General features: G+C 43.2%; 1 protein-coding gene across 1 annotated transcript; it reads right to left on the minus strand.

Annotated features, from left to right (window-relative positions):
- Positions 1-1,095: 1,095 nt before the first annotated feature.
- On the minus strand, positions 1,096-27,641 carry LMNTD1 (lamin tail domain containing 1). The gene is made up of 8 exons (XM_075164404.1): positions 27,584-27,641; positions 23,343-23,550; positions 15,664-15,850; positions 13,090-13,209; positions 11,573-11,790; positions 10,849-11,021; positions 4,122-4,216; positions 1,096-1,116 (listed from the first exon to the last, which is right to left on the minus strand). The coding sequence occupies exons 1-8, from the start codon at positions 27,639-27,641 to the stop codon at positions 1,096-1,098; spliced, it is 1,080 nt and encodes a 359-aa protein (XP_075020505.1).
- Between the last annotated feature and the right edge of the window lie 44,448 nt (positions 27,642-72,089).

Raw genomic sequence — 72,089 nt, forward strand, 5'->3', positions numbered from 1 at the left:
ACTTGGAGTGCAGTGGAAGAAAATAAGGAAACAAAAGGGTACCAGGAGAGACTGCCTGCTCCATCTTCTCTCTAACAGTAATCTAGAGTGTCACTTGTTCCTGAGCTATTCCAGATGACCTGAAATGCAGTGAGAAGAATATCAACATTAATTCTGCACTAGTATTCTGTCAATTGACTGTGTGCCTGCACCCAGCTTGTTTGGACTGTTTCTATGTCATTGTTTAAAAAAATACCTTGGAACATAACAATAGCTACTGCAGAAGAACCAAACCGAAAGGCAAAAGGACTGCTTATCAGCCATAGGACCTTGCTGATTTGAAAACTGGATTTTAAATGTATATGCACCTGTTTGCTCATGAGAAAGAATTGTGGGGACTGCTACAGTGGAGAAAAGGCCAGGTCAGGTGGCATCTCCTTCTGCCCTGACTCCTGCAGTTCACACGCAGGCTCGCAGATAAGCCAGCCCCTTTTCCCATCCTCTGGTTCCCACTGAGCCCCCCAGAAGAGTTTGGAAGGCAGCCAGCCTTGTCCTCTTTATCCTGCTTTCTCTCACCCACGAAGCAGACACCTGCACTGGGATGGACAGCTACACTTCTGATCTGGCCCTGTCAAATAGTCGAATGTCAAATATCCTAAGCTTTCCCAATGCTTATTTTGCACGGAAACGGTCCATTTTCCATCTAGAAAAAAGGCGCTTTTTGGTCAATTAGCTTCAAGGGTAAACCCTCTTGATTATTGCAATCAGATTTTCCTTACATTAAATGCTATGAAAAACCCAATTCCAGAACAGTAGAAATCACTCAGGGAGTGCTTAGTAGCAAAGGTAAAGGAGAAAGGAATGAATGTTTTTTAGGAATGTAACGAGTACCAAGCAGCAGACTGATTTATCTTGGTATGGTTTGTTTTGGGTTATTTTCTGCTTAGGAAACACCTGAACCGGATTGATGCCTCTTCTCCTGTCTTGAGAAGCTGAAAGTCTGAGGTCCAACAAGTTATTCCTTTTTAAGCCAACCAGATGCCTTACAAGTTGCCGTGTCTCCTTCCTCCTAACAGCTGGTGACTGGATACCACACCCCAGGAAATCCTATGTTCACTAGATATGCATTTCCTCCTCCTAGAGAAAAGTAAAATTGTAGCACATATTAAGATGTGAATATCCGTCTGAGATGGGCTGAACTGGGGAGGCAGATGGCATCCTCAGATGTGCGTTTTTTCTAAGTGAATTTTTAAAGCCTATGGTCATTGCAAGCTTCCTCACCCCATCCCAACACGGTACTTCCATCTTGCTTCAGAAATGCCTCCTCCTGGAGCCAGAGGGGCCAGATGTTAGTCCTTTCCCACTCCATTTTTGCTTGTCTATTAAGATAGTAAACCAAGGGAACCCATTTATTGTGTTGGCAAATACTGTCCATTGGGAATTGGAAGGAAGCTCACAGTTCCTCTCAATATCAGATAGCCACTCAGTACCAATATGAGATGCATTTCATTGGGAAACCAGGAGCTTAATGTCATTATTAAGTTATCTGAGCTCAGTTCATACTCGCAGATATTCCTCTACAATTAATATATCGTAGAGGACATGTTTATACTTTGTGAAAGTGTTTATTAAAGTGGTCTGTATGGGAAAACTTACTAGTATAGTTATACCACTGAGGTCACAGGGATTTAACTGCCTCTATAGATATTCCATTCAAAATAAGGGGGATTTTTTTTTCTTGTTTAGCTTATGTCATTTTGAAAGTGAAACAGATTAAGCCAGAAAAAGAGCGTTCTAGTTTGGAATAAGACTATCCGTATAGTATGCATTCAGTGATTTAATTTTACCTATTCCAGTTTCTCACGTTGAAACTACCTTTATATGGAACCAAAACTTTTGAGTCATCTGTCTCTGTTGTCTCTCAGAATCTCATGTCTACTATGTGGTTTCATGACTGAGAAGTTAGGACTACATTATGATTGTTTCGATAAGAACATAAGACCATAGTGAGTCAAAAGTCCTTACACCCAAATGTTGTCTTAATAATCATCATTTTTACAGCACTACAAATGCATATAGCATTTGGGAAAATCATTAACAATTGTCTATAAAAATCACTAGCAGTAAAATATATAAAACTATCTTTATTCTATAAGGCAATTAGCATGTGGATTTGCTTGTATATGAGAGGCCACACTGCAAAACTACACTTGAGTTACCGTGTCTTCACGGGTGCTGTAGGCACCTCACTTTCAGAAGCACGTCCCACAGTCCTTTAAGCTGCAGTAAACTGAGCTGCTCTGTTATTTCTTACCCTGTGCAAGAACTTATAGATCTGCACCTCTCTATCTCAGCTGGTTTGGACACCTCTTCATGGCAAAATGGCGAAGTGGCCAGCCCAAATGAGAGCTTCTCTTGGGATTTAAGCTAGTGCTCTTGACAATCTGGCTTGACTGAAAGCATAACTCTATCAGGTAAAAGGATTTTGTAAGGAATATCTGAATGAAAGCTTGACTTGGCTGTGAAGCAGACATATTTTTAGGACTCCGCAGCACAGCTGTGACACCAGGGTTTAATGACTTGCTACAAGTCAGCTACGTTAGTGTTAAGCCAATCTTTTAACATACTGTAATCTGAAGTATTCTTTTAAATCTCTTTTGCTGAAAATAAAGCAAACAGCCTTGTTTTCATTGGCTCCAAGAGAACTGTGTGCCCAGAGTTAGTTACTGCTGATAACACTGCAGGTCACAGGATGAGCTGTTTTCTGAGCCGTGAAATTTTCAGTGCGAATCGGCATCAAGCCCATAGTGCTAAGGGCTTCCTCCCCATGAAGCTGTAAAATGTCACATAGTTGTCTTTGGCTATTGCAGTAGTTCCACTAAACCCTGACTATCATGTAGCAAACCTAGAGATTAGAAAGCAAGTTACTTGGTCAGGGTTTTCTCGAGTGTTCAGGTCATTTTAATTCAGCAAGTTTCTCAGGAACTGTGGGATTCTTAATCAAAAAGCATTTAATCTAGTGTCACTAAGAAAAATGCTAATTCATTGCACTTCTAAAGGGCCTCTCATCTAACGATAGAAAAGCCTTTTTACAAACGCTGCTTGACTCACACTGTCCCTAGGAGATACGTGTTATTACTATAATTCTACGTAAGACAAAACACTGTAGCACTGATGTATTTATTTGTTTAAGTCTGTACCTGGGCAAAGAGCTCCACTTCACGTATACAGTGAGCAGACAGGCACAAGCAATAATCCTCCAGTTTCTTTTCTTCTTTATTTCTACCTGGTGTAGATAGGCTAACTATTCTTTTTCTTCTCATTACTTAGACATATATATAAATGCATATAGCAGTTTGGACAACATTAACCGTTGTAAGTAACATCAATACATATTGCACATTTTAATAATTATGGCAATAATAATAAGCTGTATATATAAGTTGTTTGATGGACAAAATCCATCAATTCTTATAGCTTTTGTAACAGAACCTATGAAGTAGAGATAGGAAATTGGAATGATATTTAACGTGTCGCCAGACATTTCCAACATCTGCATATCTAATTATATAATTATAATTATATAGAGAGAATTATATAGAGAAAATATTCTGCATTACAATGAATCATGCAACTGATCTTAAGTAAAATCAAACAAGCAACCCCTGGGGACGAGTCTAGAAATCAAGAAAGAGGAACTTGCAACAACTCAAGTTTGAGGGTCTACATATTTACGTAGGAGGGCTTCATTACAGACCTCAGATTCTAGGTCTTTAGGTAGGGTAGTGCAAGCAAAAGACTCTTCAAATAGATTAAAAAATATGTCTGGGTGTGCACTTAAACCTTCTTTTCCTAGAAGGAATAGTGTAAATAGATTCCAACTTAAAGCAAACCCAAGATGCAAACATAAAGTTCTCTAGACGTAGAAGCATGTAGCTATGCTCTAGTTGCAGTGCCTGAATCCAGATGCTTTGTATTTGTGGTCTGGCATAGGTTCTTCTCACAGAAAGATGACTAAAAGAATCCAATAAAATAAAGAAATTCTTGTATTCCGAATTGTGGGTTTTTTTAAACTCTACTGTTCTTTTCTTTGTTTTTTCATTTGTTTATTTTGAAAACAGAATTGTAGCAACTCTACTCACCCCTGCTGACCGAGTAGGCCTTCTTCTGCCTTCCCCACTCGCACAGCTGGGAACTGAAGGATTTTTCTTCCGGCTAGTTCCTGCATACAGAGTGCCTGTTGATGACAACAGTTGTTATTTCCACATACCTACTTTAAAAAGAAAGTGAGTTTAGGAAGCAAGCACACTAACAAGAAAAACTCTCTGTTTCCTCTGACCTTGTGGAAGAACATTTTAAATAAAAGCCACATTGGGATAAATATACGATCACATGCAAGGTCACAAAGCTGTGCTTTACTTTAAAGGATCAAACCCTCTTTTGCAGACTTTCGGTTGAATTACATTTCAGGAAGCATTGGTTGGCCAAAATCACAGTTGCGCTGGCTGCCCATGAACAGCATGTACTTCTCCAAACCCTTAGCAGCCTCTGAATGGAGATCACATTATTTTCTTCCTCACTGTCACTTTCCCTCTACCTGATGCTCTCAGATTATTGCCTTATACCACCTCCACAAGTCTCACTGCAAAAATCATCATGTCTTTGGCTCCCTGTTTTCACTGCCTGCAGTTCTCCATAAATTCCTGGCAGGGAGGGAACAAGCTTTTTCACTCCTTGACCCTGGATTTCTGTCAGTTCCTTGAGCTGCGTTCAAACCTAATCTCAGCCCTGGACATACTTTTACCATAGAATCAGCTTTTAAATGACTCCACATTTCTACTGACATGAACACCACCTTTAAGCAAGTTCACTTGGAGATTTCGTAAGTGCTGGGTATTGTTATTACATGAGAGCAATTTTCAGAAGTGAATCTGTGCACTTCATTTTATCACTCCATTATATGACTCGGTCACAGACCATATGCTGTAATAGGCGACAAGAAGATAAAGGGCCATCCTTAGTCATGGTTTCTTGAAGGTCAGGTTGTTCTGCCAAAATTAACCAGGAGATAATTGCTTTTTCACAGGCCAACCTGACACTTGCAACCACAGTTTCCCCATCGCGATCAGCTTGCAAGAGAAGCAAAGGGCAATAAATGTACTTTTCATTCAGACAGCTCTGCTGATATTTCCGGGGGATGTGTATGCTTAGAAGTGTTCACATCTCAAAGGCACTGCAGCTCTCCAGATCTTCCTCTCAGTGGCAACCGGAGTTTGCAAGTGCCAAATGTGTTAGCGCATCTCAGCATGGTGACGATGTTTTGTCTGGAAAGTGAACACCAAGCAGGTCGGCGCTACTGACTTTCTGAGGCAGTTCACAGGACAGCCTGCTACACACACCCTACTGTCACCTCTGGTCACCCACATCAAAAGGGGCAGAGGTATCTGGGTTTCTTACAGTCTAAAGAAAGCCTCTTATTGAACGCCACCTCCCCTCTCTCTCAACAGAACCATGGATAAATCTTCAATTTGTTTTCAGTGGCACTTAAGTATTCATAATGTAATTTATTTGACTATGATGAAAGGAGGTGAGTTGAAAGAGCTGTGCTTGTTTATATTATTTGAAGACGTGGGCAATAATCTTTAATTCCTTTCACAATTTCCATATTTGGCCACAGAGAATTATTATTTATCCCCTTGATTTTCCCAAGTCTTTCCCTCCTCCAAAATTCTAGGTCAGAATAACCTGTTGTTTTTTTTCCTGGAGCACCGAAAATATACAAATGCACTTTACATCAGCAGTTTTAAGCAGTAAACAACAAACAGATATGGAAATAATTTTGACAGACTGGCATCCTGCCTGGCAGGTAGGGAAACGCAGTGTCAGGTCATAAGATATCATGGCTGAGAAAGCAGTAATAAAGAAACCAGAATTACTGTGTTTCTCAAAAAGTGGATGGTACAGCATTTGGTACCTAATAAACAAAGTCAAGATATTTTGATAGCATTCTGCCACCAGAGTGGTCTCCTTTTCTGGACCATCCTTTTCCTCACCACCGCAGAACCTTGGAATTCCAGATAAATAATCTGCATCAGCGAGAAACTGAAAAGTTATTTTAAGATTTTGAAGGCTACAGAAGAACTTAAGCTGGCAGAGGGCACATAAATGCACACAGAGGTGCAGACTACTGGAGCACCTGGCCGTCAGCCAGAGTGAATGACGCTGTGTTGAGCAAGCTGGGATGCTTCGCTTTGTGTCTTAGTAATGATAGGAACCGTTCATTGATCCACACTGGCCAATTGATCTACTGGAGAAAGCAGCTGACAGTCTCTTACCATGGGACATCATTGTAATATCGTTTGACCTCTTTCTACTCAAAAAGTGCATCTGTGTGTTTGTATAACATAATTTATAACAACCGATGTAATTGCTTGGTCTTGTCCATAATATGTCAGCGCCCTACAAGAAAGGAGATGAATCTGCAAACATTTCTCCCTGCTAACTGGAAATTACCTGGGCAGTCCTGTAGACTACGGAAGTCCTTGGGACAAGTCAAGAGAGCAAATGCATCATGATATGATATGAATGTATCTCTTCTCATTCAAGTTTCAATTTCTGGGACAAAACCCATGAGAACCAGTGGGAAGACCATAAAGCTAACAGGCTTGATGCGCTTGCTAGAGAAGAGAGTGGTAGGAATTGGCTCCTTTTCACTGACAATGTGTGCTAAATATGTTCCTTGTCTGCAGGTTCAATTTGCCACTGCAAGCTTAATTAGCGTTCCTCAGCAACGGGGAAACATTCTGATTGACAAAACGCATTGGTTTTGGCTGAGGCTTCAAAGTGTTCTCTTCAAATATGCTCCACGGTTATTTTTAAACTCCTTGCAAAATTCACAGCTGAGCATTTTGATTCAGAGTGAAATTCATCAACAACAAGAACAAAAAAATGCCATCATCAGAGTGATGCATTTCTGAAGAAAATAGGAGGCAGGAGCTCAGCTCGAACTTTGTGACCTATGGCAGTAGCAGCATTTCCCCTCCTATCTCTCAGTCTGAGAAGAAAATGGGGATACTTGGGTGAAGAGGAAACCAAACAGACAGTTCAACAATTAATAAAAAAGACTATAAAGATAGCGAGAAATGACGTGAAACCATTTTTAGATAACTTGCGAGGTCTTTCGTTGTCAGCAGCAAAGAAAACCATTCAGAAGAGCTTCAGGAGGGACTCAGAAGGCAAAGTGGACAAACAGCAAGGCGCCAGTTAAAATGTCATATGGACGGGTATGTGCTGAAAGGAGCAGCCACCACATACCCTACCACCGTCTTCTCAACTGCAACAACTCAAAAGTGAAGCCAAAGGAGTCACTGGAACCGGGTAGTGAAAATCCTGTTCTGTAGCAGCTAGAAAGGTAAAACGCTGAGCTGCATGAGGAGAGGAGAGGCAAAGAGTTCTCAAAACACAATCATGCTACTAAACACACTTCGTGGACTGCTGCTATTAACACCCCCCCCCGAAAGACACTGAAAAGATAATGTTTGATTATTATAGAGGAGAGCTAGGAGCTAGACAGGATACAACAGATGTATGAGAAACTAAATACTTCAAGCTAATAAGTAAATACCATCAATCAGTATAATCTGTGAGGCCCATCTCTTTGCAGTTTTGAGTGGGCCTTTGCACTTCTGAAATATGAGCATATACTAAACTGATTTTTAAAAGCAAAACTAAGTATCTAAGAGGAAAACGCAAAAATACTTTGAATCACTGATTTGATTCAAAGGCGTTAACCTAACTTTGCTGTTATAGCGTTAGGAAAATAACTATCCGTATTTAAAGATAATAGTGATTAAATGTGTGTTTGCAGAGGAAAACAAATAAGTTAACAATACTGACTTCTGTAAGTCTCTGATATTATGGAGTATTTATGAACAAGTTGAAGAGTCCTTACTGAATAGGGAAGCTTTCTTGGACCAGAACCTAAGCAAGACTGCATTTATGCATATTGCTGGGGACCCCAGTTGTTCATGTCAGTTATAAGCCTGCTAGTTAAAAAATTTTAAGCAAGGAAAGAAAAATAAAAAAGAAAAAAAGAAAGTAGTCATACATTTCAAAATCATCATTCCATCATATATTTGAAAATCATCATTCCACCACCATCAGTAATAATGTCTAGCGGCATACTTGTATAAATGTGCCTAAAGCACTTGTAATTTTTGCGTTGTAATAAAATAAGAATGATGCTTACATCTCTCTATATATTCGTTTCTGGAAAAATCTGGCAGTAATATCTTCTACACATGAATATTTATCAGAGGAAAATAACGGTTATACCCATATTTAATTTTTAATCTGAGATCTTGGATATTATTAACTTTCCTGGCAGTATTAAGAGGAATAATTTCATAATTCAGTAGTGAAAAGAACTGCAAATGAACCATAAGTAAATAGAGCTGAATTATCTTTTGCAAAGATCTGAGAAAGAGAGACTGAGGGTATCCAGGCTGCATGTGAAAACCTACAGAAAATCAGATACATTTAATGCATGACAGACCACCTTGCTTTGAGTTCTGCCTTCAGAGTTCCCACGCTCAGGAAATAAATTTGCAGGCAGGCCCTGTCCCTGTGCCTTCGGCCCTGGGTCCTGGAACAACGTGATTGCATTACAGTCTCAGAGGTGTTTTGTTTTGGTTTCATATTGCTTGCTTTATTGAAAAAGTTTTTAGTCTTAGTTGCAAGGAAAAAATCTTGAAAACTGAAACCAAACGTAGCTCGTGGCACTGACCTCCATCTGCGGAGATGTGGCAAAGATGGGAATGTAGGAAAGAGGACTGCGTGCAGCAAACTCCCTTTGGCTTGGGAGAAGTACTGGGGGATGTCCTGCATGTGTCCATAGCTCTTTGGGTCTGAGGAGGAGGGCACCCGTGGAGCGGAGTTGCCACTCCCCCGCCTCGCTGTGCTCAGGTTCACATCATGGAGCACTATCAAGTGCACAAGCTGGCTTCCTCTTGAATGAAACCGAGCCAGAAGATGTCCTGCGGAGTCAAACCTCAAGCACCCTGGCTGGTAGGTACCAAGCAGGTATTCAGACGGAAATCACTTTGTGCAGTCCAATGGTGGGCTTGAGTGGGCTACACAGAGCCCGGGGAAGTTTCATACCCAAAAAGGACCTACACCGTGCAGAGGCAGGTGGCCCCTCATCGCCCATTGTACCAGCCTAGAGCTGGGACAAAGTGAATCACCTTTGAAGTGTGTACAGGGTGGACGCCAGGTCTGCAGCACCAAGGGGTTTGCTCTACAGACCTGCGCCTATTTGTCCACAGCATCTGCTCATGTGAACACAACCTCTGATGCCACCAGCAGCCCCTCTTGGCTGGTGCCGATTCCCTTTCTGTCCCCAGCTTTTCCCTGCCCAGGAAACCAGCAGAACAGATATGGGGGACCCAGCTCTGCAGAAGACCAGAGTGACACAGAACAAGACAAACTAAGTTTTAGCAAATTAGACAAACCAGGATTACACAAAATAGCCACCCAGTAGCTGATGCTACCAGTGATTAAGACAGAGCAGGAAACCATGAAATTAGGTCTATTACAACTGACTCCATCAGGATTTAATCTGCTTTGCCTGGATTTAACAGTTGAGAAGGATCTTCCTGACAGTCCTCCCTGGCTGCAGGATTACTATTTGTGTGTGTAAAGATAAGCAGGTGCATAAACGCTTTCCAGGCTCAAGCTGAAAAGTTTTTCCTAGGCTGGCACACCTAGAAATGGGGGAAAACTCCTGACAACTGCGCAGTCACCTATCCACGCCAGTCACAGAGTGACCTCCTTAGTATATTCAAATAATTTGTCCAGTCTGTTTTAAATGTTCACTAAAGAAAGAATGAGTGTTACAAAGCGCTCTTCAGGAGCTGGATACCTACTTTAAAATTAATGGCAGCTGAACACTTAAAACTTGCCAGTGGTTTAAAATACTAAGTGGAGCAACGAGCACAACTGGAAGACTATATTATACATCATTAAAACTCCTTTTTATTTACATATTCAGCCTAAGCCTTCCTGTGTTTCACTTGGTCCTATTCCTTCTAGTTCTGCTTCCTGGATCTAAGACTGTTTCCTCTCTTGCTGTGATGCTTGAAACCCCTCGCACAATGATCACCTTGCTTGTCCAACACAGATTTATGTCTCTTTAATCTTCATGAATCAATCTCTTCAGACGCTTTTTCACTCTGTCATCCCCCGCTGAACTCTTTCCAGTGTGTCAATAGCTTTCTGGGTTTGACGTACCCAAATTACACACTGACTTTCTCACAACTGCCTATTTAACAATTCACGGCCAATATAAGAGTCTCTTTCTCTTACTGATTCCTAATATTTTGTTTCATTTCCTAAATGCATCGGTATTAGTAACAATAGCCTCCTCACATCTTACCAACATACGCAGTTCTATAGAGCAGTGGTCTTCCAGGGGGAATGCAAGACAACGCATTGGGGTGTGGGAAGAAAATATTTTTGTAATATTAATAAATAAAATTAAATTTTAAAATACTTTAAAAATAGTATTTTTTCACCTTTATCTCATCCTTTTAAATTTCTATTTGTGTGTATGTTTTATAATGTACATAATATATTATTGCAGTAGTAAAAGTATATAATTTACAAATAAATAAGTGCACATATATTGGGAGTGCGTGTTCAAAAATTTTTTACTGATGGGGTGCACAATTAAAAAAGTTTGCACATCACTGCTATAGAAGTAAGAGGTGGTAACATATATGTATTTTAAGTCCTAAGCTATTTATGTCAGAAAATCCACCCTGTTGCCACTGTGCATGCTACAGCATATACTGCATCTGCTGTTGAACTCACCTGGCACAGGGTCAGGCCGTGATGACTGACACCGGGACTGCCTGCACAAACTGCTGCCGTCATTCCCCATGGTTAATGGTCTAACCAAAGAAAAGTGAGGGTGTGTGGGAGAGTCTGGACTTTGGCACCAGGCACTCTGATTAGGGAAAAGGGATGCAGAGGTCTTTTTTTCCCTGTAAGTAGAAATTCAATTAAGTTTACTGTGTGTATTTCACACGTTTTGCACATGCATATATGTGCACAGGATATAAAAATATGTATATTGTATTTATTACTGCATTATTTATTGTATTGCATTATCATATTTATCGTATTTTGCATAGATTTACTGTGTTTACTGCACACATACATTAAATTTATGCGACATACCTAACAAAGAGCACACATATTTGACACATTCTGCATTTAGCTGTAGGTGGAAGAACTGCAAGTTCTATATTGTTTGATATATCATATTACAATTTACCATTTGCCATTGGTTATAATTCTGCCACACTTGAACTCTTTGCGCTGAATTTTTACATAATTTCTCCCTGCTTGAGCAAAAGTGATTTAGCCATTTTTAAGAACAAAGCTGTCTGAAGGTTAAGGTTAATTCTTATTTTCAAAATTCCAAAGCTTTGCAAAAATTGCTTACCAAGATGCTCATTTAAAAGTGTTCAGTTACAGAGCCAGTCTGGCACAATGCTGTAATTACAGAGTACACTCAATGAACATCAGATACCTTTTAATGAAGCTTTGTCTTTTTTTTCCTGTTTGCCTTGGGTCAGCCGTCTTCCACTCTGTATCAGTTATTGTGAATTCCTGTTCCTTTTCCCATCCCTCTTTTTGCTTTGTTGTTGAGAAAGTTGGTATAACCATGTTCTCAATGTTTTCACTTTGCTCCTTCGCCACCCATCCTTGCCTTCTGTTCCAATAGAGAGGAGTGCACCAAGCTACAACCTGAAAAAACCCAACATATCACTGCTTATTTATATTCTGCATTTTTTCATCAAAATAATTGTTTGTTGTAGACAAACCAGGAAGGGCTAAAAGGGTAGGCGCTCCAATGTATTTCTGAGTCATCTATCATTTGAAAGATAAATACTTACGGCAACCACCAAGTTCCAGATTTTTTTCTTTGGTCTTTAAAATCCATTTCCAGTCTTTAAATATATTTAAGGTAGATTCATCATCTAAGAGTCTTGAAATTCCACTGCTCCAATTAAGTAAATCAGAAAAGAAGGTAAGAAAAGAGGACATGACAACTCTGCAAGTATGTCAAAGGCTGCTGAAGGAAGAAAAAGCAAACTGTTCTCCATGTCCACAGTGGATAGGACGAGAAGGAAAGGACTAAAACTGAGGCAGAAAAAGTTCAGTTTAGGCACTAGGAAAGCTTTTCTAAGCATATAGAGGGTGAGGCACTAAAGCAGATTGCCTGGGGACATGGTGGAGTCTCTGTTACTGAAGGTCTTCCAGAACTACCTAGGCAAGCCACAGCCAGGAGCAATCCTGGCAGAGGTAATTATGGCTCAAGTTCCCTTTCAGCCTCTGATTCCCTGGCACTGATGTAATAGCAAATATGGCCAAATGGAGCTAGAAGAGGAGTAAATGTGAAAAGGTGAGACCAAAAGTCAACATTCACTTAACAATTTGTAAGGTGTAAATTATGCTACCTTGGGGAAGCTGTGTAACTTACACTGTTTATGAAAATCACAGGTCTTTTCCATATTGTCACTGGGTCAAGTTTGTCTAGCTAAAAATGACCAAAACCATAGTTGCCACTGGACAACTGTAGGGTAAAAAATGATCTCGGGCTCTTTCTTATCCCCAAGTCAACAGAAGTTTGCCCAATAGAATTCAACACAGTTTCCAATCTGACGGCAGTTACTAATGGGCAGCCATGGGCTGAATAGTCCTGAGCATAGCTGGATCTTTCATGGCTGAAGCACAGTGGAAGAGGACAGTGGGCTGGCAGTTCACACTTGTGGAGCCCCTACTTCCATCACTGTGAGGATGTTAGCCTTTCGTTCAACAAGTGGTGTCATCAATTTACTGTTTTTCTTCAGTCCTTCAGAGCCTAATAATTAACACCCACACTGAAGCAAGGTTAACAGAGAGAGATCACAGCTTTGCTATGTTTGGATTGCTCGTGCTTGATTCTACAGGGAGTTTAACAATATGATCCTAAACCTCTGAAGGAAGTCCAGTGATAGAGCTGTCTGGGTAAGGAAATGCGGTGATTTTGCTCAGGGCACTTACTTGACCGCTAGGCTCACAGAGAATGGTAGCACAGTCAAGGCTTGTCCTAAATCTCTCCAGGTCCTTCCAAAGAAAATCTGAGGGAGGTTTGTGAAGCACTTTAGCATCTGCTGCCCAAACCTGCAAAGGTCAAGCAGTCATTAGATTAAAGAAAAAATGGCTCCTGGGTATTTATACAATATAAGAACTCAGTAAAACCATCAGGTTTTCCTTTTCCTTTTTGACTTTTGTAACACTGGTTGCCATTTGATCTGTGAAATCAAAGCTGAAAGAACTATATTTCAAGACTCACAGCTTAGTTATAGTGATTATTTTCAAGTACCTCTCCTGTGGATTAACAGAGATTAGCAAAGGCACATTTTTCGAGGTGTGATAGTAAATCCTGGGCTTTTTGGTCTGGCTTGCTGAGAGCAAGATTAAAAATAGGCAGTTTCCTTTATTTTCTGAATTACCAGGGGAAATCTGGAAGAGATCTGTGATACCAGCTTTAAAATGCCAGTCTCTGCTTGATTCTGAATTCCCTCTGTTCAGGGAGAAGATGTCCCTGCTGGGGACTAGAAATTTTTTGTACTTTTATCCTCATACAAAGGATTTAACAACGTTGTGCTTTATATATAAAGTGAACACAATTATCTGTGACCTTTATCACTAACACGGTAGCAAACGGACCGGTTATGAAAACATTTCTCTTACATAAGACAACCACAACACGCTTTTGCAAACAGTCTTCCTAAAGGATTTGGCATTTGCCATCTGTGAGAAAATGGCTTCAGCCACTTCCTGGGAGCCAAAACAATTCTCATTTAATTTTAAAAAAGTGTCTTGAAAAAAATAAAATGCTCTTTTCCAAAAGTGCTCACCATATGGCACTCTGCCAAGGTGTATTTGTGGTTTTTCCACACATACACCAGAAGACAGCATCAACTGTGGCTCTTCTGGGCCCCCGCCAACTTGCATTTCCCGTTTTCTTTAAGAGGGCTCACGCAGGGCTGCTTGGTGATGAACATGGATTTTGTCTCCTTTTATTCTGGGAGACCTCAATTTTCATCTCAAAAAAAGAAACAAGCACTGGTGGTAAAAGAGGCTTCACTCAAAAAAAGAAACAAGCACTGGTGGTAAAAGAGGCTTCAGGCCATATTCCAACCATCTACACTGGCATCTAACTTGAGCATTTTGCTTTGCTTCACCTGTTGCTCTCACAGGGAGCTGGGGCCTGGAAGTCCTGCCTAGCTGTCTGTCTGACACAGACCCTATTGTGCATGGATTTTAGATGCAAGAGTTGGCAGCCTGAATACGACCCTTTTGAAATTAATAAACCAGCAGAAATTTTCTGCTTGCGTATGCTGGAGGTGGTGGACCTTCTACCTCAGCCAGTTGTTCACCCAAGAGCCCTTTAATGATAATAGGAACAGCAACCTTGGCGATGACTTCAGCACTGATCAGAGCCCTTCAGAAAGGTCTGCTTTTGGGGTGGGTGGGAATGGTTGGCGTGTCAAAGCCAACTAAGAGGAAACTGCAAAGTGTCTTTCAGCCAGCTAAGCAGCCAGCATCTTTACCCAGTATAGCAGAAGCTGTGCCCGCTCTGAGTGTGGTTACATCCCAGAGGTTGCTGGAGGCCACGTGCAGACACCAGCAGACGTTCCTCAGCTACACCTACAACTGAGCCTTGGCAACATTTAGTTCACACGTTCAAGCCTTTTTCATTACCACGGATATCAGATGCATATATTTGTTAATTTCTATTTAAAGCTTTTCTGGGGTATGATGAAGCCATCTGACTCTTTGCATCTTAGATCCTACCTACCTCTCTAACTCTTATTCAAACTGGCAAAAAGATACATCTGAACCAGGTGGAGGGGAGGTCATTTTTGAAGAGCAGCAGCCCATGCACTGAATTTTTAACGTATAGTTCTGGCACGACATCAAAGAAGAGCACATCATTATCTTCCTTTTACAGAATAGGAAACTAAGGGACAGTGTCATCATTTTGCCTGAAGTCATCCAAGGCAAAGCCAGGAACAGAGCCCCATTGCCAGAACAGGGGTTCATGGCTTTTCTGCTGGATAACAGCTGTCCTCAGATAGCGGGCACAGTCTGGAAAGCAACATCATTTTCCTTCTTATTTTCAGTTGAGACCCTACTATAGTGATACCTCAGACTATACACAAAACCATATTAATTGCTTCAGTAGCAACACATAAAACTCATTTCCTTTCCAGTTCTATTATTTGTGGGTTTCTGATCCAAGGTTCACACCCTCTGTTGGCAAACACTGGCACAACTCAATATTCTGACAGCATGCTTTTTATGGGAGCAATGGTTGGAAAAAGGAATGTGTCAAACAAGGACTTTCCAGGATAGCTTCCCATTGCTGGGCAACATGAAAGGCTGGATGTGTCATGCAAATGCCAGGCTTGTACTGATAATGGACATTAGCAGCTTCTTCTGAATTCATCATTATTTGTGTGTTAGTCTTTCTGAAAATACAGACCTAAGTTTGACTCTGTACCGTAAGGCTAAGAGTGTACCCTAGTCTGCCAGCTGAGAAAACGCACTCAAACCCCCCACACTCACTGTCACGGTGGAGTTGGGCCCCATCCTGGTCTCGGGGGGAAACCGAAATACAGCCACTGGTTGACCTTGGATGTCCTGCTTCAAGAGATAATCCCCAATGCTTTCCTCTTTTTCAGGGGCACAGTTCAGGATCTTTACAAAACGACCGCCTGGATCAACTTCAGCAATTTTCAAATTTCCAATAGCACTGAAAGAACAGAAGTTGATTTGAAAGTGTAAAAGCATTGCTTAATTGAAAAAATACATGTCAGTAATTGATGGTAAGTAAACGTACCACAGCCAGAATATTTACAGCACTGCCATTCTACTTTTTATGCAGTGCCTTTTAATGCAAATTTCATTTGCATTGAAATTAGTATATTGTATTTCTCTTCCACACTTAGGTAGCATCCATTACCATCGGAAAATAAAGGATTCTTTGTGGGGCAAAAAGTCATCAGTACAGCATTTGAATTTGTTTTTGTCTAAATCTATATACAACCTCTAAGTCTGCCGTGGGTATTTAGCCTAGTGTGATTAGTTGGAGTTGTGTTGCTGACTCCCTTCGTAAGTTTAGCAAATTCTTCCCGTCCATGAGTATACCTTTCTCCTCCTGCCTCTCATTGTTTTTTCCTTCCTGGAGAAAGACAAATCTTCATTATTAACACTGTATTATTAACTCAGAGAGACTCCATGCTACAAGACTGAGATTTCATCCCTCCCTTGTTTCAGAACGACAGCAAAGCGGGGTCTGTTTTGCATCTGCAGTAAGATCAGGGACTTCTTGCGTGAGCAGGAGAACACTCAATCTCCCTTAAGCACTGGAAAACAAATTTATCACTTGAGTGTTCCTTTAAGTAGCGCACATGCCAAGGGAGCACTTTTAAACACTCAGTCCCAGACTGTAATACTCATCATAGGTCTTATTAGACAGGTTGTGAATGAAGTTTAAGAATCATTCAGCTTTTGATGCGGCATCTACTGCAATAAATTTCATTAGTTAGCACGGGTGCAGTGTCTTTTCTGTCTTCTGTGCGTGTAATGCTTTTGCCCTTGCCACATTCATCTTGTTCCAGTAAGTTTAAGTCATAGACCTCTGTGTGTATAGCAAAGGTTGACCCAACAGCCCAAACAGCCTATGTGCTTGCTTAACATAGCCAAATCCTCATCGACAATGTGACAAATACTGCCCACCCACCCCAAATAATTCAGCAGTGTGTGCAGCAATGAGTCACACTTGCTCACGACAGCCGGGCTGCCTCCAGGCTGCCGCTGGCATTGATAGATTTGGAAGCAGAGCTGAGGGGAACTGCCCCCTCCCTGGCCGGAGAAGACATGCACAGCGAATATAACACTTGGCTGCCTCTCCTCTGCCTTCCTGCAAACTTTGGGAACTCCAGAGCATCCCTCCTCCCACTCAGTTCTGGTCTATTTGTGCTTCACATCAGCAAGGAGAGACCTGGAGACAGCTTACCAGAGATGCAGAGCCTCAGAGGGCTTTGGCAGCACAGCCAGGCTGAGGGGCTCCTCACCTTCAGACTCTCCCCCTCTTTTGGCTGCTTGCTTTCATCTGGCTGCCACAGTTTGGCACGTTTCTCCTTCCTCATAAGACCACCCTCTAAGCTGGATCGCTGAAATAACCCAGCATAAAAGGTTTTGGGGGGACATTATTTTAACCTGAGCCTTTTTGTCAGTGTCTGCAAGCTGCTGTATCAGCGCAGCTGAAGGGGTGGACAGCTGTGCTTAAAAACTTTGCATACTGCTGATGCAGAGAATGATCCTTCGCGATCCCTCGGTTTGTAAGTCATCATTTACGCATGCAGTATACATCCAGATGTAAAATGCTGTGACTCAAAACCACAGTTGCCTCCTACATCGCCACAGTCCCGGAGCTCCAACAGTGGCCTAGGACTCCACTGGGCTCTAAAAAGAGAATGACACCAGCAACAAAGAGAAATCCCTGACATTTTTACCCTCTGGAAGGGTGTAGAGCCAGTTAAGTCAATGGCAGAAGACTTTTGGACCATACTGAAGGCAAAGATCTTTCTGATCTCCCATTTCTCTCTATCTGTGCAAGGAAAATGAAGGAAAAGTTTTGGGTGCCAAAATGTATCTAGGAGGAGGACAGGAAAAAGCAGATGGGGAAAGAGACCTCCTAAAATGGTCTTAAAAGGTTATTTTTATGATGTAACATTGTAAACAGCAGAATCCTGGTTGATAATGGAGTGAATAATGAGGGTCTAGGGTAGTGTGACTTTCCCTAAACAAGACCTCAGGTTTAACCCAGTGAAGCCAGGGAGACTTGGGAACATAAAATGCGGCTGACGGGGGTTTTTGATACAACACACAGGACTGGTAAAGGAGCAAATGATAGGACACAGGAATTTGGTGTTGGAAGCTGCTGAAGCATGCAGCGCGGAGCTGCCAGCTTGCATCCAGGCAATCCACTGCCTCACAGCTGTGCTAGCTGAAGGAAGAAGTCAAGTCCAAAGCTGCAAGGGTTAAACAGCAAGGTTAGCTCAACCATGCCTAAGAGTGAATCCGGCAAGAGCTGTTTGTGATAAAGATCATCCTTCAATCTCAAATGGTACTGAATCAATTGGGCAGTGTCCTGTGCCAGCTCAAAGAGCACAGTACTTTCGATGGGCATGGGATGGGAATGCATCATCATGCAATTCTCCTTCCAGGCATGAAAATACAGCCTCCTTCTGTGGACAACTCCCAGTACCTAGAAGAGCCTAGGAGGAGCTGTTAGTTCTTCATGATCCTGCTCTGGGTGGGATTCCCAAGGTAATAGCTCTCTGGCATCTCCCTTTTGTTCGCAGGAGAAGACATCCACAGCTCCCCTGACTCAGCCTAGGATTAACAGCGATCTTTATTCTCTGCCTGTACTGCCCAAACAGAGCTTCTAAGTCAAGAGCCCCTTCTTTGTTAACACATGTAAATCTAAAACAACTCCTTAAGAATCAATTTTTCAGTTTTTCATATAGGTATGGGGTATGCACATAGAAAAAGAGAGGAGAGGAAGAAACGAAGAAATGAAGGAGAGCAGGCAGGTCCAAACCTGACACCAGGGACCTTGACTCCTGTCACCACAAAACTTAAGCGCTGGTATAATTCCCCTCACTTTACTTATAAGAGAAAGTGAAGCGCTCGCTCTCACACACACACTCCCTCACACTCTTTCCTGCTCTTTTCCTCAGAGACTTCTATCTTTAGTTGGTCATCCTTGCTGTACATTTCTTTAAATTGTAATTGGATAATCTTCCAGATTTTGGGAGATCCCTTTGTCAGAGGAGTTTCTGGGGATATATTCTCAACTTGATGAAATTGAGAGTGACTAAATTAACAAAGGACTGACTAAAGATAAGATTGTTTGTTTGTACTGGAAATCTTGTTTTACCAGCAACTGTTTTTAAGGAATCTTATAACAAAATACTTATGCTTTATACATTCATGTTCTGGTATATTATTTTCTGCCAAACAAGGTTCTGAATTTATGAATATCATGACCTATGTGTATGTCTCATTGGAAATTTGGACCTTGGCCTGCGCACTTCTTACCCTCGACCCTACATATCCCAAATGTATAGGCACCATTTGAACTAATTCCCCCAAGTCCATTTGATTTTTGCACTCTAAGCGTATATGCGGTTCTTAGTTCCATGCAAAAGCCCTACACGTAACGTAAGGGAGGGAGACAGCGGGGAAAGTGAGACCTGCAGGACTTCTCTAAGAACTTGTACAGCCAGCTAGCTGGTGGATGGCAACAGACTTTTGTGAGTTTAAATGAGGGAATAACATCTCTAAGGAGATGTTCACTGAAGGCTTCAAAGCTTTTTTTAGCAAGTTAGTTTACCTTTCAAAATACTGGATCGGCTCCTGTGAGACAGGAGCTAAAGTGCTAAAGTGCATGGAGGAGAGGTTGGTGTGCATTGACACTGTAGTTTCTTCTGCTATGTGCTAATATTCACTGGTGGAACAGAATCCAAAATTTTCTATAATGTACGTAACGCTGAGGGGAGAAAAAATAGCGCTCTTGGGAGCACAGGGTGCATCAGCCACGGACCTGTCACCTGCCAGTAGGACACCATTTGAACTGCTCCTCTCTGAGCTGGTAGAGATAGAAACAGCGCATTTTGAGTAGAAAATATGCCAAGAATTCAAGTTTTTCTAAGCTCTTAAGTCTTAAAGAAAGGCACAGATTGATACTATTATTATGTTGGGAAAGGCATATTTCCAGAAGTACAAATCTATTTATTTTTATACCAACTATACTTGAGGGATAGGACAGGAAAAGTCCTGGCAGAAGGCTCAGATCTTTCTTCGTGAAAGCTGAGAAATGTTGCATGCATAGTAGCTGTATGCAAGTATAGACCAGAAATGGCAAGGTTCAGCTGAGATCCCAAGTGCTTTTACACATCAGGGATTAAACTTTACTCATCCTCAGTATGTAGTGCACTTGCACTTAGTACAAAATAGGTATTGATGATTTTCAATAGCCATGCACAAAATTTCAAGTATCAGTGTCTATTTTTCTTGTTTTCTGCAAAACAGCCACCCCAAAATACAGCAGATTTAACACTGCTCAGGTGCAAAAATCAGGGCAAGGTTCAGGGTGACATTCACATTGAACACACAAAATGGCTATCTCTAAGCATCAGTGCCAGGACACGTATGACAATACTATCACCCTCCTTGCACACAGCTGATAGCTGAAAATCCTGATGCAGTGAAGTCTGATGCAGCTGAAAATCCTGATGCCTCAACTCCCATCCATTTCTCGGTACGACATTCTTTAACAATGTAATTAAATCTAATTAAACATATAACCTTCAAGGTGCTTTAAGTATGTTCACATATTCTGTGAACATGGATGTAAATTAAAGCAAATGGATGTAAATTAAACTCAATTATAAACAAAACCCCCCAAATATCCTAGCTGGCCAAAACCACGTATTTCTACTATGTTTGTGTATACTTGTACTGTGGCTTCACAATAAATCAGATCAAGTCATAATACTCATCAACTTTCTATAGAAGCATTACTAAACTATGTTTTCATACTGTGTACACTCAAAGGATGTTGTATAATGCAATACCAAATTAAAACATTAGGTATTGTGTACTCAATGTTATTTTATTTACTTAATGAGTATAACAAGAAAAGGTATACTTTAAATTCAAACTGAGTGGAGTAAAAAAAACGGCTAGTGTGCGGGCATGGTGGAATACCGTAATAGTAATGAATCAAATGAGAATTAAAAGAATTGCTTAATTTATGCATTTAACAAGTTTAACCACACACAAAGCAAACTGTCATCGCCTTTCACTCTTTATCTTCAACAATTAGCAGAGCTAATGACTTCTTTTGCCTTCTATATGAGACAAGATGTCATTCAATCCCCACTGGAAAACAGTTCACACAACACAAAGAAATGCATAAAGGGGAAGGTGATCTCTTTTATCTCCTAATGTTTATCTGGAGTTATTCTCCCCAAGCCCAGTCAAACAGTATGGCATATCTCATTATTTGGAAACAGCTTTAGAGCTCTGAACACAACTGGAGCTTTCGTGCTGGCTTTCAAAGGTATCTTTTCTTGGCTCTCCCTATAATGTCCCGAGAATTACACAGATCTCTTTATGGAAACATATGCAAGGAGCACCATGGGTTTACAAAGACTAAGTCCATGAGAAAAATGCATATAAAGTCGACAGAACTACAAAATGAATGAGAGCAGGCAGAGCAGCAGGCATCAAAGAGCTGGGAGTCAGGAAAGCATTTGATAAAGTGCCTCTCAAAATATTATCTCCCATTGGCTTAGACATAAATACTGTCACAGGAACTGTCTGAAGGACTGCAAACAAGGAATAATAATAGGCAAGGGGCTGTGTCTCATATGTTCCCTATAGCGACAACGGGTAGCTCTCATTGCACGGAGCATCTCCGCTTGTGATGTGCGAGGGGGGATAAAACAGCTGGTTAATAAAATATGTAGATAACATTAAGTTGAGAGGAGAGGGTTGGGGAACACAAATGAGAGCAAGAGAAAGAATACAAAGAGCCCTAGAGAGCTTAGAAATATGGGCAGGAAATAAGTGAGATGGAGCTCTTGGAAAATGGTACACTAATTTATCAGGGGGGAAATAGCATTCACTGGAGGGAAAAGTATGGAGAGCAATAACACTGAAAGAAGGCTAGGAGAAAGCCAATGATGCATTCACAATTTGACAGAACAAAAAAGGCTGTTACAATTTTATGGCACTGTCCTTGTGGAGTAGGGAGCACAGAGCGGAAGGTTCCCTTTGTGCAGCTGTGGAGAGGGGAAGCTGGAAATACTGATCCTGATGTTCACATGCACCAGTGCCTGATGTGACCAGCCTTCACTGACTATAAGAAAATTCTTCCTAGTTCCTCCTAGGAGTAAATGCAGGTAAATAGAGTTCTTCCTCTTCTAATACAGGCAACATGGAGTTCATCCACTCCTCACATCTTGGCCTGAGGCACCAAACATGCAACCTCATCCATGATGCTTTGTTTTGTTTTAAGTACTACTCTGCTAGAAACTCTGGATTTAGGCTGGCATGAGACCAGAATAAAATGTATTGGGTTCATTTTAAGATGTCTCATCACCAGAAAAATATTTGCAATTAACAAGGCATTATAGAAGGGTATAAAAATTATCAGGGATCCAGGGGCTAATTTGTGGGGAAAAAAATGTAAAAGAGCTAAAATGCTTGTCTTCAACAGATAGTCACAGGGACATGCGTTACAAGAATGGTTAGGGCAGGTGGGTGGAAAATCCCAAAAAGGCAAAGGCTTTATGCAGCTGAACTATCACCAATGAAGTATCATTATAAAAGGAAAAATCTAGGTTGAGTATTGTGACAGCAATCTTAGCAATAAGCATGTGCAGGCCTATCCACTGAACAACGCGGTAGGAAATAGTCTGTAGGAGACAGTGTCCACACAGGGGCTAGCCTGAAAACTGGAGATGTCAATTGTCGTCATTTCTCTGAAGGAGACAGATCCAAGATAACGGAAACCAGCTGAGGATCTGTTTTGATAGGTCATTCCCTACCTTTAGCATACCTTTAGTATATGTGAAGCTAAATTAAAGATGGCAAATGCCTTTTTGGGACCAGGAGACCTGGAGCTTCTCCAGGAGACAACACTTTATTTTTTTAATGGGATTTCTAGGTGGGTGTAAACCAGTTCACTCCTTTGGCTGCCTGTCACTGCCTCAAATAGCTTCATGCAGCCCACATGGTGGGACCCTCCGAAGTCCCCTGCAATATCAGTTCTGCTCTTGGATTCAAAACTGGGTGCGATCAGTTGAAGACGAGGCCAAACCAGCCATGAGATACAGTGTTTCTGCTCCTTTTTTGGAGTGCCTTCACAAGGGAGGTATCTTCGAAGGCCTGGGCAGAATGTATTAACAAACATTGAAAGGGACATGGTGAATGAAGGATGATTTACCCTTTCTGAGGGTGAAGTCCAATTTGGGGGCAGTTGTCCATAAAGCAATAAGTGAGATCGTTACATTTCAAAGCCTTTGATGTTCTCCAGTATCCTCCTGGATAATGACTCAGCCTCTTATCAAGAGTCTTGTGTTTCGAAGCTCCTCTAAAGGAGATACTACAGCAAACACCATTCCCTACAAAAATAACATGAAGGAAATCTCCAACTGTGCCTGTACCTGGATGCAGACTCTTGGTAGTCCTCATAAGCAGAATGTGTCCTTCCATGATTATCCATGTATCCAAGGCTCCAGGCAATCTTCCCTGAGTCAGTGAACAAAGGGCTGAAACAGTCCTGGAGCTGTCCTGACACCATCATTGAAAGGCTAAGGTTTCTTGACAGAGCAGAGTTCCAGTTTGGTATTTCAATATCATCTTTGGGCTGAGCTGATGAGCAAGCAAAACACAAAGACACTGAGTTATGCAATATTAACAGAAAGACAACTTATGAGAAACAAATTTTTTTTTTGGTAACAAAAATGGAACATAATTTCCTCTTTGCCTCTAATTGCAAAGCGATGCTTAGCAAATGCTCCTCTCAAAGTGTTAAACCCATGGCTATAAAATACAGCACAGCTGGTAAATTGAGTGTTTTCTTACTGACATGTAGATTTATTACCTCATTGGAATTACCTTGGGTAACGAAAAAACAATAAATTATGCCATCAGTGGTATAATTGTCATCCTGCAATTTCAGTGCTGTTAGACGGCATAGCATCAGCTGTGAGCAGATAACGAATATATTAAGGCTCCCTTCCAATAACAAAATGAAAGTGATAACATCTCCTAATCCCCTTTTTGTTCCCCTTTTCAAATATAAGTGTCCAAGAGGGACTATGCGGGACTCCCCGACCCGGCAAAGGCAGAGAGAAACCAGAGAGAGGGAACAAGCCCCGCGACCTCGTCTTTCACCAGGAAAATTTCTCTCGTCTCCCACATCAAAGTCTCCCCAACAAACTAAATCCTTTTCAGTGCCTGTTTCTCAGACTATACATTTCAGATTTCCTTCAATATTTCGAGTATTGTACGAGACTCACTCCACCAGGCTGTCTATCTCTAATCAGATCTGGTGGGGCAGCCTAAATTTTGGGGGGGAAGATGTATCCCTCAGCTCATCTTAGCTCTGAAATGACTGGAGCACAAATCAGCTTCGCTTGGGTGAGTGTCTGGGTCAGACAGCACCACTGCAATGCAGATTAGCTTCACCAGCTCCCTAAGAGCGTTGTCTACAGTGTTACTTTTTTCCATATGAGTTTTTTTAAATTACAAAAAACCAGGGTGTTAAAAATTCTGTAGACCCTTCTCCCTGTGCATTTCATCGTGTCATGGTGGTGGCACAGCAGCAGGCATTCTTCCAGCGTCATTCGTAATCCCCTCCCTTGGGATACCCAGGGAAGCACCGCTGCAGCCCTGGGACAGCGGTGCTGGCTCACCTGCCTGTGTTAAACAGGCAGTTAGTGGCAGCCAAGCGTAATAGCGCAGGGGTAAGAAGGAGGTGAAACGCTACGGTGCAAGCGGTCTAAAGAGAAAGCTACAGCTGGCGTACAGCTTAACGGAATGTGACTTTGGTTGAGGATGAACCGAAGTGGGAAACATTAAAGAATGGCATTAGGGGTTTTGGCAGCAGAGAAACAGCACAAGGAGCAATGAGCTCCCTAAGCTGGGAACTAGAAACGCTGGGCTTTGTTTTTCTGAGCTGGAGCCTTTGCTAGATCAAACACTCAGAGCGGCAGCCGAACTGGCAGCCGCAGGGTGAACAGACTGTGTTGAAGCTGCTTTTCACTGATGTGTCAACAAGCCAGTCTGTTCCTGAGATCAGACTGATGGTTGCTGTTGGCATCCTTAAAAGGGGCTTTTGGGGAGCCTCTAGGAGGGGCCCTGGCACTGTTGAAATTCAGCGGGATCAAATGACCAATTCCCTTGTGCTCCTTTGGAAACTACACTCAGCAGGGAAAATGCTATAGGGGAAGCCTCCAGAAGAGCATCTCTTGGGCAGACAAACCCTCCTCTCCTGTGGCACCCTGAACTCCGGGAAACCCCATCTCCATCAGTCATTAAGCTGCCTTAACTAGTTCACCCTGTAGGCTCTCCCTTCCTTTTTTTGTGCCATTTTACTGTGTCATGCCACAGCAAGGGTTATCTATACCCCAAAATTCGTAGTGGAGTGCTTAGAAAGCTCTCCTAAGAGAGAAGAGGCTCTGAGTCCAAACTCACCCTATCCAAATCAGGGCAATGATTTTAATCACAGTTTTCCACTTAGGGGGCTGGATTAACTTCCAGGCAATGGTGTGGAGGGAGAAGGGGTCTGTCAACAAATCCTGCTGTCTAACATGCTTCATCGTTCACCGATACACATACGGGAAACAGGAGGAAAGGACTTGAGGCTAGTGGCTAGCTCATACTCCAAAGGGTGGAACAGCAGAGGCCCACTGCTTTCCACCTACCTACCCTGTATCACATGTATAAACATGCTCAAATTTGTTTGAAAGTGGGTCATTAACTAAAGACACAACTGAGAGGACAGACAAACGTGAGCACGCACTCACACACACACAGAGGCAGGTCACATCAGCCTCTTTTCCCTAGAAGACTGGGCCATTAAAACATTTTCACAACTTCTTTTTCCATTCAGACAGCTGTTTATGGCAGGAGGACATACACTTCTTTCGGAGAGCAGTTAGATGGGGGTTTTTCGTCGTTTTCTAATACCTAGGGTGAAATCCATCTTGATTCATCAATACCTTGGAGAGGATCAACACTGCACCCTTGGAAAAGGAATGTCACCCTCTCCCAACCCTGGGGCAGACATGTGCTGCTAGAATAAGCTGCAGCTGCTCCCTCCCAAGCTCTTCATTACAGCGCTTCACCAAAGCTAAGTGTTTTGATTTGGTTCAATAGGCAGGAATTAAACATTTCAACTGAAGAACGTCCAAGCATTTTGTTTAGGGCAAATGAAACATCTCAACCTTTCCAAACACGCTGCTCCCTGAGCAGCTGAATTAATGAAGCCTGGTTTCTAATGACTTTTTCCCTTCATTCTGCTTCCCCATCCCCCTGCCCTGGCATCATGTGGGTTCTCTGGTGGCTAATAAATGGGAAGGAGCGAAGGACATATCAACCTTTTCTTCAATAGGAGCACTAACAGTATCTCTCATGCCTGACTGTCAATTTTCAGAAAACCTGTAGGACCTTGTCCCTGAGGACACTATCCCCATGCCAACCTGGGAGGGAGAAACTGGTCCATGTATTCCAAAGTTACTAAGGTTAGAAAAATGGGTGCATAGGCACACAGATCAGTAGCTAGGTACCACAAGAATAAAAAATCCAATTTTTGTTTGTTTTCCCCAAAATGTCAGTGTTTCCATTTTTATCATTGTGCAGGTCTAAACCAAATGCCAAAATATCAGAATTTCCCACTGACTAGAAACTCTAGTCATAGCTGCGTTTCAAGAGCTGTGCTGCATCCCCTTTTTCACAGGATGTTGAGCAAACCCTCTAATATGATTAACATTGTCGCTCTAGTCTGTGTTGAAGTAACTAAAGAGCATTTAAAAATCATCGGGACAAATATGCTCACCATAGAGGCATGTAACAGAGATTTGCCCTCCTTCTCTCACGAGCCTCCCTCGCACAGAACAGCACTCACACAAATCCCCACCCTGCACCAGTTTCTTCTTGGACTTGCCACATCTCTGTGGCAGCCAAAAAGATCCGGTGGCCAAGTGCAAAGCCTGGGCCTTTGCCCCATCAGCAGCACCCTGCTGCAAGACCCCTGGTGTCACTGCCCTCTGTCTCACAACGCAACGCTGGAGAAAATGACACGTGGAGGGAGGCAGGGGGTGCAGAACCTCTGCTGGCATCGGGGCTGCTCTCATCCCTGGCTGTGATTTGGAAACAATCACAACCCCTGCAACAGGGAAGAGCTGGATGCTCACTGTTCAGCAGCTTATTCCGGGCCAGTCACGGCTCCCAGAACATGTACACACAGCTTGCCACGAACCTCCTCCAGGCATCCATGCACTGTTTGGAGCACAGTCGCAGATTTTTCTACATGGGAGGGCTAAGCCTACTATAACTTAAGGCATGAAAATAAAAGGTTCTTTTTACATCTTGAGTCCTTATTGCGGCTATACCTGTTGTGAAACACAAGGAAATAAGAACACTTAGTCCAGGGAACACAGGCATATTCTCTACCACCTGAGGCCTCACCTGCCACTCTCATGTTTGGAGACATGATCAGTCCCAGCCCGAGAGTGGGATGTGAAATGGGATGTGGGCTGCTCCATTCCATTTGTTGAAATATAACCAAAGCCTCCTCTCAAGCGATAGGGTTATATTTTCATACTGTGTGCATATGGACAAATAAAGTGCTGTGTTTTTCTCTCCTAAATACAAGGCAGTCAAGTGTCCAGAGGCTTACCTATGGCTCTCCTTTGCGAAGCCTGAGTCAGGCCAGAAGATCGTGCCAGACTGGGCATCTCTGTGGTCCCCATGACAGAGGCAGGATGAGATAAACCCACAAAGGACATGTCTGAAGAATACATTGACCCATCTGCTGTGGAGCTTGAAGTGATGGAGCCTCTGACCGATAGCTCAGAAGACAGCTGGGAGGATGTCATCTCTGTGCTGTACAAAACAATGACCCTTTAGTAATTTGTCAAGAAAATGATCTTTAAAACTAGACCAAAGCATACACTGGTCTCTTTCTCTACTAAATAAATGAGAGCAGAATCTTACGTGGGGACAAGTCACATCAATGTTAATCCAGAGAATGATATCCCAACCTCTTCCTTATTTTAAAGTGGACACAGTCCTAGCTGAGCAATACTGCATCGCCAGACAGCCACAAACCTATCTTCAGCTCTGAGCAATATGCTTGTACCCTCTAATGTGTCTGCATGCTGGGTTGACTATTTGTCACATCCTGCCATCTGAGCAGGTCCATATCTGTGATGAGATCTTTGCGTTCTTGTAGGCTACCAAAGCTGTCAGATTGTGGTGGCTTTGGGCTGAAATCTGTAACTCTAATTCGCTTCTGCATGCCACCATGGGCAGGAGCAGACGAGAGTTGAGCATGTAGTGCCTGCTCCCTGGGCCAGATGAACCTAAGCCAGTTCCCATCTGGAAGCCACCTTGCCAAGTCAGCACAGCACCAAGTCCTAACTAATATACTCACTAATCATAACACAGCTATGCAGGTTTTGGACCAGAGTTGGCTTGTATCCATCCTGCTGGGAGCACAGACGGGGATTTGGATTTGTCTGCACTTTTTTTCAACCTAGACATGCTTCTAGGTGCCAACTGTGTGGACTGCTCCCTTAGAAGGATGACTAGACAGTGGTTCGAGAGGCTTCTGATAATTTGCCAGTGTAGCTAGCCCACAGGGCCATGGGGGTTGTAAACATCTTCCACCACGATCTTACAGGAATTGCTGAGTTTCCCATATTAAGTTCTTCAGAAGAAAGTCTTTGTCCTTCTCTTGAAGTCATACAATTACATGGTTCATTTTATGTCATTCAGGGGACCTTGCAGAATTCCTTACTGTGGCACTGTGAGTTGCTGCTGCAGAGTCAGGACAGCAAGAGTGGTTCAGGGAAGGGAGGAGATGAAGCATGGTGTTGTCTCTCATCCAGCCTTGCCTCATGGGACAGGATGTGGGGGCTCTTCCAACAGCCTAAAAAGGGTGTCCGCTGCATGTCTTGTGAGGACAGTTTGCTGCCCAAGAAAGAGTTACTGTTCTCTGAAGTGTAATTTCTCTATTCCGCTCAAGGCATCAGTCCTTTGCATTGCCTCTCTGACGGGCTATGCCATTGCAACTCCATGAGCCCTATGCAGCCATTGAAAACATTAAGGCATTTAACTATCAGAGACAAGTAAGTTAACTTATGCACTTTTTTAAGGAACATATGTGATTAAAGACAATGTGCCTGTAAATGCAGAGGCATCCCTCTGCACACATACAGTAACCGGCACTCTCAGGACTTCCCTGGATCTACACTATGAAACAGGATAGGAGAAAAAGCGCCACAGTTCATATGGTACTGACACATGTAGGACTTTTTCTAATTAGAAAACTCAAAGCTTAGCAGCATCTGTTGAAAACCTCAAAGGAAGAAAAAGTGTGTGTGTATTCATCCTTGTAAATATTCCCAAGAACACTATTTTTGGTCATGGCAACACAGCTGAGGCTGACCGTATACAAGCTGGTGGCTTTTAGGCCACATTGGCAGGAAAACGGTTTCCTTCCCAAGCATCTGGCTTTCATCTGGGCGGATACACTTGGTCAGGCCGTTTATTTTATGAACTCCACCTGCATGTGTGTACCTATGCACCTCTGTCTGTGTGGGCGGGTAGGGCTAAGTGTTTGTACATTAAAGAATTTCAAAATGAACTTAATCACCTCCTGCTTCCAGCTATGGTGGTACAAGTCCAGAGCAATTTCAATAACTTCAGTGAAATTACTCGTGGGTTTATACAGGTGTCAGTGAGAGCACAGCTGAGCCCAGAACAAGGCTCTTCTAAGCACCAGCTCATAGAAAACATCCAGAGACTGGCAACCTGATTCTAATACCTAACAAAAACCCTGCTTGTGCAATGGATGTCATCCACAAGCATTGTGCATTAAGCTATATTACGAATCCTAAAATACGGATAAATTTGTTGTGGTCTTCATACTGGATAGAATAAGACGACGTTAAAACATCCACCCCACCCTGCCATTGCTTAGAGTACAAGGCTCAATGCCTGCACTACGTGTTGTGATTAAACAGAGAAGCAGACCAAAGTCTCCCTGCGTTAGAGGAGGCAGCTAATGACAGCAGTAGTACTGGGGATGACACATCACAACCAAAACCACTCAAATTTGTTTTCCACATAAATCTCTGCAGTTTCCAGTCAGAAAGGCAAAAGATGAGCCTGTGTTGATTAAAAAGGCTGGGGAGCTCTTTAGTTTCTCAACTAGCAAATGGCTCCAGCAGACAGAAAAGCATAAGCTATATGGCTTGCTTTATATAATTCATAAATTATATTTATAATATGTTATTTTAATTATATTATGTTATGCTATGCTACATTATGTTATATTATCTATTTTATTTTATGATTTTATGTGTGTACACATACAGGTACCTATATAGATATATGTCCGTGAACAAATGAATGGTCAGCAAGATTCAGCAGGCCATGCACTGCTGCATGAAATCAACAAGTTACGTCAGTCTGAAACACACCATTTGTGACAGGGAGATCAGATCACTGAAGCAGGTTTATATTTGAGAATTTGCTCCTTGCTCTTCTAGACTTTCTAATCAAAAGAGATCAGATAGGCCTATGTTTACTGATGTATATACAGCCCTTACATTTTCCTTCAAGTTATCCATTCCTTCAACAGGACCTTTAATTTTGTGGGCTTTGGCACCATAGCTGGTTAGTGAATCCCCTTCCCACCACTCTAGTTTGCAGATCTCAAGCACATGCAGTTTCGAACTACAGGGAGTAGCAAGAGGAGAACTGCACCAGTGAAACTCATTCTTACTCCAGGAACCTGCAACACAGTTCAGCTACTGACTGCTAGGTGGAACCTGAGCAAACAGTTCTTGTTCAGTGGATAGAGAAAGCAGAATGAAAATTGTCATGGTCATTTCAATACTTTCTCTCACAACTGTTCTTCTGCTTTTTCCAGGCACAGCCCTTCCAGCTTGTGGCTGTCTTGTTTTGCTCTAAGGGGAGGAAGCAGTTGTCTTGAACGTTGTATGAGCAGGGAACAAAATAAGGTGATACGGACCAGGGTTAGGAGGCTGGTTATCAGCTTCAGCAGTGCCAGGTGATAGTTCCCTCTCTCAGAGTCTACTTGGAGGCGTAAAGAGCTCCTTGAGTTCAGTCAGGAGTAGCTCAGAGACAGATGGGGTGAGATTGGGTTGGCAATTCTACACAGGCTGCTTTGCCTTGGACAAGTCTCCGTGCCTCCCAAACAAAGGATTTCTGGTAATTCAGCATGCAGGGGACTGGAAGTTGGCTTGGAAGAATACAAGGAAGAAGTGAGGAGGGCTGGTTGGGGCCTTTCTGGGCTTTACAAAACTACTTCCCCCATAGGGAACAGGTATTAACAAAGGTCCCACAAAACGGAGCCTGTTGAACTGAGCAGGAAAGGGAAACTGAGAGCATGGCAAAGAGTAACAGTAAGAGTACACATAGTAGTGGAATTAAAATTGCTAGACTCAGGCAAGTTGGAAGCCTGAGAAAACTGGGGATCTGATGAAAGCTCTACCACGTAGGCTCATGGGTACTTCTGAAATAAACACAGACAAAAGATCCAACAGCATGTGAACACCACGCTTTGCTCACAGAGGTTAGATGGGGTACTAATGGGGCTCTCCAGAGAGGGAGAACCAGTAGGAACTCTGGAGGCAAAAGTGTGTCTAGTACTTGCTGGTTTTCAGTGTTTTTTTCAAACACATGGCAAAGAAATGCTATGTCATCTTCTTTAAGTGATGCCTTTACAAACCTAATATTCTTTTTCCTGAGGTAAAGGACTAATTAGTTGTGAGGGGTGGTGGTGCAGACCTTTCTTTGTCTACTCTAAAACAAAAAAATCTGGCACGTGACATCTGCATATTCAAATAAAGTTTTAAAAGAGAGGTACACCAAAACAGGAAATAAGGTAAACAGTGATTGATTTTTTCAGTTAACTCTCCCACCTATTTTCTCCTCCAGACACATCTCTGGGTAACTTGATTTCACTTTCCAGGAAGACGTGATTCTCCTGAACATCCTTCAGTGCTTCCTTCTTGGCAAGATCTTGCGCCTCCTAAGAAAACAATCACATGAAATCAGAGGGAAAATGGTTTTGAAGCTTGTGATTTTCACACCAGCTAGCCTAACGTGGACTTTGGATCAGAAAAACAAAACTTCATTCATATTTTCATCATTGTGCCAACGGAACTCCAAATGTTTTATAAGTTTGGCTACATATAATATTGATTTTATGAGCCAAACAGGATGGCATCCCTGTGAATTGCAATCTTTCAAAAGTGGTCCTACATTCATTAAATCTTGAAGTTCAGCCGTTTGCCATTAGTTTCTCAGCTAAGTGTGTGTCTGTATTTGTCATTTAAGTAATGGCAAGATCATTTATAATCAATAGTCACTGTAGTTAAATACAGTGCAAAGAAGATAAATAGAGCTAATGTTTTGAGTCTGACTTGATTGTACAGGGTTGGAAGTTTTCTCATACCTACATACACACAGAAAGGAAGTTCCTAAAATAACTATAGAGTGGTGTGCACTTTAAAGACAAAACAGAAAAACAGCAACTCAATATCCTACCAACACAAACTGACCTCTCAATTCTCAGCCAAGAAAAAGCTGGAAGAACTGACATCTCCGCACACACAACGGCACTCATCGGAAGATGCTCCCCACAGGACTGTGAGTCTGGTACGCCGTCCCAAATGCACACACAAACATGCTCTGTGTGTTGCACTGAACAACCGGACAAAACGTGTAGTAGACATCTCCCAAAGAGTTATGCACTGACCACTTCTGAAGAAGGTTAATACAAGTGCTCTTAGTGGGTAGCAATGCAAACCCAGGCACCTGGAATGGCACTGGGAAAAGAAGTTGTTCAGACTCCTGGGAAATTACTGCTCTGCGTTACTGAGCAGGGAGAGCAGCACGAGGCAGTCTCTGCGCAGCACACAACCCTCCTGACACACTGCAAGTCGGGAAGCCGTCTACCTCTCCGCAGGCAGGGCTAATAAATCTCTGGGTCACCTGGGACAGTGGGCAATGGGTGTGAATCACAGAATCATAGAATAGTTTGGGTTGGAAGGGACCTTTAAAGGTCATCTAGTCCAACCCCCCTGCTGTGGGCAGGGACATCTTCAACTAGATCAGGTTGCTCAGAGCTCCATCCAACCTGACCTTGAATGTTTCCAGGGATGGGGCATCTACCACCTCTCTGGGCAACCTGTGCCAGTGTTTCACCACCCTCATTGTGAAAAATGTCTTCCTTATATCTAATCTAAATCCACCCTCTTTTAGTTTAAAACCATTCCCCCTTGTCCTGTCACAACAGGCCCTGCTAAAAAGTTTGCCACCATCTTTCTTATAAGCCCCCTTTAAGTACTGAAAGGCTGCAATAAGGTCTCCCCGGAGCCTTCTCTTCTCCAGGCTGAATAACCCCAACTCTCTCAGCCTTTCCTCACAGGAGAGGTGTTCCACCCACCTGATCACTTTTGTGGCCCTCCTCTGGACCCGCTCCAACAGGTCCATGTCTTTCCTGTGCTGAGGGCTCCAGAGCTGGACGCAGTACTCCAGGTGGGGTCTCACCAGCGCAGAGCAGAGGGGCAGAATCACCTCCCTCGACCTGCTGGCCACGCTGCTTGTGATGCAGCCCAGGATACGGTTTGGCCTTCTGGGCTGTGAGCACACATTGCTGGCTCATGTCCAGCTTTTCGTCCACCAGTACCCCCAAGTCCTTCTCGGCAGGGCTGCTCTCAATCCCTTCATCCCCCAGCCTGTATTGATGCCGGGGGTTGCCCCGACCCAGGTGCAGGACCTTGCACTTGGCCTTGTTGAACCTCATGAGGTTCACACGGGCCCACTTCTCAAGCTTGTCCAGGTCCCTCTGGAGGGCATCCCGTCCCTCAGGTGTGTCAACTGCACCACTCAGCTTGGTGTCATCTGCAAACTTGCTGAGGGTGCACTTGATCCCACTGCCTATGTCATTGATGAAGATATTAAATAGTACTGGTCCCAATACAGTCCCAATACAGGAATCTGAAAAAACACCACAGAGCTTTGCCATGGACAGGACTCTGGAAGCCACTACAACCGTTACCCCAGAGTGTCACTTGACATGCACGAACAATGTGCTCACCGAGTGTTTTGACCTTCTTTAGTCTCCGTACAGAAGGCAATATTCTCGTAATCTGCAAGTGAATTGAGCTACTACTTAGCTCAAGTAGGACAGGTCAGTGCCCCGTTGCTGAGCATCACGCTTCAGTGTCATTGTTTTTCTTTTACCATGCGAAAAACTTCCAGAATTTTATCACAGTGACATCCCAGATGATTTGTGCAGTAACATAAACTATGGTTTCAAAGATTAAAAGACTCCATATTAATTATGTACACTCAGTACATAGTGGTTGAAACATTTCTGGAAAACAAATCTTAAATCAGACTTGTTTGTGTAGCCCCTGGAGATCTCATCCTTCTCCAGAATCAATGAGTAGGTCTACTGAAATCTATGTGGGTTTGATCGCTGCCAAATCAGTACATGTGAGAAGTGAACTTGTGACTGCTACACTACACTAAATTTGGGAGCACGAGCTTTGCAATATAAATATTTTGAAAAAAGAACAACCATCTCAAAGCTAAAATAATATAACTTTGGTTAGGGTTGAGGAACTAATAAAGGGAATTTTGCAACATATAATCCAATAGTGCCACAATACACTTATAAACAGAACTCGTCTGGGTTAAAAGGCATATCCCAAGTGCTAAACAAATACTTCTTCATATATAAACAGGGACAAGAATTAAATGTAGCGAGTCACGATTTCCATTTCGAGGAAAGATGATCTAGCTAGCTAATGTAAAGCAAGCGTTGCCTTTGCTCTGATTGGCACGATGCCATTCATGACCTCATTTAAAAAAAAAAAAAAAATCTAGACTATTGTTCATACGTTTCTGAGTCATGGAGATAAACCAAACGAAGTTAACTGGGGTAGCCTTTAAAAGAGCCAAACCTGAGCATGTCTCCGGCTTTTCCTTCCCCAGAGGTTTTCCTGATGCTCCTTCTGCAAAATAACGACAGCATGTCTGCAAAGGCCCGGCCGAAACATTGCCGCCGCCGGGCCAACCTCCTCTCCCTGTGGGAGGAGTGGTTCAGGGCCGGAGCTGGCTCACCGCTCACGTTCAGACAAGCAAGCCCTGTTGACAGCCGTCTCTGCTGCAGGGACCTGGAGGAGTTTCCAGCCTGCCTGCTCCACTGCCTGCCAGACTTCTCCTGGCACGTGCTTACTCATTTGCTTGACCAGCGAGACACGTTTCCATTTGGGTTTAAAAGTGCCGTACGCAGGAAGTGAAGGAATTTGTTTAGAAGAGCATGCCCTCCTCCATCTGTGTGGCCGCTGCACATTTTGTGGGAGCAATGGCAGAACTGGAAACCTGATGCCCACCAGCTCTTGCCACCAAGGTTTGAGTGATCGAAGAAAACTCCCAGTTTCGGGGAAACTGCTGTCCCTGCCACCTGGCTGCAGCTAAATACCAGAACAGAGAGATGGTACCAGACTAGTGCTGCTCAGCGACTTCCAGTTCAGCCCACGCCTCCACTGCTGCGTAGCCGAAGGATGGGCAACGCCGCAGCCCCCCCCGAGTCACACCACTTGCACACGACAGCCAGAAAGCTGGTGAAGACGCCAAGCCAACCACTCCTACACAGAGGGGAAAGTGACCTTTGGCTGCCACATCACCCCAGTGCCACCACCCTGCAAGGACTGTCCCCAGGCTATAGGGCAGGTGTGTTGCTGATGGCAGGACTGGAGAGCGAAGAAACCCTTAAGCCCACCTATCTTTCCCTACCTCCTCCAGACCTGGACTGGGGAGTCCACAGCAATATTTGTGGGTCAGCATATTGACCCATATTTTTATTTAAAAATAAAAAGCATCCTCGAAATCAAACTCAAAGGTTTTGATTTCTTCATTCTACCCTGCAAACTAACAAAGGGGACAATAATAATTAACCCTGCCTCCTAAATGTTAATTACAAAGGCTTATGTTTGATATTAAAAAGTTCATTTCTAGCGAACTTTAATTAACCTCAAAGCCTAGTCTTATTTTACTTTAAGACCTATTACAATAGAAAAAAATCTGATATTTAGATTGGAAACACAAATGTAATCTAAGGACAGATGAGTTGCAAGGTAAAGGAGTCATCTGTTTGATACAAAAATATCCGAGATACTGTGAGATACACAGTTATCTCACTTTTATTTAGTATTTTTGAATTATTATTATTTACTAATTTTGCTAATACTTTATTACGTATAGGCCGGCTCTTGGGAACATCGTATATGATGAGACTATCATATATATATTTAAATCCTATGCATATGCCTTCACCTAGGGGCAGCTCAGGTTAATTGAATGCTGATTGAGTGTTCAGTTTGGCTGAACACTCCAGACGGGTCTACATTCATCACTTGCAGGGTGAAAATTCATCTTGCTCTCACTAGTTGTTTCCTAATCAGCTGACTGTTCAATTCACTTGATTGCTCCCTCTGACCATACTATGGCTGGCTGCTTCCTTTGCCTCCCAATCACACTAATTGACCTCTTAGTCAAAAATATTCCAGGTTTCAGTGCTCTGTTCACAGCTAATTGCACTCTAACAGATAATTTTGGCTGAGCATTCAATGCGTAATTCCAATATAGGCAGAGTATCTTAGGAAGCATTTTAATTAGAGTATTAGTGGAAATAATCTGCATGAAGGCACCACATGTGGTCACACGATCACACACTAGCTAGCTAGACAGGCACGGCAATTAACTTATGGGTCTATCCAAGAGTTTGGGCAGGGGGTGCAATTCAGTCCATATAAATAATCACAGTAGCTCAAATAGCACCTTATCAATCCAGTTCTGTGCTGTCCTGTGCCAAACTAGCATCCATCCATGGAAAATTGTTGACCTCTCGAGTCACCTCTCCCAGTTACCAACATTAGGTCCTGTTAGAAGATCTCCATCACGTTCCCCGTGGCTGGTGGAGAGATATTAACTCCAACTCCTTGGCTGACCACTGCTGTGTGACATTCACACAGGGACACATGCTTTTCAGAAGTGCCATCCAAAATGAGAGTTATTAGGAGCCAGTGAGATTTGAATTAGGCTATAATTTAAAAGTAGAGTGTCAAGTAGTCGCTCAGCTGCCATTAAATATTAAAATAATACTGTGTGTACAATTTGCACAAACAGCAGGGAGCAATTTGAATAGTGCTCAGAAACTTATCATTGTCAAGAAAAGTATGTGTTGTCAGAAGACAGGAATTAATTTGGAAAAGTACATTCTAGTCAACACTTTGTTTCCATTATGTGCTGCTAGAGAAAATTAAGGACCACATAAAGTTTACCCAAGATTGTTAAAGTCTTGCTTGCTACCGAGAAATTCGTTTCTTAAGACTAGCCATCTCTGAAAAATCAAGGGAATTCAGCATGTAAAAACAGCAAGCAGTTTGCTTACTGAAAAAAGGTAATGATGTCCACTACATTTAGAGATTTATCTAGGTTTTTGTTATAGATCTATTTTTAAAGGCATACAGTTTTGCATATATGGTCTTATTCCAGATGATTCTCCAGAACTGTGAAGCACATCAGACTACGTGCTTAGGAAGCATGAAAACTCAAAATCTGAAAAGCATTATTTCTGCAGAGCTTTCCCAAGAGATGGCCTTGTACTATTCTGCGCCTAGTGTAAGCCCAGAGACTCCACCTCCATACTCGAAGATGGAGCTACCTGAACCCCTCCCTGCGATGCAATGCCTTCCCTGGGGCAGGCAGCCACGCAGCCAGCGCTGCACAAGAAGAGCCAACAGCTCTCTGCAAATTCAGGGAAACACAACAGAGGGCTGAAAAGGATCTGTGCTGTGCATACTTTTGCAAATGCAAAGGTTTGGGCCTTTGGGTTTGCTAGATAAGATTGATACAAATTTCAATTTGTCTGCGGGGTCCCTTCATCAGCTATAAACAGGGCTCTGTACTCCCTGACAAATGGGACTTCAAGTCCTCAGCAAGAATCCTTTGTTTCTATAGCTCTTCCATGAAACGCAATGGTAATTCTGCAGGGGCTTGAGTTACATTAAAAAAATGACGCTTTTGTTGATTCTTATATTAGGGCAGAGGCAGAGCTTGGTGGGGCTGCCAGTTTCAAGGGAGATGCGACAGCAATACTGTACCAGCGTGTATCATTCTGTATGTGCCCTTTTGGGAAACATTTGCAAGGAAAAGCAGCATCTGATACCTTCATTCTGATTCAGCTATTAAACTTTACAGCAATGAGCTTTCAGTGACATTCCCTAATGTCCAGCAATCAAGATTTAGATACAAAACTGAGATTTGGTTCAGACTGATTTCTAACAAAGAATACTATTTTGGTTCAGAATATTTCTTATTTTCTTAGTTTTCATATAATCATTAAACCAATATTAGTAATAATAATAATAACAATAATATTCTGATAATATGTCTTCACAGAGTTTGAAGGACAGCAGAGGGCATATGTGGTCTTACTACAAATACCTATTTGATAGAGTAAGTTTTCAGAAGTATAAACTTTGGCATGTTCTTCTGTGATATCAAGCATTGGGAGAAAAGAGATATTCTTGTCTCCTTAATTATAACTTGGCAACAACAGTGGGGCAGCCTTTAAAGGTGCTATTAGAAACTGAATGGACAAACCAACTTTATAAAACCTTGTGTCAACAGGAGATCAAAAGTAATGTATTAATTTGAAGCCTCATCATTATGAGATAATTTAAAACTTGGCTAACAACCTTCAGAGACACCTTGTCTCATCCAGCATGAGGTCCTGTGCTCAGGCTTTGCCCCAGGACGCTGGTACCTGGCTGAAGGAGACAGATGAGAGCCCCGACACCCACCGGTGATCAACCCTGTTGACAGCTAATGAAGCCTTAGGCTCCTGGAGCAGAATTTGGGTCAAGAAACATGTACATTTAAAGCTTGCCCCTGTTGCTGGTATCTTCAGAGGCAGGCTGTAGCACCCCAACATTTCAGGCATGCCTCCTCCCATTTCCAGGCTGCCGTCATTTAGACCTGTGAAATGCTTTAGACTCGGATGCTTTGCTGAGCTGAGGACTTAAGCGCAAAGGAAAGGGGCCAGCCAAGCTTGAGTGGGGAAAAGCATTTGGGACTGAAGTAATATCTTAATACGTTAATATTTTTTTTCCTTTCTAATTCCGATGGATTTTCTTATCAGGAAAGTGCTGTATTGCAGTATCTTCAGGATCCAGAGTGCAAGTGGAAGCAGTGGCAGCTTTGAGAGCGCGTTTATCATGCAGCCTCTGTATTTATCCAGCTCTCTGGGTGGATGCGCAGGTTCTGTTGAGCGCTGTGTTGCTATGGCTACTCCCATAGCACTACCTGAGCCTGCTGTATGCAGAAGACAGCCCGGGAGATGTCTATGTGAACCGCAGTCAGCGCAATTAATACAAGGCAGACCCGTTCTGAGTCATGATCAAACGGCAACTGCAAACGCACTTTGGGAAGGTCATGATCTGGGACTTGCAGTGCCGTAAGCACCTCTTGGGAGAACAAAGCTGCAAGATTCGGTTCACTTTTCGTCCAGTTCAATCTCAGGTGGTACGAAGAGCCAGCTCTGGGTTGCATGCAGCATCACATGCTGGGGGAGACAATAATTAATGTGCTAGGAGGATCATTAACAACACTGCTCAGGTGCACACCTGGTTGCATGTACATTTTCTACCAGTCACACTCTTTTTTTAACTTATGTGGTTTAGAGTTGGCTTACTATCACCATGCACTGCCTGACCTGTTTTGTTTTTAGTTATCCACGGGCATCCAAAAATTAAAACAATAGTTTTAGATCTGAAACCTAGAAAGCTTCAAGTCAGACTGAAAACACTCTTTTCAGGTTGTGAAAACACTATTTTCAATACTCAGGTTGGCAGGACAAATATGGTCACATGCACATACCTGAGTAGAAGCAAGAGTGAACCTCCAACATATTTTGTTTTTCTATTTTTAAGTATTCCAGAGCACGAAGGTAATACTTAAAACTCAGAGGGCAAAAAGGGGGTTTTCATCACAGTAGCACAATGTACTATTTAAGTCCGAACTTTAAAACCTCTTCTGGGATCATTTCTGCCTCCCTCAAGCAGGCTCCCTCACTTCAGCACTCATTCTCACAAGCAAAGAGTAAAAATTGGCTGGGCATCTGGAGTGATGCTTGCTTCATGATCCAAACCATCTTTTATATACCATTTTGTTACAGAGGCAGAACTGTACGTTGCTCCATAGTTATGAGCATATTATGGCCTTGGAGAGGCAAGAGTGACCTCAGGACCCGTGGCTGCAGACTGACTAAGAGCCAGGACTGAAAACACGAGAGCTGATACTGTTCGAGTTTCCTGTTGCAACATCAGCACAAATTGCTCTGTGGTTAAGCACACAACTCAGGATGAACAGAACAGTTATTTTTCAGAACAAAAAAACAAATTTGAAAAACATTGTTAAAAGGTGATATGCAGATAAAGCCATTACGTAAAGCAGTCATTGAAAAATATATATACACTAATAAATAAATGGGAAAGCTATAGATTTTGCCATGACTGTGTGTTCCTGGTACTCAGACCAGTCAAGAAATTACTGAAGTGCTGAGAAAATTTTGTTTGTTTGTTTGTTTGTTTTTTCTTTGAAAACCACTAAGTGAAAAAAACATTATCCTGACCAAAACTGTTGACTGGAAATCCCAAACTAGCATTCACAAAGACAACTTTCTCCTGAGATCAGTGGGAACTTCTCCTGTCTCCTGTAGACATAAACACATGACTTTTCGTACTTTTTTCATACTTTTCAGAACAGAGCGAGATGGCTCACATTATCGAAGTACATCCCCACCTCCCTTCCCTGCCTGATTCCCACAACAGTGTCCTTGGATGTGTAATCATTTACATAGGCTCCCCTCTCCTAAAATGTATTCTTTTATCTGATGTTGCTGTTTATATTTTATTAGTTATTCGTCTGATGGAATAAAAATTCACATTACAGTGTTGTAGAAAGCTATTACAATGTTAATGTCTTTGCGCTGTGTTTGGTTACACTGCGGCAAGCATGTTTTAAAAGATGATAAAGTTTTAGTGCATTATTGCTCTGAAGATAACCATTATTATTATTTGTGTTACATTTATTGCTAGAAGCCTTGCTGAGATTGAAACCCACAAGATGAGACTAGTGACAGACGTTTTTCCCATCCTAACACATGAAGCAAACGAAGGCAGAGAGACAACTTAGGCACAGAAACCAATGTACCTTCCCCAAAGGTGGTACCTGTAGGAATAAAAACACGTCCCGACTCAGGCACAGTCCTCATTCACTAAACAGTGAATCATCTCTGCTTCTTCTCTATAGCTTGAATTACTTTTGATAACTTTTACCGAGAAAACATTTATCAGTCCTTTCAGGTTAAATCAAATAGCATGCAGGCTACAGGTCTGTACCATTGGAACATCATGTTTATTTAGTCATCGAAGGTTGCAAAAATTTTCAAAGAGGCTTCAGTTGAGCCACTAGAGGGGAGATGAAGAGAAATATGTGTGCATGAAATAAATCTGCATGAGGAAAAGTCTTGTGGGTATTTGCAAGTCTGCGTGTTTCAGTGCTATCTGATTCATTCCTCTTTCCAGGTGCAAATCAAGTTCTCAGTAAAACCCAAAATGAGGCAGGCAAATTTTAATGTTCCCATGCTCTCCAACAGACTTGATGATGATTTGAACGAAGCCACTTTGTTAATATTCACAATGCGGAATATTCACCAAAGCAAGAATCTGATTTCAGGAGTGATTTAGGTTACACAGGAACCTAAACTCTACCGGTGGTCAATGGATACAGGTTCCTGATTTGCAGGAACATCCATTTCTGAGGGACTCTCATGTGCCGGTGTCCCATCATTTAGCATCCAGTAAAAAAAGCGTTCAGAAGTATTTATTAAAATTACTTGTACATTTTATAAAATATCTGTATCAATTAATTGCTAATAGGTAGTTCAAAGCTGGCTCAGAACTGAATTAATAATTTAACACTAATAACTTATTCAATGAATTTAGCCTTTTTGCCTTTTTCTGGAATGACTTCTCAAGAGTTATCCTCTTTTTGTGTCCAGGCAAGGATCTTCAAATCTGTCTTTGAAATTACTTAAAAACTTTCCCTCTCTTGAAATGTTATTACTTCACGAGACTGATCTTATACAATTTATTACAAGTATTTCATACTAAAAATTGAAGTACGGTTGATAATTATGATGAATGAAATGTATTTTTTTTTCTGTTCCCTCATTGACAGTCATTCTTTTCATTTTAAGGAATGTTTAAAAAAACCCTCTCAAACTCTGCATTTTTCAGGGACAGGCAGCAGGGAAGGCAGAGGAAGCAGGTAGTTGGCTATTGGAATTTGGGAATGTATCACAGATTTTCCTCTCTGATGCAAAGGATTGGCTGAGACAGCATCACATTGGAAAAAACAGGCTACTGTGAGATTACTGCATTTGCAAAAAGATACACACAGCATTTTAGAAACCACAGTTTTTTTTCCTTTCTCACTGCAGGAAAACAATGGCACAATCAAAAATATGCTGAAATCACTGAAAGCCTTTCAGTTGACTTCAGAGGGCTATTTATGTCGTCTGAGATACATAGTATTGCTTGGCGAACATTGACATTTTAAGGACAGATACTATATAAATGTTAAGTACTATACGTGTACCCAGCTTCACATTGAAGAATTAAAAATGTTTTCCTTTCTTTAGCTGGTCCTTAGTGAACAAGTAAAGCCTGAATGAGTTGAATAATGGAGCGAGAGAGGGAAAGTACCCAGAACGGTGACCTTTACGTAATGCACCCAAAGGACACCATGACAGAAGATCCACAGGCTTTCCGATGAGGAATCTGTGACCCAGGTGGCTTCAGTCCAGGCTGAAGCCTCACTGTTAGCAAATAAAGCCGTAAGCTACACATGCAGCACTTGCTTCCAAATGAGAAGAAAATAAAACTAAATAGCAACCATCGTTCCTGGTTCTTAATGCCTGCCTTGTATTAATTTCTCCTCGCTGAAAATGGTTGATCAGCATAATACTTTCTCTGGTTTGCTAGAGATTTAGGTTTTGTATAATACTGCTAGCTTGGGAAGATACTGTGCTTTGATGCTCTCTTTGTTAATTATTTTAATGCAACTTGAATTAAAATTTTGCTCATTAAATATTTCTAGAGATGAGCTTGAGGCATGGCATTTGGAGGTGGTTTTCTCTGAAGTTCAGGAGACATTGCATCCAAGGTTTTAATGCCACTAGCTAGGATAGAGGACTGAAGACCAACTGCTACCACTGCCATTAAACTGCAGTGCCTTAGGAAAGTAATTTTATCTTTCTGTACCTCTGTTTCTCTGTTTGAAATTAAAACTAATAATAATAGTACCTTCATTTTGTAATGCAATTTGTGTAACTTGACTTTGGAACCTGGAAATTATTAAGTGTTGTTCTTAGATCCACTGTGAGGGTGCTCCTATCTGGCATTTTGGGTTTGGTCCATTTTAACTTGTTTTGTTTTGAAATTTACTCACAATAAATATTCAGCTCTTCAGGTAACTAGCGTGCCAACCAATACTGTCAGATCTACTGACACATGAAGCAAAAATTATAAACTTCACACTACGTCGTTAACTTGTATTACTTCACAAATAAGTAAATAATTCACAAGCAATAACACAAAGCAAAAAGGATGTTATCTGCTTTGCCTAAGTGTATTTCAGCTGCCCAAGTAACAAGAAAACAAAGAAAAATAAAATAATTGTTCAAAAGTCTAGTAGGCTGGCAGTTGCCACTTTAGCTGCTTACTAGAGCAATAAAGAATTCCCTCCAGCCTTGCAGAGAGCTGGAGTTACCAGTTAGCTGCATTGCAGCTCTGGGTCTCAAGCACTGCACAGTCCCTGAATGTTGGCACAGAAAACACAGGTCGGGGAAGAGGCTGGATTCAGAGCCAGTCAACTTTATCTGGGCATGCGGGGAGAAATAAATCACCTTTTTGGAGCTGCAACAACTTCCTTCCATTCACCCTTCTACCTGAAGTGAAAAGGTAGCAGAGCAGCACTTGCGAGGATCTGAGCAGGTCTCACCCGCCGATTGGCGTTCTCCGAACAGCGCTGCTTTCCCCTGAAGGCTCAGTCGAGCCCAGCACCTCTAAGAAAATATGATCAGATTATGCTGTGGAATGATTTATGTTTATATACATATGGTGGGTGGGTGTATTCATATAAAAATCTGTTTGATGTCCATTAATCAAACATGCCCATGATGGAATATAAAATGTACCACTGATTGCAGCAACCCTGAAATGAAACTTTTGAGCTCTTTAAAATTAACTGAAGTCCCACTGCAGCAAAGTGGCTGACTAATTATTTCGACGTCATTAAGCAGGGGTTTTGTCAGCATGTAGAGACCCGAACACCCCAGTAACCGCAGACTGATTTCAGTGTGAGTCGGGCACCAGAATCTCTCTGATGTACCGGAGAACCTGAAGGTGTTTACAATCTAAACAGACAGCAAACTGAAAAAGGGAGGAGACGGTAGGCTTTATTATATTTTAATTCATTAATAAAGGCCTTGAACAATGCCCTGGAAGGGGAAGTGGAGCTTGGGTTTGTAAGCGTTCGGCTGGAACACTGTGCAGTACCTGCAAGGCAGAAAAGGAGGTATTCTTAACAGGTTAAGAAGCGCAAAGCAGCTCAGGGATGAGGCAAGACCGTGCCTCCGCATTGCTTTTTCTTTTACTCCAGAGGAAAGCAGAGAGAGATGGCAGATCAGTGGTGAAGGTAGCCTGGCAGCAGGATACAGAGAGCCCCGCGGCCGCTGGGCACACCAGGGCTGGAACAGACATCTCTTTGACTAAAGCTACGGCAATGTCAGGTCCCTGATCTCCACAGGTGTGCTGAAGTGAGAAGGAAAAAAAAAAAGAGAGGTCTTGCGTGAATGTTGCTCTTTTGTGCGATGAGTGAATCTCCTCCAACGTGATTTATGAAACGACCGAGTGGGGACAGAGTGGAAAGCAACAGGCAGGAGCCTGTCTTTGAAGAAGGGCTTGGTTAAAGGACAATCTTCTGGGCAGCAGTTGTGGAAATGCTGCCGTGGTGAAGAGGGGTTGGACCTTTACAAGAGAGTGGGGGAAAAAAGGAAAGACAAAGCAATTGTCTGTTGATTCCCTGGTGCCTGAAGGGTTAAAAAAAAGAAAAAGAAAAGAGATGAACTTTTTGAAAACTCTAGTGGTTTGGATTCTGTTCAAGGCTTGGATCAACCCATCCCTGACTTGAAAAAACAGGACAATAGTGTCCACTTGGCTCAGCTGAAGACTCTATGGATTTTTATTACCAGCGGCTGGAGTTCAAGATGAGTGAATTGTAAATAAGGAGAAATGAAACACAATAAAATAGTCTCCAGAGATTTACCTAGAAAACATCTGGAGTTTTGGCTCTAACATATAGAAATCTATACCAATGGGAACACAACGTATTACTGTGAAGTGTAGTAAGAAATAGCACAGATAAATGAGAAGTTAAGGCCTCCTATATATCACAATAAGATATTTCAGCTCCTTTTGGTTGTGTGAGTTTCTAATACTCTGAAGCCCTGCCAAATATTTCATTGTTACCTTATTAGATGTTCTTGGTTTACTACCTTTTGCTTTGTAAAGCACTGATTTAGTGTCACTTAATTTAACTTTTAAAAACATAACCAGATGTCCTGTTCATTTAGCATATGAGAAAACAATATCGGAAACATGTGTTTTTATGCATTCCAACACAGATACTAAGATTTCTTTCTCTTGCTAAAACAATCTTGCTTCTGAAATAAGTTCCCCTTTTATCTTTTACATCAAATGCCACATTGGCACGCAACATTATTTTGATCTTTATAAGTCTCCCTTAGTGCTTGTATTTAGCCAAAAGATCCTTAATTTGGGGGTCTGTCTCCTGGATTCCCACTGAGCTTTTCATTTCTTTTACAATACTGACATCATTGTTTGCATGCTGGACTGATCTGGCCCACTCTGTTTAATGGGAGACGGCGGCGGGGGGGAAGCACTTGAAGCAAGAGGCCCTCCCAGAGCTGGAGGTAACCAAGCGTAATGGTATGCTCCACAACCTACCGGCATTGTTTAGCTAAAAGAGTTTAAACACGGGCAGCACAATGACCTCGAGAGCAAAGGTTAAGGAACCTCCCAAAATTCAATCTGGGTGGTGCTCTGCTCAGCAGAGACACGTATCTCCTCCCAGTCAATGTTTAACTGGCTCCGTTCCCTTTTTGCTGGGGGTGCAATATCATCCTGTTTGGATTTAATAGTGGAGAATGAGCCACTCAGCACCCAACACAGAGAAAGTGTAAATAAAATTATCTCTGCACTACTGCAACTTTGAAATCTGTTGCTTCCTGATGTATTTTTCAGAGAAGAATAACACACATCTGTGATTAGCAACTATTTTGGAATGGCTGTAAATTTGCAAGGTTACTCTAACTTGAGAGTTGCCTTTGTTTGTGGTTATGATATTTCCTTGGCCAGCTGGGATTATTTAGATGTCTGCAGCCCCATAGTTTTATTGCTTGCCAAAATAATAATGCTACATTTGGCTAAACCTGCAAGTTTTCTTTTTAAATAATTTAGCCAAGAACTAAGCCGAGATGCTGCCTATTGTGTCAGTACCACAGGCACAGATGAGTCTTTCTGTGGTGATTTACAGTCACCAGAACCAAGCTGGGCATGCAAAAAGACCGAGGTGATGGACAGACTCCCACCCTGCCTGACGTTAGCACTGAGGCATCTTTATGCTTCTCTCTTATTTTAGAGAGGTCTTTTTCTGCTGTAGCCAAAGACCATACTTCAGGCCAGGTCTTCAGAAGCTCCCCCCCTTGGCCTGAGGAGGAGCCCAGCACCCTTTATGCCCAGTGTCCAAACTCTGGCTGCTTACCCCACGGGGGGGGGCAACTGTTTCTGGGAATCATGCTCCGACTGAGAACTTAAATGCTCCTCCAAAATCTGGCTCTGGACCCAAAAATCCACCTGACTCAATAGCCCAGATCTTCCCAGTCCCAGGCACAGCTGGGAAGAAAGCCAGGACTTGAAGTCTGGGTCGACATTCATGCCAACCCTCTGTGAGCGCAAGCCCTGCCCTCGCAAAGGTGAGTTCAGCCTAATCTCAGATGTTACTGAGCAAACCTGGAGGAGCTTCTCTGTCTCACTGTGCAGCCCTAGAGCCCTCTGTAGCTTTAATTTTCTCCCACAAAGTTCATCGTACTTTCCCTCTTCCATCACAACGTTTCTAACAGTACACTTGTGTTTGCTCCCAAGTTCCTTATAAATCACTGGCCGTTACAAAGACGGCCACTGTATAAACCTTGAACTGTTGGATTGGCACAAAAGAATCAGTGAGGTTCAGCCATCTCTTATGGATCAACTTCTCATACAGGCTCCACTTTAACGCATGAAGGGTGTTGGATATTAATGAATAGCAAGAACAGGTTGTTCTCCTTAACTGTGTCTTCTTCATGCCCTGGATGCTGAGCTCACCACGTCCAAAATGAGCCCGGAGAAGAAGCGGCTGGGATGCCAGCTACAGGGTACTGCCCTCATACCCAAAACTGAATGTAGTGGTGGGTGATCAGCCTCTACCCCAACCTTTGCCCTCCACCACATATGAGGACAAGGCAGGCGGAGAACTTGTGCCAACTGTGAAAGCTTAGGAGACCTTGACACTCTTGCACACTGCTGCCTAACTAACAGCCACGCAAGCAGCCCAGGATAAAGGCTGCTTGCATGGCTATCATTTACCACAATTTCACCACAAATTTAAGAGCCTGCTGCACCCCTGCACTGGTGCAAAGGGGTCTGGTAAAAAGCCCATCCACTGCAGTCAGAGGGTGTCCACTGACTGCAGTGGGTGCTGGATTATGGCCCTAGAGAGGGGCAAGTATCTGGCTGAAAGAGGCTCCATGCGCCCAATGGTTCAAAGTCCTTGCTGAACCTGAACCAACATATGGGTTCAGTATTACTTGCATTTCTGAAGGCACAAAATAGGATTACAATAGTGGGGCCCAGGCCCAGCATCTGTAACATTAATCACGTTATTGTCCTAACAGGCAGAGTGTCAGGGTTAAAACGGTTTCTGATCCATCAAGGCCTAACAAGCGTGGTAAGATCACATACCTTAGCCACTCTTTTGTCCCTGTGGCCTTTTTCAGCCAAAGATAGAAGCAGAAACCTGGACTGACTCCCCATGTTCAACTGGTTAAAACAATCTTGGACTCCTCGATTCTGTAATTAGTGGACACAGCCATGACTTTCTTCCCGTTTTCCAACCACCAATTAACCAGAGACTCTGATATGCATCATAATAAAAAACCCTTTCTCTTGCCGATCATGCAAAAATGAGAATGTAGACAATGTAATCACGTTATAAATGCTATTCAATTAATAGTTAGCTAAAAATTATTCAAATTATGATTCACAGACTGAATAACTAACAGTCATGGGAAATGGACCAATTAAGCAAATGGACAGGCTAACGGTTGCAAAGTAACAAAGTGAGCCCAATGACAATTTGATAAATTAATAGAAAGCTTCTAGGTGGGCTGACACATAAGGAGTAGGGGAAATAGGGAGGTATGGATAATTGACATTCTGCAATCAGAATACAGCTCTGTCATGAGACAAAAGAAGGACTTCAGGCAAGCAGAGCCTATGGAAATCAGACATTACCCTTTGACACTCCTCGCAGAGCTCTATAGTGATATTTCAATCACATCGCTCTGACCTAACACAGTACCACTACATCAAGTAGATACTCGTTTTAAGTACATACAGAATGCTTGTGCTATGAAAAAAATACATATACTAAAATCTGAGTGAGAATGAAAGCTAGCTAGAGAAACGAACTGGAATTAAAACATTTTAGGAAACTATTTAGACTCGCTGAGAAAGTGATCATTTTGCTTTAAAATGAGTAACACAGGCTAGCAGGGGACTAGCTGCGCCACTGAAATGACTGTTGTTGTAATCTCAGCAGCTGTGCAATACATGTTTAGTGCAGAAAGACATAAAGGACATTGCGTCCACAAGTTAGTTGCCAAATGATGCCAATACACTAACATGTCAGCCTAAGTCAGTCCTGTAAAGATTCATACACAACTTCCACACCATTCCCTATGTCTTCCCACTAAGAACCTCATTTTGGTGTTTGATCCCAGCCAGATTTTCTTTGTCACCTCTTAAGGAAACGATCTGATGTTTCACCCCCAGGCCAAAGTTATAAGCATCTGGAAATGGTTGAATGACAATATTCATTTTGCCTGAAAAACACTTTTGCTAAGTAAAGCCTTGATCTGCAATAGAAACACATAGGTATTAAGGAACAACAATGACAGGGTGTTTGCCATCTCCCCTTTTCCCCAGAGGTTAGAAACCTCTCTTTCTCTGTCCTTCAGTTTTTCCAGTTGTTCATCTCCATCGGAGTTGCAGCTACTCGAACAAAATCATTCACCTAAACTCCCCCCCATTCAAAAGCATTACATTATATGGAACAATAACTCCTAACACATCTTTTTCACTGCAGTAAGGTGCCCTGAGCTGCTGAGGCACTATTACAGAGGACTATAATACTCCTCTTGTTCAGAGAGAGGTAGGGGAGGGAGGTGACCCGCTCCAGGCTCCAAGTGACAGTAACAGAAGGTTAATAGATGGCAGCACAGAACTTCCAAACCAGCAAAAAAACCTGCAAAACCAGCAAAACAAGAAAGTCAGTTCCTCTCATATCGTGGTTTCTTCAGCCCTCCTATTACCTTCGAATAACAGAGATCCTATTCATCATGCTGGAGCAAAACAGTCTTTGCGCTAAGTGGTCCTTGCAGCAATATAGAGCAGTGCAGCATTCTGTGGCTTGAAGAACTGGTTCATTTACTTGTACAAGACGCATACGGATTCATAAACCCTCATCAGGAATTATCCCAAAATTGTAGTGTGTTTTTCAGGGTCATCATGTTACATGAAATGTTTAGCCCTGCCTGAGGCATGCTAATAGGTAAAAAATACAGATATGCCTCAAAGCAAAACAATAAAAGGAGGCTTTTTGCTTGCTCCCATGATTCTTGATGTCATAGGGTTTTAGCACACATTTACTCTTCATACTTCATTTCATTTCTAAGGATGTTTTAAAAGGACTTTGAACACCTTCCAGAGGCCATTTCTTGCTCTTATTTTTAAGTGGCTAGTTACATTTAAGATTCAATCCCACCAAAACATAAGCATTATTTTTTATCTTTAAGAAAAACGTACCAGTGACACACATGGAGATTTGTATTGGTAAGTTAAGGACTACATCTGGGAGTCCACAAAAGTATTTCAGTGCTGAGTCACAAGACATTCACCGGCTGCCTTAGGCTTTCCAAAAACCTAAAGTTTTCCAAAAGAACCTCTTACCCAGCAATTTTACCAGGCACAAAGAGCAGATCAGACCTTTGTGGGTACTGTTCTGCTACAGAATTGTCTACTTCTTCAGAGCTGCAGTGCCAAAATCATAAACTTGGCCTTCGCTTCCTGCCATTTGCTTGATAATATATGTAATTCAAGGTAACGTCATCGTAATTGTTTTTAAAGTCAAATGGATTTTCCAGGGGGGTTAAAGTAATGATCTAAAAGTTGGAGGTTCCAGGTCTGAGACAGACTTGCATAATCCTGGGTTTGTTACCAGGATAAAATTTTGTCTTCTTCTAAGCAAGGTTCTGAGCACTCGGACGTGAACCAGGGCCTGGCATGAAGAATGAGAAAAAATTGAAATTCAGCCTATCATCATGGCAGATCAGGGGAAGTTACAGGGCTCAGAATCACAGTTATATACCAGGCTCTTCTTCTGATCTTAAAATCTGCATAGCCACTTCAAAAAGAGGTCTTCTCACAATAGCTCAGCATCTCTGAACTTTGTACACACCTCAAATAAGTAAAGTGATGCAAAAAAAACCCAAATGATGGAAAAAGGCTTAGCTGTGCAGCTCATATTCAATAATTTCAATTGACTATACAAAACAAGCCTGCAGAGCATCCTTCTCACAACTCAAACCAAATGCACTCTACCTGTAGTTGAGTGTACACGCTCTGACAACAATTTAGTTCGCAATGCAAACAAGAATGCCACATACCCACATAACATAGTAATATATGTTTTTACTGCCCAGTCTTTTAAAAACTGCAAAATGCACAGGCACACACACACATATATACCAGTCCTCATGAAACAGCTCAGACCTTTAGTTTCAGTTTCCATTTCTGGAAAAGGATCAGGGAGAAATCTGTTTTCAATCTGAACTGCCATGTCCTTCCCAAATTGGCTGCTTTTACTCCCCAGCTTTCTAATTTAGCCCACAGCAGTCACGTCAATTCAACTCATCTCTTGTATGTTTCCGATAAAAACATACTGCCAGTTTTCATGACTTCAAGACTACTTAGCCTGTTTTGTGTGCATGACCAGTGATGAAATCTTGTTTTTCAGGTATTACACAGATTCTGACTTTGTTTTGTCAAATCTTTTTTAGTTGATCCCCAGTCCACTAACGATCCCTTCCAGGACGGCAGCACATGCTGGTGGTCTGTTCCTGGGCCCATCTCTTCCCTAACACACTGCGATAATCTCAGACGGCTTTAGTCCCCTCCCCTATATACCCCCGTGATCTGAAGCGTGCTTGCTGCTTCTCAGCTCTGTTTCAATAACAACTACTTCAGCTTCTTCTCCATAAAATATACCTTTGGTTCTATACAGTTACATCATATAAAACATTATAGCCACCTCACTGACAGCAGGATCAGAACAAACCTTAGGCCACGTTTATGCTTCTGTGGATCTGGATCAAGACTGTGATGAACAGCTCAAGCCACCTACTCGCTGGGCTGATGGACCACCTGCACCTACACGTGGTGAGATGAGGGTAAGGTCCAGCTGGCGTGAACAGGACCTAAGCCCGTGTTTAACACTCAGAGCAGTGCTAATGGGCTTACCCTAGCGGCGGGGTCAGTTTGCGGGCTGAAGGCGGTGGCGGTGCCTGTGCAATGTAGGAAGGACAACCCGAGAGCTGTTCTCCTAAGCACCTCGCCCATGTCCCAGACTGCGCAGCAACACGTGCGCTGTCAGCTCTAACTGGAGCATCACCCGAGGTGCCTGAGGGGTAAGCACGCCACCAGGCAGGCTTGCACAGGTACTCTGGGAGGCAGTGGCAGAAGGTGGGTGGGACGCAGGCCCTGCCAGGTCTACGGCTGCCTTGGAAACTGCTTCTGCAAGTAGCTATAAGGTACTTGATGTCAAGTATAGCGAGAACAGAACCGAGCCTATGACAAATGCAATCAGACTGAGAAATCCTTCCATAAATGTTCTTTCCACAGAAGAATGAAATGTTCTGCTACCCCTCTACCAAGCGGGAACACATGACAAGTGAGCAAATTGAAACTGGCCGTCTAATACCATCTGTAGAGTTGCTGCTGGCTATGGCCTTCCATAATAAGGTTTTATATCAATGCTCTCAGAGAGCCAGGCCTCCACCTTCACAGAACTTAATAAAATAAAATAAAATTCTGGCAGTGGGAAACTTATCTCAAGGAGATATTATTGGAAAAGGAGTGGGAATACCTGGGAGCTATAATCAACGTGTAGTTGCTGAAGATCCAAAACAGACCCAAATCCTTATTATATGCAGATGTTTTATTTCACTTCATCTCCACAACCTGGTATATAAAAATATGCTTATGATGTGCAAGGCACTGTATGCTCCAAAATGCCTCCTTCTTTTTTCCAAACTATATAGGCATCTTTTTTTATGTCTCTCTATTTAGATTTTATTTCTCAGTAAGCAGAAGATGTGCTCAGACAGTATCCGTCTGAGCTGAAAACTACCTAAACCCTTCCAAAAAAGGTTTCTGAATTTTGCTAGATAAAACTCACTCAGCCTATTTGAAGCCTTCATTTTAGGATTGGTATTCCTCCTCTGCAGATTTGAATCTTCTGTATCACGGATTTACTATGGAGCAGACAGATTAGTTTACCAGCAATACCTGACTGGTGTGAAAACAAATAGATGAACTGGAATATTTTCAGGAAGAGAAAGTAGATTCTATTTTCTCATTTCTGTACTTCATTTAGGGCATTCTTTCTTTCTTATCCTTTTCCTATGAACAATAAACACGGCAAAGATGATGTGTTTGTATGCTTAACATCTTGTGCATGATGTGATCTTGAATCGACATGCTGGAAGCAGTAATGGATCTATTGCAGCCCCCAAACTTTCATCTACTTTCATTTCCTGGAATCATACATTTGAGAGCAGAGATCACCCTCAGACATTTGGAAACACCCAACATATGATGAGGGAAAATTATTACTTAAAGTGTTTCTAAAAAGTGCTGGACACACATCTTTGTCTAGTATTTCTCACTGTATCTGCTTTAAAAAGCAGTTCTGGAAACACCCTTCCTCAGGGGCTGCAGAGCACAGTTTCACCACAGGCTCTGCAAACCAAGCCCTCAGCAAACTGCAGCAGATACTGCCAGTCCCCTACTGCTGCAGTGCACCAGTGAAAATATCGTCACACACATGCAGCAGAAATGAACAGGCGTCCATCCCTTCTGCTACTCCTTTAGGAGTCCCCCCGGGTCCTCCCTGCATGGAGCTGCTTGAGCAGCATCAGTGGGGCTCCGACAGAGTGCAAATGCCTGCTTGGCAGTGGCCCCTGCGTGATGAGAGCCCAGGCTGCCCACCTCGTGAGCATACCTGCCTCGTCACCTTAAAAGCAAAGACTAACCGCTATGCTGTCTGCTGGTAACAGGGTCCTGAGGCCAGGGAGAGGGGACGTCAGCAGCGGCTGCCCGTGGGCAGGGGAGGTGGTATGTTTTGCACTAGCGCTTACGTAGCAGGTCACCGAGTTAAAAATAAAATAGCGCCATGTGGCACATGATGCCTTTCTAGAAGTTGCTGTGCTCAGGCCAACCCCAAGCTGGGGTTCAAAACTGGGTGTTTCAGTAGCCATAATGCAGACTTGCAACATCAGTTAGCATTTGGGGGAGCCTATTGCCAGCAGGTTCTCTGCAACTACAGGCTATTTTCCACAGGAATATACGTGGGTTGTAAATTGGCTTGCTGCTCTCTGGAGAGCACTGGAGTCCAGCACTGTAAGTATTTAATTACTCTCAATGGTTTTACAGCCTGGGGCAGGCTTGTGGCTAGCCACATTGGTGTGGGAGACCCTGAAAAATTATGGGACACTACATTTAAATGGAAGCAGTCCTTCCCTCATTTTTAAAATAAGCACATCTAATGAAGCTTTTCAGACATTTCAAACTACATATCCAAAACCGCAAACACACCCACGTTCATTGGATGCTCACTTTGAGTCGTTATCAGAATAAACCCAAAGTAAACAATATTTTATTAAATTACCAGCCACAGAGTAATAGCAAAAAGCATCAAATGCTCTTAACCATTTCCCATAGCCACTGACACATATATTACATACACACACACATATATATATGTATGTATACACACCCACGCATACAAATTTCCCTTTTCTGTTGCCCTCTGAATATGTACAGTTACACACAAGTAAACCCTTACTTAAATCTAGGAATGAATTTCACTGACAGTTTCTCAGGAAGTTTAGGATTTTTTTTCCTAATTCTTCTCTACAGGGACACTTTGTAAGGCATAAAGAAACAGAGAAACAAAAGAGACAGTCTTGGCCAGCCAGGCAACTCCCTTTGCCACACTGCAGCCATTCTGTTTAACCTTTTCCCTTCATCCATCAGGATTCTCCTTTTCTTTCTCTAGGATCATTGCAACAGAAACCATTTCAAGTACACCCACTCAAATGGTTTGCAAAGTCCTCATGGATGTCTGTGAAGGTGGTAATGCTGAAGGCAAATCCTTTTTTTTTCCCCTCATTGAAATGGGCTAGAATTGCTCAAAGAGTCAGTCACTCTATCTTAACTGGAAGAGTACAAACCTCTGAAATAGCCTGAATCGTACTACAAGCACTTGTCTGACTGTGCCTGTAAATGAAGTCTAAAACACTGTGATGTTTGCCTACGGACATAGCCCATGTCCCCAGCCAGAGGAGGAAGACAGCTGTGAGAAACGGCCCGAGTTTTTATCCAAAGGTAGTGAGACCGCAGTGCTGACATCCCGCGGGAGCAACTTCGTTGTCTGAGATTAGCTACCAGGAAAGTGCTCTCTCCAAATAAAAATCCACTCCTCAGGCTGGGATTTCCACGGTCCTTCTGAGACACAGCAGACACTGAGAATCCTCAGTAGTCTGGGCCATGGCCAAGGTCTTGTAAGACTCGTGGATGGGGACTTGGTATTCAAGGGTGAAAAAGTACCAAGAGAGAAGCACAGGAGTGGTGCCCGTGTTCAGACACCTTGGTGTTGAACAGCTCACGCGCTGAACCAGTCTGAAGCTGGCAGGGACTGGAGTGTCCTCCCTGGCTAAGGGTCCAGGCAAGACCAATCTCAAACACAGCTTCTGCATCTGCAACACCTCCTGTCCGCTCTGGGGACAGACGGGGTGTCTGTCCAGGGCAGCAGGGTGGCAAGCACGGTTCTCCTGGAGAAACCCATGTGCGCTGTTTGGCAGGCTGGGGAAGCTGCTTCAACAGCCAGGTGGCAATATTTATTTTACCAGTGTGGAGACAGCCAAATTCTTCTAACTGGCTCTGTTGGGGCCGCTGGAGTTTCAGGGGAGGGATGGCAGCAGCCGGCAGCTTGCCTGCTCCACTGCTGTGAGCTGGTCTCTGGGAACTGGAGGTCCCCTCCAGCGGCACCAGCTTGTCCAGGTGGGGCCCGTGCTGATCTCATCACACAAGTGGTGGAGCAGAGCCAGCTCACCTCTGGCTGGCTTTGGTCCCTGCACAGCTTGTGTGCAACAGCTGCTCCCATGCATGTAAATCCACCCTCGGCACGCCAGCGGTGTTCGCTATCTATAGGTCTATATCGGAAGCAAGGCCTATAACATGAAGCTGAAACCCAACTGGTTGCAGCAGCCCCTCCGCAGTCCCCGGCACAGAGTGGGGAGAGCCGCTTGGCATCACTTTTGGGCCCGGGCTGGGAGTGCAAAGGGGATCCTTGCTGGCTGACATCTCTGTCAGATCAAATCCATTTTGCGACATAATCTGTCCTTTTCGAAAGGCAGCCCCTGTCAGCACCAGGCGGCTGCCACTGCTGATGGACAGACCATGAGGTCTTGTTTAAGTTCTTGCTCACTGATAATGTACCAGCAAGAGGCACCCTGGGTGAGGGCAGTTGTTTTATTTCTGTTTAAACAATGTCTTCGAGAAACTTTACAGAGCTACACCGTTCTGTCAGAAGCAACTGCTCTGACTCTGCTCATGCCTCTCTACATCCTCCTCCCCACACACTCCTTCCTTAAAGTCTGGCGAATTGCAATAATTGTGTTTCATTTTAAGCGGTATCAGAAACATTTAGATGTCATTAAATATCCTTCAAGATCATGTGGAAAATATGAACAAAAAAAGAGCCGTGTCTCTCTGGCTGCTGAGGAATGCATGTTTGCTAACAACACAAAGCCACCGCCCCATGAGGGAAAGGCTGATCCATATGCTAGCTGATGCAGTTAAATTAGCAAGGTTATTTCCTTGCCAGGGAACATTTTCTGTCATTTCCGCTCACAAAAAAAACCAATCGTGATACATAAATCATCTAAATTTATGTATGTGTATGCTGCCATCTATACATCCAGACACCACAACCGCATTATGCCTAATACATGCATGTACATGGACTGAATTAACTTGGTGCAAAAAATCATGTATCTTCCCACCGGCCCATCAATTTCCATAAAAAATGGAGCCGATTATAAATGATGACATTTGAATCCAGCAATGGCCAACCTGCATCATTTTCAAGTTGTTTTCGACTGACTGTTACGTTTTTTTAATCTGCTGTTGAGACTTAACATGCCTTATGCACCCTGAGAGCTTTCCATGCATTCTCTCATCAAATATTTCGGTTTGGGACATTTTAAAGAGGAAGGTTTACTTCAAACTTCCCTTCTTTCATTAGAGAAGATGCAACAGTACAGATAATATCTTCCATGTGTGAAGGCACGCACAGCATTTCTTCACGTCAGCAGAGCACTGCGCCCTGCACACCGCAGGCCAGATGTTTGCAGAGCAAATACTCAGCGTCCTCACAAATCACTGTCGAGGCCTGTAGCAGCCGCCCCAGCTACCTTAGTACCAGCGAACACCAGGGTTCAGGCTCTGCAGGGCTCAGCTTCAGCTGAAGCCAGCTGCTCTGCCTCAGGAATGACAACTCCATTTCCTATGGCAAGAATCAGTGAAAAAAGGTTTCACAATGAACCGCCCTGTTTGGGCTGTGGATCAATACATGCACTGAAGGACAAGATTTTCTTCCTTTCCTTTTCCAAAGCCCATAACATGTTATTAAGTACAAAATTACAGGATCGAGTTATATCACTGAAGAGTAGCGGTCAGCAGTGCACACTGACCATACAGGAGATCAGCCTCCCAGTTTAGGGGTCTGGGTGCATGTCTCCCACGAGAGCCCTCATCTCCGCTCTGATAGCTGCTGCGCAGATCAGGCTCTTCTAGCAGCCGAGATATTCAGGCTTTTGCCATTAATACTGACCCCCCAACCGGCCTGAGGACTGCAGGAGTATGGAGTAACTCTCCTTCCTCCTTCAGTCGCCTCAGACACGAGGCGCCAGGGAAAGGGGTCCAAAGGCAGTAGCTGAAACTGAGCACCCCCAGTCCACGGCCAGTCACTCATTTATTCTCAGGTGCCGGTTTCCCGTGTATGCCCCCAACACAGGGACAGCAACAATTTTTCCACACTATTAGAAAGTCCAGACATTTATGGTCCTAAGTTGGAATTTTAAGTCTTGGGCCTCTTTTTAAGGAACAGATCAATATCTCCAGTATTTGCAGTGGGAGAGAAAGTAATTTGGATAAAGACAAGGCTCAGCGCAGGAACTGCAGGCTGGGCAGGCCAGAGAAAGCAGCACTGCTTGTAAGGTGGGGCAAAGAAAGGAAATCCAGAATATTCAGAGTGTTTTCATTTTTTAATTACTATATGGTAATCTTGAGTGTGGACAAGTGAAATGACTGCAGCATGTTACACAGGCGTTCCAGCTGTGTCAAAAACCAGCCACCGGTTGCCTCAGTTTCTCCCCTCAGTCTCAGAAATCCTCCTCCTAACCCCTTTCCATCCTTACCCCCACTCTGCCTTGCTCACACCTCAATACTTGGCAGCCAAACGTGTTCCAGTCTATACTTGGCTCATCAAAGAGGTGAGCCATTTGTGCTGCTGAGGAAAGGCATCGCTCTGCTGCCTTCTCTGTTCTCCTGCAGGCCTGAAGCGGAGGTGCCGAAGACCTGGGGATGAGCCCCGAGCTGGGAAGACCTGCCCCGTGGTGCACAGCACGGCCGGAGAGCAGGACCCCTGCGAGAGGCTCCCTCTGATCTCCGGGGGACACAGAGCTGAGGGACGCCAGGCGCACCAGCCTACTTATCAGTCAACACAGATACACCGACAGAGCAGATAGCTGGAGAGATTTGCGCATGCATATTTAATAGACAAGTAGCAACTTGTTTTATGGTCCTTCTTCATAATTTATTGTTTGAGAGCTCCAAAAGTTGCCAACGCTCTTAATACTTTTGTGTTAGGTATGATTTCAGAAAAACAAATGGGAGCAGGAATGGGCAGAGGGAGGGGAAAAAAGAAGAGAGGTCACTTTTTTTGGATCTAATCTTTGGACCAGACAATCGGGGCGAACACAGGACTGCACCTCCGCTTGGCAAGCTCTGCTTTGGCAACTGGACATGCAGAAACATAAAGCACACTTCATTTTACAAACATAACTTCTTCTTCTCTCTCTTTTTTTTTTCCAGATTCTTTCCAAGAATGCTGTAGGAACATGAACTGACTTTTCAATCACTTGTTTTGTGCTCTCCTCATTGAGGAAACAGGCTTGTGGAAAAGGCTGCTGACAACTCTTGTATTGTTGAGACAAACCTATTTATGCCAAGATAGATTTGTTCATTTCTTCTCCCCCTCCTTCTTCTCCCAATATTTTCCTCTCTCAGACTTTTAATAAGGCAGTAAGGCAGAAAAGCAATGACGGAAACAGAGTCTCAGTGTGACCATATGCACATCACCCTCAATTGCTGGATCCTGTAGCGCAGTAGTTAATTTTGTGTGTCGTATTTTGTGTCACACTTACTAGCCTGAAGTGCAGTAATGCACGTTTCCATTCACAAGAGAACCTCTTCTGAATAACAAGGCCATGAACGCCCTTTAATAATAAAAGTATATTCCGTGTGGCAGGGAGTGTGCTAATTAGGCAGACTTGGAAATCTCTGTCAAACACTATAAAATGTTACAGTGCTTATATAAATGTTTAATAATGAAAATGATAACAAACTGAATGGGGATAGCTTGGGGAAAACAGTCATTTGAATAGTCTTCTGAGCGTGAGGGATGAAACAGTCTATGGTTTCTGCAAAAGAGGCTTTTAAGTGAATGTTTTATCTGGTTGACACATTTGACTAAAGGCTTGCCCCGATCTGCAGTCTAGCACACTCTAACAGGCAGAAATATGGTGAGCTTGGTCTCTTTCTTTTGGTGCTAGCCCCCAGCATCCGGGGTCACTGGCTCAGCGGTCCCCCTCCCCCAGCATGGCAGAGGGATCGGCAGCCACTGCGGTGCAGCTGGGTACCTGGCACTTCTTCACATTTTTCTCTGGACACCTGAAGCAAGGTGTTAATTTCTTTTCCCCGATGCTGTGAGCTAGCTGTCAGCTTCAGGATACCTCTGTGGGATTCAGTCACAGGACAATGATCTGCATCTTGCACACTGGAAGATTCAGAGCTATGGCTAAGAGCTAGGAAAAATTCAGCCATTCCTGAGCCTCTTGCACAGTAACACAGAGTCCCCCCTCATGTGCAGGCCCAGCCTGCAGTACAGCAGGGAGGCAGCGGGTTGCCAAAAGCACCCTTTTGGCCTGGGTACCGCTGATGGACCACAGGACACATCCCTCCTCCCCAGGCATTGCTCTGAAACAAGAGCAGCAAGTAGGGGAATTAAGAGCAGGACGCAACAGTGGCAAAGCCAGCACGCGCTGACAACTGGCTGCAGAGGGAATGCCCAGAGCATTCGTATTCACCCTTCTTCTGCTTCGCTTCCTGGCTGCGGCATCCTCCCCAAAACTGCAACGCTGTTCTCAGCCATAATAGGCTAAATGCCTATTTTGATGAATGAAAATATGATGAATGAAAATGTTTTGACAAATGAAATTAAAATAGATTTAATTCCAGCCAAACTAATTGCAGTGCTCATAAGTGAGACTAAATCAATGATAAGGTGATAGGAAACCTATTGCTCCCCAACTCCAAAGACACTTTTCAGGAACATACAATTACTTCACCTTTTTCAAGTGGCACGTCTGCAATGACCTCAGTAGCAGAGCTCCAGTGACTGCAGTTCCGCTGAGCACCAGGTAGAAGTAATCTTGCCCCAGGCAGGGTTTTTCATTATTGAATAATTTTTATACTATAATATTTAACATTTAAAACATTTAAAACTTCTTTAGAAAAACTCCAAAGTCAAAAAATAGCTTTGCACTAAAACAAAAGCAATTACATTGTTCTTATGTGTAATTACATTATTATTATCACACGTAACATATTCATAGCTCCCTGGGCTGGGGGAAAGCGGAAGATCTAAAGATAAGCGAAAGACAGCAGGCTTTCATCTGATACCATTTCCACTTGTAAAGACCAAAATAATGCTATTAACGTCAGCATGGCAGAGAGCAAAGCATGTTCTAGCATCCTTGTTGTGAAAAACTTTGCATACCAAAAGGCTCCCTGGCTATCCCGCAGGCTGTGCCAGTATTCCTCACCTACAGAGATGAAGAGCTGCCCCAGTTCAGGGGCGACCTGACAGTGCATTTTACCCTGGGACCATTCAACACATACAAACTTCTTTTTAGAGCCAACTCCTTTCCTCACAGGCAACTCTAGAAAAGCTTTCCTATGAATCATGGGGTAGGCTTGCTAACTGCAGCCACAGTGGGACTGCAGCGGGACCTTTTGGGGGGCAGACTCTTGCCCCCCTCTCTTGCCCCTCAGGTACAAGAGAGGGGCGTTAAACACTGGAGCCCAGCTCCCAGAATCACACCTACGTTCTTATAGTTTGCTTTTTTAACCACCGACAGCACGCGTAAGTTAGATACAAAATGCAGCTGGATCTGCCCTCAGGAAAGCTGCGACCAGAGAGCCTGCCCCATCACCTCGTAGCCCAGGGAACAGACCCCAGAATGGGGAACAGCTCAAGGGCTGCAGCCTTGAAAAGCAATAAGGAAATAATGAGTTAAAGCAGCAAAGGCCCCACTGCACATCGCAAACCCTGCTCGTCACCAAGATCAGCGGTAAGGAAGAAAGCGTGCTCCATCCTTTTACTGTGGCTTGGAATCCCTACTCTCTTGAGACACGTGAGAAAAATTAGGCTGGAGAATTAGAGACCCCTCTTGCTCCCCTTCCCTGCGCTTTTTCAAAGGCGAATCCTGCCCAGGTTTTACTGAACCCTGGTATACGACTCATGAACTGCAACCCATGCAGGAGGTGGTGTGGTAGCTTGCCTACCTGTTCACATCCTGTTCTTCTACCATACATTGAAATAATGTATAAAGAGAAATATTTGAAGGACAGACTCAGGAGACTCCCCAAGGGTTGGAAAGTAACATTCAGCTCTCCCGGAGTGCATGTGTATGGGGCTATTAGGACCAGCTGAATCTCAGGACTAATGTCGTATTATGTCTGTGTTTTCCTGCAAAGCAGGCTGCGCTTGGAAAATGGAAATCTGAATCTTGACCATCTCACTCAAGTCAGCTAAATGAGCTCTCTGGCGCAGAACTGACAGGAAGCGGGGTATTAGCTGGGGGGAAACAAATGGAAGAAATGTCCTTCAGCTTGGGCCCCTTCACAAGAACTGTAGGTTGCTTCCCTTTGGTCCTTAGGTAAGCTATAAGCCTCCCATTTGTAGCTTTTTATTTAGGCTCAGCATGGCTCAGCATCTCTGAGCTGCTGCAAAGCCAAATGGCCATGAATGTTGGTATTTATACATGCACCACCGTGTCCATGTCTCTGACTCGGTAGCTGATTCCAGCTAATTTGCATCTTTTGTTCAAACACTTATTATGAATAATTTTGGGAAAATTTTATTTTTGTCTCTTCAACATAAAGTTATCACATAAATACAAAGTGAATAAATATTACCACACAGCTAGAATATTTTTTCTTCATTATGTTGCTCATTATAATGTAACTTCTGTTAATGCCATTTAATTTTTTTCCCCCGCTATTTTGCTTGTTTTATTTCACGGTACCTTGAGAAAGATACTAACATAATGATTTTCATTTTTTGCTTCCTACCTCGAGCACAAAATTGCTACATACAGATTTCTCAGCAGTTCAAAAGACTCTTTCACTTACTAACTCCTAGTCCACCAGCAAAATGGTTCACATTTTTCTTTATTTTTATTAGTGACAACTGTTTATTATTTCTACTGCTTCTGATCCCACTGTACAGAGACCAGAAAGGGCTTACTCGTTTTGGCAATAAAAGGGGCTCTTGAAGTGGTCCTACAGCACAATAATACTCTGTTTGGTGGGTTTAGTACATCTTTTTAACGTCAGACCTAAATTTTAACTTATAACTCATCTGTCAACCTCTTTAAAACATCCTAAGGATAAAGAGAACAGTTTAGGCTTAGAACAGAATAGGCTTCAGGAGCCTGGATCTGTAAATCTGAAGAAAGAAAAGAGAAGGAAAAAAAAGTATCCATCCCTAGTATTGTGTGGCGAAGATATTCCATGGGGACATCTAAAATCCAAAGCATACAATGAATAATACTTTTCAAAGATGTACCAAGATATATCTAGTGACCATTTTTAAAGTACTTTGAAATCTACAGAATGCAAATGAACTTAAATGCAAGACAGCAAATGAAGCACAGCAAACTGCTCCAAAAGTCCAACCGCACATCGTGATGATAGGAACAGAGGAATATGAAAATACCAAGGAGAATATTACAAAAAGACCAAAGATGGATAACTTTTTAGTCCAGACACTATAACTTACACTGTCCAGATGCATTAGATCATGAAACCTCTGAAGAAAAGAGAGTTTATTTTTACTTTGCTTCTAGCTCCTTTCACCCACGTCTTAAGAACATGCCAACAAACATAGTTGTGTACTCTGTATTATCAGATCTGCTCCACTAGCAATTAAATCAGCCTACGCATCCTTCATAAAGGAAACCACTTGCAGGGATGCAGTGTGTGCTGGCAGCAAGAAGCATCAGCAGCGCTGAAAGTACGGTTGGATCCTTGTCACCTCAACATATTCACTGAATGTGACAGAGCACAAACTGCCAGCTACGGACTTGTCCCGGAGGACAGGGCCTCCTGGTGGTACCATAACACAAATAATTAAGAGGCAGCAATACCAAAGGCCACATTTTTTTCCTAGTAGGCCAAGACCTGCTTCATGGGCTCAGTCTGTTGCCTTTTTCATTAAATGAATAGCCTGGTTGGGCACTGGAATAACCTCCAGTTCCTCTTGCTTTCCCACACCCCCTACCAGGCAGTTTCTCAGATCTTCCTGTTGCTTCTATGGCCTCTGTTGTGCTGGTGGACAATGGACCTTTGAGAGAGCAGCAGAGTCTCAGGCAAGGTTGGGGGACTCGCACGGTGACTGGGAGCACACGGTCCAGCCCCAGGCTCACAAAATTGTTCTGGGACAAGGGCAGGACAAGAAATGGCACAGACAGAAAACTGCTCTTAAAAACCGCTCCCTTTCTTCCCCTAAGGGAAAGAAATGCCTTGTGTTGACAACAGGCCTGAAGCTTTCATCATGGAGAAGCACTAAATAAGAGGTTTTCTAACGCCAAGCTGTTTGCAGAGGTGATCACAAACCACAGAGCTGAAAGCCAAAAGCCGAAAGCCAGATGTCTCCTGAGCCTGAGAGCACCTGACCCTAGTGTTTACTCGCTCCTGTATCTATTTAAATGTCACAACAGCAGCTCCCTTCTGCATCTTCCCATTCTTTTGCTGTGAGCTGCAAAGAAAACATGCTGGAAAGCTGATTGTGGAGGCTCGGGGCAAAACCCAGCAAGATGCAAAGAAGGGGAAGATGTCAGAGCAACCCAAGACAGTCACGAGAGAGGATTCATACCTTGTTGATAGAGCATGTGTTGTGATTACAAAAGGACATACCCTTCTAGAAAGAGGCTTTAATTAGCTCAAAAGCTGACAACTACCAGAGATAAGTGTGAAAAGAAACCAGGAAGAGAAAGCACTTTGCTCCTGAGAAAGGCAACAGTCATATAACTCACACACTGTGCAGGTAGTTGGGTACTTCGCCAGAACTCAGTCCATTAAATCAACTCACTGCCAATCTCAGTTGTGTTGCTGCCCCTCGAGAGGTGCCAGCTGGAAGTTTTGCAGATAACGTTATTTGGTTGTTACCAAACTCCAGTTGCTGTTCTATATATTTACTCACTTTATTCAAGGTTAAACCAGCTAATTCCAGGCCAAAACTCTGTACCAATTGCTCGCCACATTCGAGACTGACAGCAGCTTTGACATCCAACTGTATGGATGGAAACACAATTAGTCTTAATTTTAACACTATACTAGTGGATGACAGCCACAGCTGTTCTGGGCAAGACAGACTGCACAGCACACATAACGCAGCCCACTGCAGGGAGAGACAGACCTGAATGAGAGCTTCAAAGACCCTATTTTCTTCTTGCTTCCCTTCTTGGGGGTGGGAGATCTTCAGTGAAAACCCAGATCTGCACCTGGGCTCCAGTTAGATAGAGACTAATATTTTTTTAATCTTATTTTAGTGTGGAAAGGGCAAGCAGAATGTCACAAAATCAGTTTATCTCAGTATTTTTTTCCAATTTTAGCTGACCGCATGAGTACAAACATATGAAGGTTCAGCAATATCAAAACTGAATCCACGTCTTAATCCTGGCTGCACAAGGCAGCTGAATTTTTAACATTATCACCCAGTCTAAACTCCCTGTCCAAGATGCTACCCTTAAAAGCTTTGCTTTTTTCTGAAGGCTACAGCTATCCACTTAACTGGGGGGCTGGTGGGGAAATGGGGAAAAAAATTCTAATACTTTGGGGTTTCTCAAGGAGTTGATTTTGATCTGGTTTATACTACTGAAAATCTGGTATAACTCCATTTAAATCAATAGAAGAGTATCAGGACAAGGAGCAAAAAAAGAGTTATCAGATGGAAGTTAAATTCGAGTGCCCTTAATGCAATGTCATCTTTACTTTTTCTTTGAAGACACACTCTGGCTATTAAAATTCCATTAATTTCTGAATTACTTAGATATAGGGATAGGAAGAAACCTTGAGCTGTCCTAATGTGGCATTAGTGATGCACACAGAAATAGTGATTCTGGTCTCTTTTAGCAGATGTAAGATAGTCTAAAATGCTCTTCTGATTGAACTCTCCCTGCTGAAACGTCTGGCTAGGACACCAGCAATCAGAAAGCCCTTGCTTAGCAAGTGCCTACCTTCCTACCACTGGAATCACCAAGATTATTTTAAAGAGGTTCCTCACTGAATATGGAGGGCAGCTTTGTTTCCAGTGTGGTAGTGATCTCCGTAAAGTCCTTCACATAACTCCTCCTTCCTTTGGGACGTGCAAAAATTCATTGGTGAGATCAGCAGCAATGTGATGAACTGTGGGTAAGACAGACCATGGACTTACTTCAAAAAAGAGCACATCCATCTTGCTAGATTCAGAAAAGCTTGAGTTGCTGCTGCATTTTCAGTCATAAACTGGGAAATTTAATCGGTATCTTTCCATAACTTTTTTTTTTTTTTAATATGAAACATCACAAATAAAAAGGGCTACAGTGAAGTCAGCTTACTTGATTAAGAAGGGAAGCCTTTCCGTGTGGGAGTTTGGGCTGTGAGGCAACAGGGCACACAAACCAGCTATGCCTCAGCCATCCTTGATTTACAAAAACAGAATGTTGAAGAACAGATATGCATCATTTTTCTGTTTTAATTTACAACTCTCAAAGCAAATATGCGCAAGAGAGGAGATGAGGCTAGAAGTGAATGAAGGCTACTGTTTTGTGGGTAAGAGAAAGTAAAAAGCAAAAAGAGGAAAGACAAGACAAGGCTCAGGCTAAATTTTTAATATGGAGCATTTAGAAGCACCTAGTTTCTTCTGCAAAGCCAGTGAATCTTTAATGCAAAAATTGCTTCGAAAAGGCAATTATCCCAAAAAGAAATTACTCTGCTCTGCAGCGGGACAAAATTTAATAATTAAAGTGCACACTGAGAGATTTCACTGCTATTTTAAGTACTTTCCTAGTGCAGCCTCAACTATGAAGATGCAATTGTTGCCTCTCTTATGTAAGACCAGCAAGCAGTTCAAGCTAAAACCCCTTGCAAACCAGGCTGTTCTAGAAATGTGACTGCCTTTAGCAATCACAGGCAAAAGCAGATTCTCCAGGAAAAGCGCGAGTATCATTCTGGGGAGTATAATACAAAGAAGGAACTTCTAAAAATAAAATACCCCAGGTGATCTACAGGATGAAGGCATTAGCACGATGCATAGCCCAGTTGCCCTGCATTTCCTGATCTTTTCTCAGGGTTTGACTTTTCATCTTTCAAGGGGCAGAGGGCCAGGCTACTAACATATTTACCTGTGATGATAGTAATATGATAGTACCTAGGAAGGGACACAGGTTGCTTCATTTGCAATCTCCATGTAGCAGCAATGGAGCAACCAGAATCCAACACAGTGCCATCCTCCAGAGTAGTTTCTCTTACTCCTTTTATATCACTCTCATGAAGGGGTTAATAGACTATGAACATGTCCCTTTTATATACTCTCCTTCTCCCTTATTAAATTACCTGAGGTAGGATGCCATGGTAACATGCTAGAAAAGGAACTGACATTCATGCATGACAGAAGGATCCAGTGCAAGTCGTCCTCACTCACCCAGGAGCAGCATTACACAGACGGGAGGTGCAAAACAAGCCACTACCAAACAAATCAACATCAAATATCACAGAGCTTTCTCGATGCATCCACATTTGTATTTGTTCCTTCCGTGGAACAGAGCAGGTGAAGTGCTCCTCCAGCTTCCCACACTCTGCTCTATCTGTGAGAGGAAAATCTAAAACCAAATTGCAGTAGAGATTTGTAACCCTTGTGGAAAGTACTGAATGTATCTCAGATGGGACATTTTCAACATAGCACATGTCTGAAACAAGAAAAACGAGAGGCACAAAGGCGGCCCTGCATATTAACTACTGCAAAGTGCCTCTAGGGCAGCAGCAGTTTCCAGACAACACTGGGTAGCATCTGGCCCCTCAGGATGCGGGTGAAGGAGTTTGAATCTATCTATCTGTCCATATAGACAAGGCCAGAAAGACTCTGCAGCTGAGGACCTGCCAGGTCCTCTAAGGGCACGTGAGCTCAAAAAACTGATAGATAACAAAGACACAAGGTAACTAAACTTTCTTTTCCCTCTCTGACTTGTGCAGTATATATTATGCTTCCAAAATTAGAGTAGACATAACTTCAATTATATGCTCCAAGCCTTTTTAAAATGAAAAATGGAGGCAGTGAGATCTTGCAAATACATACACAGTTGACCAAACTGAAAACCGCTGCTCACTCAGGCATGTCCAGGCTTCTTTCCCTTCTCCTTCTCTTTCCCCTGCTTATCCTTTCCTCCCCTTCCCTTTACTAACATGCCCTACACAAAGGGAGGCTTTTGACTTATTCAGGAAAGAGGATGCAGGGGTTTTGTTGCTGTGTTTTGAGAGGATGTTTTTGTGGTGATTATTTTAATTCTGATAGGGTTTTTTTTTCATACTGTTCAAGAAAGTGTTGTTCTCTGGCTATGGCTGTCCATTCAAACACTGGTCTGCATGCTCAAGAGAGACTTAACTGGCTGTAGTGATGCTCTAGAATTTTTTCCCAAGAACTTCGTAAAGATCGTTTGGAGCTCCTGGGCTCCACAAGAATTCTGCTGTCCTCTCTAAACCTGTTTATGAAACTTGAAAATCTTATGTCTACTTGAAATACGACTCAGAATACTTTCAGAAACCAAGGTAACTTCCTACTCTGTAATCTTCTCAGCACAGTTCAGGTTGAGTGGAAAAGGCTGAGGAGGAGGAAAATATGTTTATTTTTAGCTGCATGTGACTGAGATGGTACTGCAGGAGAAATCAGAAAGACACAGCGAGCAGAGGAGCATATTAGAGAGTTGTATATCTTCAATGTGGTGATTAAATCCAGGCAAGCAGACTTTTTCCCACAAAAGGAGGTGTGGAAGAAGAAGAGGATCAAGAAAAAGAACAAGAAGGGGATGGATCTGAGCAATTTAAATAGTGGGAGGAAACATGAAAACTGCCACTGAAGGAAGGGAGGGAAGTAAAAGGAGAGGCAGACGTCTGCATCTTCAAAGAGACCACAGACAAAGAGGATGGAGCCTAAAGAGAGAGGCATTGGCCCTAAATGTTCAAAGGGCTACACATGTGAGCAGCACATCCAGTGGTGTTACCCACAGAAGTGGAGGCCCGGCAAACCGGGAGCTCCGGCTGGAAGAGACTGTCTGGGACCGTGAGCGGCTGGTTTCTGCTCACTGAGGAAGAGGAGGGATCTGGGTTAGGGTGGCTCCAGAGGAGGATCTGAGGTGATGTAGTGGCTGTCAGCACGAGAGTGAAAGGGGAAGGTGCTGCTAAGACACATTGCAGTTGCAACACCAGAGGCGTTTTTGTTTCCCGACATCTGATTCCCAAATGGAAAGCATGTGGTCTTCCATCAAAATATTGGAAACAAATGCAGAATAGCATGTTAAAAGATAGGGAACTAAAAGCAAACACTGAAGAAAAGCTTTAGGTAGAAGAAGAAAAAATACTGAAGAGCATAAGAGTCCAAGAGTATTAACAAAAGACAGGAGCTGTTTGCACAGCAATCACGTAGTTTCATACTACTTTCTCACCACACAACTCTTAGTTAAATTGCATTTGGCTTTCCTTTGTTCTGTGCTTTGAATTTATTCCAATCTTCCAAAATATTTTCATCTTATTTATTGAAGAAACCCACAACACCAAACAAGGGGGAAACTAAGCAGATCGCTAATGAAAATGCAAGGTGTGTACGCGGGGCTAGAAAGTGCCTGGAGGCACAACGCTAAGCAGATAATAGCCTTTAGGTTATTCTTTAGGTTAGCGGGAGGCTGGGAAGCGCTGTGACTTGGTCACATAACTGACTCACCATGCCTCCCTTGCCTCCTCCTTTTCTCTAGAGCAAAGGACTGGGGGCAGGAATTTTGTTTCAGTCTCTGCTTTTACCACTGGGAAATTACTGCCCACACTGCAAGAAGTGAGCTGCTCGGCTGGGGCAGGGGAGTGAAAGCTGCTTTCGTGGGAGTCCCATGATGCAGGGGAAGGTAATACCTGTATTTCCACATGACTGAGCACCAAGAGTCAGATTACTGCATCAGGCACGTTCTTCCGTAGCCTTGCTTGCTTGCATAGAAATGTGGGCTGAGTCACAGTTTGGCCATAAACTGCCCACAGTTCATATGCTGAAAAGTCAGTTGGTCAAGGTTTAAGTTAGTATAGTCAGCATGGTCAGCTGAGATGTAAATTTAGATTGAAGCCATCTGCACAAAGGAAGAGCAGAGGTGAGCTGATGTTGTTTTGGACAACAGGTATAAGCCCAGCTGCTTTGAAGTCAATGGTTCAACCTCCTGTTGTTTACAGCAGGGTCAGGATTTCACCACAATGTTTTTTTTAATTAAGGTCTTGATTTTTTTTTTCCTACATAGTGACATGGTGCTAACCTTCAATCCAGGTCAATATATAACAAAGCAACACTCTCAAAGCAATAATATCAATGGCAAGAAAGAGAGACAAACTCACTGACAGCAATTCTACTGCTGGGAAGGGTCATGGAAACAACTCCTCCCTACTGACAGAGCTCTGGTAAGGCCTGTGCTGCGCTGAGCTGTAACTCAGTTTGTAGAAATCCCTGGCAGCACTGACCAAAAACGACACCCAGCACCTAGATTTGGGTGCTGTCTCTGTCCTTACTCTGTCTGAAAGCCAGGTCAGCTACTGCAGTGCCAGAGGTGATGTTAAGCGTGAGCTGTGCCTTCAGGAGAGCCACGGCAAGTTGAGACTTGCCACCGCGCAGAGCTGCCAGGCTCTGGGAGCTTACACAGGGAAGAGAGGGGGCCAGGGGTGGCCTTTCAACCACGGCAGATCTCCCCGTCCCTTGCAGTCAGGAGGGAGCATCAGGACTTGCCACTGTCTCTCCTTCCATCCTGCACCTCAAAGCACCTCTCGAGCGGGAAGTCCCACTGCTCACACCCAAAGCACATCTATGCAACGGCCCTGACGGCGCAGGAAGCCATACGGGGCTGGCTCAGATGCAGGTAATCCGCAGCTCCTGCTGATCGCTGGGGAAGGGGCAATCCTCCCATCCTCCCAGGGACAAGCCCGCAAAGCACTCCCATTAAATGTAAGATGTTAAATTGCTCCCATAGCTGGGCCTGCATTTTTCCCCTAGCTCTCCTGGTATTGTTCGGCAGCCATCAGATAATTGGGCGCAAAGGCTAACATAACATAATTTGAATAACAGCTAATGAAACGGTCTGCAATTATTTCTGAATGTTTTATCTATCTTCCCCCTCTTGCATGATAACTGCGATTGCCTCCCTCTTGCAGAAATCTCTAGGCAGGTGACGATACACCAGAAGCGTACGCTTTTCATTTCGGTTTCTCCTTCTCTCACTCAACCACCTCTTAATCCACCTCCCTTTCCCTTTGCTGAAGCAGAGCTGTGTCGCCAGCTGCATCTCCGTACAGGGCCCCTTCCCCACGACGGCAGCCCATTTGCCCCTCTCCCACCTCCGTTCAGCACCTGCCCTATACCAGTGGGGGGGGCTGATACAGCAATTTTGCGTAGGAGCTCCCTGCAAGAAAGGAAACGGAGGAAGAATAGGAAAGGGGAGCCGCCACTCTAACCTTATAATCTAAGGACGGACAGGAGGAGCAAAGCTGGCTCAAGGATTTATGGAAGGATAGGAAGCAATGCAATTTGCTGCCCTAAGGATGAGGATGTTCACAGGAGCTCCTGGTCTCACATCTTCGTTCCCACCCTTTCCCTCTGAGGCAGCAGCAGCTCCACAAATACTGTAGGTAGTATTATACCCTTCGCTGAAATACCTGCGCATTTGTGCAAAGACATCAGTCCCTACCCTGAAAAGAAGCTGTGACTTATAGCTGTACTCTTGAATTTTTCACCGAATTTAATCTAAGCTCAGTGCGATGAAATCCTTGCCCACAGAGACGTCTCAAAAATAGACAACAACATAGCTGGCAAATCATAACTCAGGTGTTTATTTATAACAGCTTCAAAAATTTTTCACTTGCAGCTTTATGGGTTATCTGGCAAAATGAGGATTTGACCAGCTGGACAAAGAATTATCAGGGAGCTCAATATTTATACTTTTCAGTATAGGACGACCTGCCTAGTTTTAGCTGATCTATTTAAGGCAGTCAAACTGATTATTGATAGGAGTAAAGTTTGAACAGGCAATATGGGAACCACCAGCACGAGAAACTAATCTCCAGCCTGCTTGGAGGCAGAGCCAGGAGAGGGTGATTTCCAGTGCCAGCTCAGTGGGAAGTGTCCCCGTTCTGCAAATGCTGCCGTAAAAAGGGCAGGGACAGTACCTCAGGCAGGACTGGTGAAGGCCATGCTGAAAGCCACCAAAAAGCTGGAGATGTTGCAGGTACAATTGCAGCAAAAGGAAGTAGAATCATAGAATCATACAGGTTGGAAAAGACCTCTAAGATCATCGTGTCCAACCGTCAACCCAACACCACCATACCCACTACACCATGTCCCTAAGGGCCTCATCTACACATCTTTTAAATACCTCCAGGGATGGTGACTCCACCACTTCCCTGGGCAGCCTGTTCCAAGGCCTGACC

The sequence above is a fragment of the Calonectris borealis genome, chromosome 1 (genome assembly GCF_964195595.1).
Source record: "Calonectris borealis chromosome 1, bCalBor7.hap1.2, whole genome shotgun sequence".
Classification (NCBI taxonomy): domain Eukaryota; kingdom Metazoa; phylum Chordata; class Aves; order Procellariiformes; family Procellariidae; genus Calonectris; species Calonectris borealis.

Bases quoted from the DNA above. Each gene is read 5' to 3' on its own strand.
- LMNTD1 (XM_075164404.1), bottom strand. From the start codon at position 27,641: ATGCCCAGTCTGGCACGATCTTCTGGCCTGACTCAGGCTTCGCAAAGG. The intron at 13,210-15,663 runs GTGAGTGTGGGG...TGACCTTTGCAG, and splicing joins GGCCCAACTCCACCGTGACA to GTTTGGGCAGCAGATGCTAA. The intron at 4,217-10,848 runs GTGAGTTCAACA...TGTCATCAACAG, and splicing joins ACGGCCTGACCCTGTGCCAG to GCACTCTGTATGCAGGAACT.